Here is a 61,990-nt window from a genome sequence, read left to right as displayed (position 1 = left end):
TGCCCCACAAAATGCAGTTTCTTCACACACTAATAACATGACATGTTTAGAGACAGGAGCTACACTCATAAATACCATCATATGTATGTTATTTCTGTGCTTTACCTGCTTTGCTGGGTCTCCCTTGATGATGCCAGTTCTGTCTATGTTGGCGTATTCATGGTCTGGGTTCAACTAGAACAAAGTCACAACTCAGCGTTCAAAACAATCACTCCTAACATCAGCTTTATTTACAGAGATAAACTTCTTAAGTTACTGGCTGTTAACAGACTTTAGTTTCTGTTTTTATTCTTTTATAAAAGACAAAACCCTGCAGAATTTTCTACAGTTTTCCCCCCATATTAAACATGAACTCACTGTTAATTCTGTGCTTCCTGGATTTTGGTTCATTGCCATTTTTTTCTCTTCAAGGAAAGAAATGAGAAATAAAGTCAAAGAAATTTATTATGATCACATCACTCACTTTCAACTGATACTGTTAATTTGTTGTACAACAAACACATGGTCATTTCCTCTTGGTTATCATGTACATATGTGTGTAAATGTTACCCAGTCTAACAACTGTATAAAACTACACAAATGTATATGAGCCATTGGCATCTCAGGTGAAATCTGATTACCAACCTACACTTACAGGTAACCTAGTTAATGATGCCCAGCCGGGCCTGGTTGGAATAACTAACTTGTTTAGGGTTTTATAAGCTCAGCTGGGTGGACACAGACTCTGAGGGTAAGAGGAACGTCTGCAGGATCATGGAGGAAGGATCCTTCAGGGCTGCTGTGCTCTGATGTCCTGTTTGCTCCACAGCGGCTTTTAGCTCTGCACTGTTTTTAGTCTGTGTTCCCAAAGGGACTGTGACCATGTTCTGTGTTTTAATGTTACTGTATAACCTGTGTGTCTGAATGCTGCTGTCTGTGTCTCTGTCCAGCCGTCTTTGGAAAAGGATAAAAGCATGAAGTTGTAGCTGCAGCTTACAGGAGTGCAGAGGGACATGCATCACTGCTCAGACAGTCAGGTCACTTATACACCGTCTGCATCAGCAGATACTCACTGTGTTTGTCCCACACTTTCCATGCAATGATGACGATGATCAACAGCAGCACCAATAAGCCCAGTCCTACATACAGAAACAAGCTGGACCAGAGAGCTGAATGAGAGGGTGGATTTGAACAGTAAAGTCTCACATGCTTTATAGCAACATTGAAAGGGAGTGGGGGAGGAGAGCACATGCGCTGGGGAGGAATGTTCAAACCACTGCGGGGAGTCCGGTTACAACTCTGATGTAAGTGCAAGCAGGATCCGGGTCACCAGTACTTCTCTGATAAAAGAGTCCTTTATCTGATTGTACTGTAATTCTACCATAGGGTAGTATGCCGGGAATAGAGGAATATATGGTATGTATAGGTATGTGTGGTCTGTAAATATTGTAGCGTGTTACAGAGGTTGCTGGGAGGGATATTTTCTGTGGGCATGCACCCATCCAGAGGAGAGTGTGTGGGAGGAGCCAGAGGAGGCGGGAGGGCTGAGAGACTGACGGGAAGAAAGAAGAACGATCTAGAATAAGTAGAGAGGGTGTAGTGCAGGACTGTTCTGCGACTGTTTCTTTTAGGAATATAAAGTGTGTATGGTGTGGCTGTGGCCCACAACAGGCAAATAAAATTAGTTTTCGGCCACTTGCCTCCTTATTCCCATAGCGGGAACTTTACAATATAAACAACACAATATGATATAGATTTAGCACAGCGATTACAATGGCGGGTGACACTATCCAGAATAACATGAATTAGTACCGATAATGCAAATTATCCTGGAAACATTACAGTATGCGCTGCTCTTATGCAGCGAACACAGATTTAACCAATGCATATATATAGTTCTCTAACATAAAGACAAACTGAGGGCTATAACCATTAATATCTGGAAGTATGACATATGCCATCTTACATCTAGCATCTCCACCGTAACAGGCGAACTTACTAATTACATTCACTTAATGCATAAACTCCACATCACTCACATACTACAGTACAACAACTTACGGTTTTCATGGACGCACGCAATATCGGTGTAACAAATACCAGGTTGCAAACTAGGCTAAGTAACAACTAAATACAGTGGTACCTCAGAACTCAAATTTAATCCGTTCAGAACTGCGGATCGAATCCTAAAAAGTTCAAGTCGTCATCGAATTTAATGGAAAACCAATTAAATGCTTACCTCTGTTTTTCATTATTCCCTCCTTCATCATCTGCCAAAAATGGACAGCAGTGGAAACAAGAGAAAGGATTGTTAAATTAAAAATAAACAACCCTGTTCCCGGGGGCCACTAGAGATTTTGGGCCCCATGAAAGCAAATCAGATTGGGCCCCCAGCCCAGACCAATCCGATTAAGTTCCTAATTTCTTAGGGCCCTGTCACTTAGGGGTCCATGGAATCATCCTTATTGTATATTCACCATATAACGTATTGTTATGTACGCATGCACATCAGTCCGCTAGCTCACATAAACAACACTTCATGCTTATGGCCGTACTTCGTGACTGACTTTTATTCGCACAAGAACAATGCAACACATTTCAGCATAGGGTAGTGTTTCCTCCCCCTCCCCCCTACCGGTGTGGAGTAGTCACAATAAATTGCCAATACATCACAACTCCTCCCCCTTATTCAATTACTAGTATCCCAAATACCGTGAACCATCAATTGGTATTAAGAGGTTGCAAAACACCTATCCCAGGTATGCTAACTAAACAATCAGTAACAAGTAGTATAGTTAAACATGTACATAGATATACATTTTTTTTTTTTTATTATTATGACCATGAACAGTATCCAACAAAAAATGGGCTGGGGGTAGACTGCCCCATCACCTTGAGTGTGTCAAAGAACTATAGTGCCATTTCCTGAGACGGCACTCACTAACCGAACCGTTCCACAAAACAGTTTACAGATTCAGTCTGTCCGGTGGTTTACGGATCCGTCTTGGATGTCCGTTCCGTGTCAGAGGAGGTGTTACTGGAGCGTCCGTGTGTGTGATGACAGACCGATGTGGAGGTGATGAGTTTATTACGCAGCCAGGACTGGAAGACCCTTGCATGTTCCCAGCGTCTGTCATAACTGGTGCACTGACCGTGGTGGGTGTTGGTTGCGTGTCAGATGCTGGCTGTACAATGCTGGGATAGCAGGCCACCATCTGGTCAGCATGCCGGTTCCACTGTTGTTTCGATCCAACCTCGACCTGGTATGATACTGGACCAGCTTGCGATGCGACAGTTCCCGTCGTCCACTTTTCCTCCCCCTTCCGGTAGTCGCGGACTAGAACCGGATCCCCAACACCGAAACTCCTGACCCTAGCGTGTGTGTCCCTGTAGCATCGCTGGGACTCTTGCGCTTGGTCGACCACTGCTGCCACACACGGTCGCAATAGATCAAGACGCGTGCGAAGCTTGCGATGGAGGAATAGCATGGCAGGCGTTTCTTTGGTAGTGGCATGAGGCGTATTCCTGTATTGCAATAAGAAGGCATCCAAACGCTGTTGGACAGAGGTTGTTCCCCGTGAAGACCTCAGGGAGTGTTTAAATGTCTGCACAAAGCGTTCTGCTAGGCCGTTTGTTGCGGGGTGAAAAGGAGCTGAGCGTTTGTGCTTGATGCCATTGGATGTTAGAAAGCTGGCAAACTCCCCAGACGTGAACTGAGGCCCATTGTCACTGACAAGGACCTCGGGTATTCCATAATGGCTGAAAAGACCCATGAGGACTTCAATGGATTTTGCCGATGAAGTTGAGTCCATCAAGATGACTTCTGGCCACTTGGAGTGGGCATCGATTATTATGAAAAACATGCGCCCCTCAAAAGGGCCCGCAAAGTCAATGTGAATTCGCTGCCATGGAGCTGCAGGCCAGGGCCATGGGTGTAGCGGTGTTAGACTAGGGCTTTTCTGACAGCACTGACACGAGGCACAACTCTTGCATTTCTCCTCGACCTGCACGTCGAGACCCGGCCACCAGACATAGCTCCTCGCCACAGCCTTCATCCTAACCACGCCAGGGTGTCCCACATGTAGTTCATCTAAGACTTGCTTACGTAACTTGGGCGGAACTACCACTCTGTTCCCCCACAGTAAACACCCTTGAAGTACTGTGAGCTCATCTTTCCGTACTAAAAACGGGGCCAGGTTACTGTCAGAGTCCTTAGCTGATGGGAAACGGCCCGTCGACACCATCTCCATGATCTGAGAGAGTGTAATGTCAGATCTGGTCTCTCTTCTCACATCAGCGCAAGAGATCGGAAAACTTTCGATGTGATTAATAAGAACAGTGTCAATTGTCCCATGTTTTGCCTCCTGCTGCCCTGGAAGAGGAAGATGCGACAGACCGTCCGCATTGCCGTGGTCAGCTGCGTGTCTATATTCAATGGTATAATCATGTGCTGCCAATAACATTGCCCATCGCTGCAATCTTGCTGCAGCCATAGAAGGGATTGCCTTACTGGGACTCAATATGGTCGTCAACGGGCGGTGATCAGTGAACAAGGTAAAATTACGGCCATATATATATGAATGAAAGCGTCTCACCCCAAATATGATTCCTAATGCTTCACGCTCAATCTGAGCATAATTCTGCTCGGCTTTACTCAATGTGCGGGAGGCAAAGGCTATGGGCCTTTCAGCACCATTAGGCAGTCGGTGGGAAAGGACTGCTCCGACACCATAGGGTGAGGCATCGCAGGCGAGTATGACTGGGAGTCTAGGATCATAGTGGGCCAGTACACTCTTGCTTGCTAGCTGCTCTTTTGCCGCACAGAATGCCTCCTCGCATGTCTTGGACCACTCCCACTTCACATCCCTATGCAACAACGCGTTCAACGGGTGCAGAAGGGCCAAACAGTGGGGGTGACTTCCCCTTTAACACATATAAGGGTAATCTGGCCTTCTGTTTATTCATTTTCACCCATACTTTCAACCTTCCCTCTGGTTGCAGTAATTCCCCGGTGTATGTTTTCAAAATGACACCGGTCTTCCGTAAGGGCATGTGGGCAAATTTGGCCTCATATAATTCTCGTGAAATCAAAGAGACTGCCGCCCCAGTGTCTAACTCCATCTCAATCCTCTGACCTTCAATCTTGGGCTTAATCATCATAGCCAATGCTGCATTGTCCCCATTAACCGTCATCACCGGCTCAATATCACTTGTTACTGTTGACACCATATGCAGCGTCACTTTAGAGTCTGAATCTGACGTAAACTCCTTCTCACTATCGGAAGTATCGGCCTCCACCTTATGAATATTTCCTTTCGTTGTATCCTGGAATTTCTTTTTACTGGTTTTTACTACCTGCTTTTGTTTTAGGTAATTCCGATCACTCCTTTTATTTTTACACATCCGAGCAATGTGGCCCTTCGTCCTGCAGTTGTGGCATTGTTGATCTTTGTAGTAGCAATCACGTTCATTATGATTTATCCTGCCACAACGGAAGCATTTGTCGCTCCCTTGCGACGGCGAAAACGATACTGCATGTACCATCAGTGAACTTTTTAAGTGCTCTGATTCTCTTGCTACTGCTTCCATTGATAATGCCATGTCGACCGCGCGCTGGAAGGTAAGAGCTTCCTCTGTCAGCAATTTCCTTTGAATGCTTTCATTTCTGAGTCCGCATACAAATCTATCACGCATGGCATCTTGCAAATGAGTGCCAAAGTCACAGTGCTCTGATAACCTCTTTAGGACGGCCACATACTGTACAACACTCTCTCCCTCTTCCTGATTTCGTTTATGGAAACGGAATCTCTCCGCAATGACAATGGGCTTTGGAGAGAAGTGCGCGTTTAGAATATCTACCAGGTCTTGGTACATTTTAGTCCCAGGTTTCTCTGGAGCTAACAAACTTCTCAATAAGCGATATGTGGTCGCCCCAATGACACTCAAAAATACTACGACTCGTTTTGCGGGAGGTACGTCATTTGCCTCAATAAAATGTTCAAACCTTTCGACGTATGTCGACCATTGCTCCGTGGATTCATCGAAGACATCAATATGTCCCAGAAGCGCCGCCATTCTTGCAGTTGTAGCCTCTCTTTAAACTCCGTGTGGGGGCACAACGGTCGCGCTCAACCTCTAACGGCAAGAGTGGGATCCCATCCTCGTCGCCAATTTATTGTATATTCACCATATAACGTATTGTTATGTACGCATGCACATCAGTCCGCTAGCTCACATAAACAACACTTCATGCTTATGGCCGTACTTCGTGACTGACTTTTATTCGCACAAGAACAATGCAACACATTTCAGCATAGGGTAGTGTTTCCTTCCCCCCCCCCCTACCGGTGTGGAGTAGTCACAATAAATTGCCAATACATCACAATCCTTATGCCCCCCCTCCCGTTTTACGACACCCTTGCCCTGTTCTGTCAGTCAGTACAGACTGTGAAAGGTCATTTCTAAGACTAAAAAAGAATATGCAAGAATATTCAATAAAATAGCTGTTTGCATGCAGAATATTACATTAGGGTTGTGACCAAAGTGTCCACATCCCAGGGCACTGATAGTGGGCAGGTGAGATAAATAATGTTATTAATATATCATAATGTATTTATGGCAGAACTGGATCAGTTATTACAGAGTGCAACTGTGAAACTGGCCTTTGTCTGCAGGTAGTTTCTAACTGCAGCAATCACCCAGCCTGTACACCTTCAGTAGCAATTAATCCCTACAAATGTCTGACATCTGAAGAAAAATAAATAGTTTTAATGTATGACAGTAAAAATCTACATTTTACTTTTTTTATTTTTTACTTTGTACACATAATAAATGGCTGTAAGATGAATATGGCTGTATGTCTGTTTCCAGTAAGCTGATGTCTGTGATGTATTATGAAAGACATCTGACTGGGTGTCTGAGAAAATAGTAAGATCTGTAATATTTGCCATATTATACAAATGTACCATAAACTAGAAATATGTTAATCCTGAGGCCTCTGTACAGCTCCCAGGTGTAACATACAAATCAGACACTCATGTATTTTATAAAGAGCAGGACCTGTATCTGATGAGGTCATCAGGCCTGTATTATGGGATGTCTCCCTTAGAGGTAATGCAAATTCTTTCTGTACATTCATAGACACATGAAATTATAGCATCAAACACCAGTAACTGACAGTAAATAAAGTTAAATACTGAGCATCTCATTGGCTACAGTCTGCAGTACAGACATCTTACCTTCAGTGACTGACAGGTAAATCCATGTTCCCACAGCTGAACCTCTGCTGATCTCCACACCACACCAGTAGTAACCAGAGTTCACAGTTGTCTGCTTGTTCATGGTCACATTGAAGACTTGCTGGTCAGGATAATCTCTGATTGACACTTCACCAGTTATATTTGGAGAGTCAGTGTGTACTATAGGAGTACATGAACTCCAGTCACTTCCATTGCACCAGTATTTCTCATGTTGTTGATATATGTTGTCATAGAAACATGGGATGGTGACAGATCCTCCACTCTGTACAGACACTGTGTTCAGTGTGGACACACCTGCAGGGACAGTATGAAAATTACCCAGCTGATTAACTCTCACTCCCTCTTACACCATTTATACACATATTCATAAAGTCAGTAAAAGTCTACCTTAGGCTGCAGTACTTTACTCTGCAGAATATTAAAATTTGTTTTGAGTAAATGTTGTATTTAATATCACTATATTTGCAAAAATATGAAAACTGATCAGATAAAATTGGCTTATAGTTGCTTCTTCATGTCAGCAGCCAAAGCACCTGCAGGTCAGACCAGCTAATCCACCTGGAGCAGAGCAGGTTAAGCCCTGGCTTAAAATTTGTTTTGAATTAATGTTGTATTTACTATTACTGTATTGGTAAAAAACAAAACAGTGTAATGAATGATTAACTGAACTGATTATTTAGCAGAAAATTAGCCTGCAGAAACCTCCTTTGCCAGCTTACACATTTAAGTTCACATGTTTAGGTCAAAAATCAGTAACTGAGAGCCAAACTGATGATCATTTACAGTATGTTTATTTATGTATGTATGCTTTTCTATGAAATGTATGAATTTATGTATTTAAAACTAAATGAAAGGATATTACTTCAAAACCTTGAAGTAGCCCATTTAAAAGACACTGTTACTTGCCCCTGCCGTATATCAATGAAGTTTTTACTTTGTTTCATTTTTTTACTCCTCCTTGGATTGCCACCTTATCGTGGTGGAGGGGTTTGCGTGCCTCCGTGAACCTGGGGGCTAGGTTGTCGGGGGCAATAGCCCCTGGTAGGGTCTCCCAAGGCAAAAAGGTCCCAGGGGAGGGGCCAGACAAAGAGCAATCCAAAAAAACCCCATGAAAAAGTGTAAAAACAAAGTCCCGTTTCCCTCGCCCGGACTAGGGTCACCGGGGCCCCACCCTGGAGCCAGGCCTGGGGGAGGGGCCCGTTGGCCTGGTGGCCCGTGGGGCCCGGCCGGGCACAGCCCGAAAGAGGCACGCGGGACTGTCCCCAGGTGGGCCCACCACCCACAAGGGGAATGTCAGGGGTTCGGTGAATTGTGGATCGAGTGGCGGCCAAGGGAGGCCCTGGCGGTCCGATCCCCGGCTGACAAAACTGGCTTTCGGGACATGGAATGTCACCTCTCTGGTGGGGAAGGAGCCTGAGCTTGTGCGTGAGGTTGAGAGGTATCGACTAGATATAGTCGGGCTCACCTCAACGCATAGCTTGGGTTCTGGAACCAATCTCCTGGAGAGGGGCTGGACGCTCTTTTACTCTGGAGTTGCGGCGGGTGAGCGACGCCGGGCTGGGGTGGGGCTATTGGTGGCCCCACAGCTCGGTGCATTAACACCGGAGTTTACCCCGGTGAACGAGAGGGCTGTTTCCCTGCGCCTTCGGGTCGGGGATAGGTCTCTGACTGTCATCTGCGCTTATGCGCCGAATGTCAGTTCGGAGTACCCGGCCATCTTGGATTCCCTTAGCGGTATGCTATTTGGCGTGCCGCAGGGGGATTCCATCGTTTTGCTGGGGGACTTCAACGCTCATGTGGGCAATGACAGTGTGACCTGGAAGGGGGTGATTGGGAGGAACGGCCTCCCTGATCTGAATCCGAGTGGTGTTCTGTTATTGGACTTCTGTGCAATGCATGGTTTGTCCATAACGAACACTATGTTCGAGCATAAGGGTGTCCATAAGTGGACATGGTACGAACATGCCCGGGGCTACAGGTCGATGATCGATTTTATAATCGTATCAACTGATCTGCGGCCCTCCGTCTTGGACACTCGGGTAAAGAGAGGGGCAGAGCTGTCAACTGATCACCACCTGGTGATGAGTTGGCTCAGGTGGCGGGGGAGGAAGCCGGTCAGACCTGGTAGGCCCAAGCGCATAGTGAGGGTCTGCTGGGAACGTCTGGCAGAGGCTCCTGTTCGCTGGAGCTTTAACTCGTGCCTCCGGCAGAATTCCGACTGCATGCCGGGGGAGGTAGGGGACATCGAGTCTGAATGGACACTGTTCCGGACCTCCATTGTGGAAGCAGCCGTGCGGAGCTGTGGCTGCAGGGTGGTCGGTGCCTGTCGTGGCGGTAACCCCCGTACCCGATGGTGGACACCAGAGGTGAGGGGGGCCGTGAAGCTGAAGAAGGAGGCTTTCCGGGAATTATTAGCCCGGGGGTCTCCGGAGGCAGCGGACGGGTACCGGCGGGCCAGGCGGAACGCGGCTCGGGCGGTCGCAGAAGCAAAAACCCGGGCATGGGAGGAGTTCGGTGAGGCCATGGAAAGTGACTTTCGGTCGGCCTCAAAAAGGTTCTGGCAAACCATACGGAGTATCAGGAGGGGGAAGCAGCTCCTGGTTCCTACTATTTATAGTGGGGGGGGGGGGGCTGTTGACCTCACCTTGGGACATCATCCGGAGGTGGAAGGAATACTTTGAGGACCTCCTCAACCCTGCCTCAGATACATCTACGCATACTGCCTTTGAGACATCTGAGGGCACAGAGCCCGAGGGTGCTGGGGGGGGCTTGCCCATCACTGAGGCTGAGGTGGCCGGGGTGGTTAAACAACTCCGTGGTGGCCGAGCCCCGGGGGTGGACGAGATCCGCCCGGAGTACCTGAAGGCTCTAGATGCTGTGGGGCTGTCGTGGCTGACACGCCTTCTCAACAGTGCGTGGAGGTCAGGGACAGTGCCGCTGGATTGGCAGACCGGGGTGGTGGTCCCCTTATTTAAGAAAGGGGACCGGAGGGTGTGTTCCAACTACAGGGGGATCACACTTCTCAGCCTCCCTGGGAAAGTCTATTCCGGGGTACTGGAGAGGAGGGTGAGATCGATAGTCGAATCTCGGATTCAGGAGGAACAATGCGGTTTTCGTCCTGGTCGTGGAACGCTGGACCAGCTTTATACCCTTGCAAGGGTACTGGAGGGGGCCTGGGAGTTTGCCTATTCAGTCTACATGTGTTTTGTGGATTTGGAAAAGGCTTACGACCGGGTCCCCCGAGGTGCTCTGTGGGGGGTGCTTCGAGAGTATGGCGTCCGAGGTCCACTGTTGTGGGCGATCCGGTCCCTGTACGAACGGAGCAGAAGCTTGGTCCGCATTGCCGGCAATAAGTCGGACGTGTTCCAGGTGCGTGTTGGGCTCCGCCAGGGCTGCCCTTTGTCATCGGTCCTGTTTATCATATTTATGGACAGGATTTCTAGGCGCAGCCAAGGCGTCGAGGGTGTCCAGTCTGGTGACCTCAGGATTGCCTCGCTGCTTTTTGCAGATGATGTCGTCCTGTTGGCTTCATCTGCTGGGGATCTCCAGCAGGCACTGGGGCGGTTCGCAGCCGAGTGCGAAGCGGCAGGGATGAGGATTAGCACCTCCAAGTCCGAGACCATGGTTCTCAGCCGGAAACGGGTGGTTTGCCCTCTTCGGGTTGGTGAAGACGTACTGCCTCAAGTGGAGGAGTTTAAGTATCTCGGGGTCTTGTTCACGAGTGAGGGTAGGCGAGATTGGGAGCTGGATAGACGGATCGGAGCGGCGTCTGCAGTCCTGCAGGCGCTTAACCGGTCCGTCGTGGCTAAGAAAGAACTGAGCCAAAAAGCCAAGCTCTCGATCTATTGGTCCATCTTTGTCCCTACCCTCACCTATGGTCATGAGCTATGGGTAATGACCGAAAGAACGAGATCGCGAATACAAGCGGCCGAAATGAGGTTTCTCCGCAGGGTGTCTGGGCTCTCCCTTAGGGATAGGGTGAGAAGTTCAGATATCCGGGAGGGCCTCAGAGTAGAACCGCTGCTTCTTCACGTCGAAAGGAGCCAGTTGAGGTGGTTTGGACATCTGGTGCGGATGCCTCCTGGGCGGCTACCCGGAGAGGTTTTCCGTGCATGTCCTACAGGGAGGAGGCCCCGGGGCAGGCCCAGGACTCGCTGGAGGGATTATATCTCTCGGCTGGCCTGGGAACGCCTCGGTGTCCCCCCCGAGGAGCTGGTGGGGTTAGCTGGGGAGAGGGAGGTCTGGGTGCTTCTACTGAAGCTGCTACCCCCGCGACCCGAACCCCGGACAAGCGGTAGATGATGGATGGATGGATGGATGGATGTATGCTTTTCTATGAAATGTATGAATTTATGTATTTAAAAATAAATGAAAGGATATTACTTCTAAACCTTGAAGTAGCCCATTTAAAAGGCACTGTTACTTGCCCCTGCCGTATATCAATGAAGTTTTTACTTTGTTTCATTTTTTAAGGAATGATATGATACATGTAAAATAATGCATTACATTCCCATTTCAGCATTTTTAAGAAGAGTCCCCTCACCCGACCCAAATGGACCTTGACAGTAGGGGCGGATCTGGTGGGAGGGGACACAACATGCATGGCCACCCCTGTGCCCCCCCTAAATACACATGCTGCTTGGGTGTGAAATAAATGTACTATTACTGGTAACAAGTGTAAAATTTAACTGCAAAGCATCACATAAATAGCTGATCGGCTTTCAAAAGTGTCTTATGCTCCTTAATGCTGAGAATCTAATGTACGTAATACTTGGTGGACATGAAGGTCAAATGCATCTGTCCCCCCCATCAGAACAACCCGCTGTCTGCCCCCCCCCATTCAAAAATACAAATGTACATTTGCACAGCCAAACCCCAACATTCTTCGAAGGCACAGAGACACATATACCCAACATGTCAGATGGTCCAGAATACACTCACTCACAATGCACTGACCACCCAGTGAGGTAATTAAATTAATGTCCAAAAATGGGGGGTGGGGTGGGGGGTCCTCCAGTTACAGTCAGAGACCCTCACCCAGTGGGTTGTTCCCTAAGAATCTCAAAGTATGACAAGAAAGTTTCCCATCTGGAGTAGAGCTTTTTCACAGACCCCTCAGCCTACATTTAATCTTTTCTAGCTTTAGGAAGTGAGTTATGTCTTCCAGCCAAGCAGCAGCAGATGGAGGAGTGGGAGATTCCCAGAGCAGCCAGATTCTCCTACAGGCCAAAACCAACGTGAATGCAATGATGGCAGATTGATTTATATTTAAGTCAAAGTTGTCATCTGCTACCCTGTTATGGCAGAGCATGGTGAATGAGAGACGATCCACATAGCGGCTCCAACCAACCAGAAAGCAGGAGCAGAAAGCATGTGCTAGACCAGCTGGAGAAAGGGAGCCCCTGTCACAGCTAGCATCCCTCCCAGGATATATGTCAGTAAGCCTGGCTTTGCTAAACTGAACCCTGTGCAAAACTTTAAACTGTATGAGCCCCAATCTCAGCATGCTACAGTGTTTTAGAGCAGTATTCCGCAGTCAGATCCATACCGAGTTCATCCTCCCACCTAGTTTTAATATTATCTAGGTTTTAACATCAGTTGAGAGCATAATGCAGAGATCAGTCCTACATCCTCAAAGTAAAGAGTGTTTTTCCAGCACCATAGCAGGTGGGAGATCAGAAAAAGAGAGAAATTTTGTGACAAATCTGTAGGTATTTAAAGAAATGATTATGTGGGAGGCCATATTTTCTACACAGGGTATCAATACTATCAAAAGATGTAGTCGGTGTATAAATCCTTAATACACATAAGACCATTCAAACCTCATTGTCTAAAGGTTGAGGTGAATACAGATGGGGGACCTGCCTTATGGAGAGTGCGACAGACTCAGCTCTCCTGCTCCATACTCACTCTATCCACCGCGGAGAACATCAGGGGACACGGTGTCTGCGTGTATGTAAGTAGATGGTGTGGGGATATGCAGGGTGTGGAAAAGCTGTTCAGCAGACACTGAACTGTTAATGGTAAACTGCAGACATATTTACCTACCAAGGGAGTTTACCGCTGTTTCTGATGGCTGTTTACATTCTGCCACAGGTGGATCACATGTGTAGGAATTGAACAGCTCAAATGGGGATGGTTTTCCATCAATGTTCAGGGGAATTGATTATGAATTAATTAATGATTAATTCATACACAATTAAATAGGGAATATTAGGTTTGAGTTGTTGTTCCGATATCACAGTCTTTATATTAGTCCCACTTGGTAAAGAGCTGGATGATTTAAGTCCAGAATGTGAATGGAATTCATTCGTTGGTATCACTACTCAGTCTAAAGATAGCTGCCCGTCCACCGGGTTAGCTTCTCTCTGTAACCTAGCGACTCAGCTCTTGGCCAAAGAGAGAGTCTCGCGATACTTGAGGACGCGAGTGGGACTTCAAAGCTCAGTAACGGGATTCAGACCAATAAAGTGACTTATTGTAAGCACAGAGAGGGAGATTTAAAATGTGAACAGCATGCGTTTATTCTAATACTACACTAAAACAGGACAAACATTACACATAACCTAATACATACAAACACAATAACGGAATTACGGAAAATGGATTTACAGTAGGAAACAGTGATAAGCTTTGATTAAATACTGTTCTGCAACGGCAAGCCTAGGATCTAAACAGGCAACCCAGATTTCAGCGTAGATCAGCCGGTACTAGTTGCCTATTAGAGAGTTGTCGGTGAGTTTACGTGATTGCAGCGGGGATCAGCTTTGTCTTTTGTTGAAACTCGCGGCGAAGAGGCTTCGTAGTTTCGATGGTAGATTTATCTTCTCCGCGCGTAGTTTCTCCCGCAGTCTTGGATTGGAGGCTTTACGTTTTCTTCTTCTTTTTCGATGTTTTTCTCCTCCACCTCTTTTTTCCCCCCGGGTGTGAGGTTTTTATGCCCCGTGGGCTCCATGAATATTCATGACCCCGGGTCCGACTGATACCCAATGAGAATTGGTACCTGGATCCGAAGGGCCGGTTGCAGGCTCCCCGAATGGCACCATAGATTTATGGTGGTCTTTGGCCAAATTTTGTGCTGATTTTAATTAAGTAATTTAACTTTGGATAGGTCCAATTGTGTAGTAATCCGTCCCCGGATTCACATTCGGACATAATTTAGGATGACATCGATACCAAACATGATATTCCACCTTCGATCCAAACCTTCGCTAATTTTCATTGATTAATTTATAATTCCTCTTATGAGGTGCATGCTTATTATTGCCATCAATGTACAGAATACCTGGTTAAGTGGTATATCTTACAGCTGTGATAAGTTTATGTGAGTTCTACTGAAGCTGTACCCCATTTTATACAGTGTGTCCTAATTAAGGATGGCTTGGGTAACTTTCTTTCCTTCAGTAAAAGAACAGTGTTGATTATACATTGCCAAATTATAAAATGTAGCAAATCGGGCTATTAAAAAGGGGTTCAGTACACAAGTTTTCACATACATTGCATAGTCTCTTTCAGACAAAGGGAGGCAGGAAAAGAGCGCGAATCTCTGATTTACGACTGTAAGGCATAGATAAGCAACCGCATTTCTACCCCTTCCCCCCCCCCCTTTTGGTGAGGGGTGGGGGCCTTTCTTAGTTCTATTAACTAAATAACTATGTGCTCAAACATTCCTACCTACTTGGTTACACCACTTAAACTCATTTCCCCTATTCTCTGAGAGAGGTGTGAGCACGTGGTTGGATAACCCCAGTGTTCACCTATCTGTGCATATTAATATATATATATATATGTATATATATATATGTATATAATTGTCCAAGTGGTGAAGATACAATGGGACATTCATAAGAGAAATAGAAGACAATGGTGACTGACACATACACATCCACCAAGTTTACAGTAATGATGCCAAATAATAGTGGGGATAACACACAATCAAATACACAATAGATGGCATATGATTTTAGCTTTGTCCCACTCCAGAGAGATGCAGGATCTCCCCCCCTTTCCACTATCTGGGTCCTCCGTTTGAGGGCCATAAACATTGGAATGCGGGCTTCAGCTTCCCTGGAGAGGGGCCCTGGGTGAAAGAGGTACGGAGGGAGATCTTAGCATGGCCGACTCACTCCCTCAGCGGCCATAAAATACTGGCTGTGGGGCCTGTGTGATCCTACACATGACCACACTCGGGATATTACATAACGTCATTAGCATATGGGAGACTGCACATCCAGATGCTGTGTTCATTGTGGCAGGTGATTTTAACCACTGCAACCTCAGGAATGTCCTCCCCATGTACCAACAACTCGTCTGCTTTCCAGCAGGGGAGAGTAACATTCTTGGCTGATTGTACAGCAACGTGAAGGACGCCTATAAGGCTGTGCCCCAGCCACACTTCAGTCAGTCAGACCACATCTCAGTGCTCCTCTACCCAACCTACAGACAACTCCCCAAGCCAGCTCCCCCAGTAAGTAAAACTATTAAAGTGTGGACTGAAGGATCAGAACTGGTACTTCAAGACTGCTTTGACAGTACAAACTGGGGTGTGTTTAGAACTGCTGCTATGAGGAGGGACTCTATGGTTGACTTAGAGCAGAACACTGCAGCTCTAACTGGCTATATTAGCACATGCACTGAGAACATTATTCCCACAAAATGCTGTAAGACCTCCTATCCCAGTGATAAACCCTGGAGTAACTGGGGAGTGTGGTCTATGCTACATGCTGCATTGCGTTTGTGTCCAGTGAGGCTGAGGACTATAAAACAGCCAGACACAACCTGCACAAATCAATCAGGCCAAGAGGCGTTACAGACTGAAGGTGGAGGGATATTACACCACTGCTGATTCCCGGTTTAACATACAGGGCATCAGCAGAAGAGCCAGGGGATCATAACCAGTAAAATCACACCCCAGAGCTGCTCTGCTCTGCTCAGGACAGGAAGGCTCTCCAGCGTGTGAAAAATCTGCACAGTTCATATCTGGAAGAGCCTTCCCATCACTCCAGGACATTTACACCACCAGGGTCATCAGGAAGCCCCACAGCATTATTAAGGACAGCATACACCCACAACATGGGCTCCTCACACTTCTGCCGTCAGGAAGATGATACAGGAGTGTGAAATCAAGGACAACCAGACTCACAAATAGGCCATCAGACTCATGTTCCATGCATCCAACACTGCTTCACTTACCCATAACTTTCATTGGCCGTTACCTTATTTGTAGCAATGCACAGAACACTTTACTTTTAAATTCCTTATTGTCATTGTTTAAAAGCAGATGGCAAAGTAAAAATTACATTGCATGGTCTGAACGTTCTCTTTTTACCATGTATATAACAATAAACTTATAAATAGAAAAATGGTTTCTATAAGCGGGACCCAGAACTGAAGCTGATGACAACTTATTGAGGGTGGAAAGCACAACAAGATTTGACATAAATTGTAGGCCTGTCACTATCAGTTATATATATATATATATATATATAATCTCTCCATATGATATAATCCCAGATTTCTGTAGATACAAACTCTAGGTCTGCTTTGGGGTCTCCTCCCAGTTGGACACGCCCGAAACACCTCTTCAGGGAGGCACCCTAGATAGATGCCCAAAGCACCTCAACTGGCTTCAATGCGGAGGAGCAGCAGCTCTACCTTGAGCTCCTCCCGAATGTCTGAGCTCCTCACCCAACGTCTAATGCTGAGCCCAGACACCCTGTGAAAGAAGCTCATTTCTGCTGCTCGTATTTGTCATCTCATTCTTTTGGTCACCACCCAAACCTCATGACCATAGGTGAGGGTAGTAATGTGGATCAGTTACAAGAGCGAATATCGAAGTACCGGGGTGTTCTGGTGCCAGGTGCACTTTTTAATATCCTTATGTTTGAACATGGGGTTGGTTATGGACAAACAGTGATTAGCACAGAGGTCCAATGACAGAGCAGTGCTCAGGTTCAGATCAGGCTGGCCATTCCTCTCAATCACATCCTTCCATGTTTCACTGTCATTACGCACATGAACGTTAATGTCACCCAGCAGAACAATGGAGTCCCCATAAGGGGCACCTTCCAGCACCCCCTCCAAGGCCTCCGATAAGGCCGGATACTCGGAAATGGTCTTTGGTGTGTAAAGACAACAGTCAGAGCCTGTCCCCCAACTCAAAGTCCAAGTGAGATGAGCCTCTCATTCAGAGACTCTCGCTGTAAGTAAAGACTCTCGCTATAAGTAAAACCACACCTGCCCAGTGAGATGAGCCTGACTATATCTAGTCGGTGTCTCTCTGCCTCCAGCTCAGGCTCCTTTCCCACCAGGGAGATTCACTCCATGTTCCTAGACCCAGATTTGGTCGCCGACAATCAGCATCCTGAGGCCCCTGCTTTCAACTGCCACCCAGTCTACACTGCATCTGACCCCCACGGCTCCCCTTGCAGTTTGTGGGCCCACAGGAGGGAGGACCCCTGTTATTTCTTTGGGCTATGCCCAGCCTGATTAAGATTATATAATTAGGGCTGCCGCGATTAGTCGGCGTCATCAATGATGTCGACTCTGAAAATGTGTCGACATCAATATTTTAAATCGATGCATCATTCTTTAAATTATTTTAATGAAAATACCATTATAACAAATATGAAAAATGAAGTTTGATGGCTTACTACATGGGCACCAGCGTTATGCACGAGCACCTGAAGGGAAAACACACAGGTGCTATTCTGGACCGGCAGAACACGCAAAACATAAGAACATAAGAAATTTACAAACGAGAGGAGGCCATTCGGCCCATCAAGCTCGTTTGGGGAGAACTTAACTAATAGCTCAGAGTTGTTAAAATCTTATCTAGCTCTGATTTAAAGGAACCCATGGTTTTAGCTTCCGCTACACTAGCAGGAAGACTATTCCATACTCTAAGTACACGCTGTGTAAAGAAGTGCTTCCTCTTCCTCAAATTTGTTTTAAAATGTTCTCCCGCTAATTTCCACTTATGTCCACGAGTTCTAGTATTTAGACTAATATTGAAATAGTCATTTGGCTGAACAGCATCCAGACCCGTTAGAATCTTGTAGACCTGAAGCATATCCCCCCTTAGTCTCCTTTGCTTGAGGCTAAACAGATTCAGTTCCGCTAACCTCTCCTCATAAGACATTCCTCTAAGACCAGGAATCATTCTCGTAGCTCTTCGTTGTACCTTTTCTAAGGCAGCAATGTCCTTCTTGAGGTATGGTGACCAAACCTGCACACAGTATTCTAGGTGGGGTCTCTGTAAGTGTTGTCTGTTCATGTTTATCATATATTACCATTAATACAGAGAGCTTTTTAATATCTTCTGTCCTTCTAGCTGCTAAATACAGTCATTATTAATTATGGGCCTATTCATGTAATGAAAGGCCCATATTGTTCTTCACCTAGTAAACTACATTTTGCCAATTTGCGCTGAGCCCGTGAAAGGCACGGACCTCACTTTGGTGCCAAATCGTAGGGCTTACTTAGCTGCACGGATTGACATATCGTTTGTCTCCGTACTGCTTACGGATTGCGTGCAATTGCCTCTCAAAGTCGAAAAAAAAACTTTATTATTATTATTATTCTTCCGTGATTTTCGGCAATTAATGCGGGTCGTACCGTAGCGTGCAGCCAGGCAAGCTATATATCAAAAGTGAGTCCTTCATGGTGTGAGGTGTGCTATTACTTTTCTGCGCAGAATATGTTACCATGGCGACGTTATTCACGTTAAAACACACTTAAAATCCCATAGGAATGCATTGAATGCTAACTTTTACCTAGCATTAGCCTGACTAACCATGTGAATAGTAGTAAGGCGCATCTTTTTTCATGGGAGTGAATGGCCCATTGACTTCAATGCATTTCAGTCAAAGTTGTCCCACTCGGCCAGCGTTCATACCACAGCAACAAGACTCGGTATTCAACCTCAGGCCTCATCACTCAACACCCCAAGTCCACCATCTTGACCCGCACTCGTCTTTCATCCCTCGTTCTCTCCCATTGACTTCAATGCATTTCAGTCAAAGTTGTCCCACTCGGCCAGCGTTCATACCACAGCAACAAGACTCGGTATTCAACCTCAGGCCTCATCACCCAACACCCCAAGTCCACCATCTTGACCCGCACTCGTCTTTCATCCCTCGTTCTCTCCCATTGACTTCAATGCATTTCAGTCAAAGTTGTCCCACTCGGCCAGCGTTCATACCACAGCAACAAGACTCGGTATTCAACCTCAGGCCTCATCACCCAACACCCCAAGTCCACCATCTTGACCCGCACTCGTCTTTCATCCCTCGTTCTCTCCCATTGACTTCAATGCATTTTCGTCAAAGTTTCATTATTTGGCCACTGCTCCTGCCACAGCTACAAGACTGAATAATTAAATTAATAAGTAAAAGCACCAGCTCTTCCCCGGTCAGCAGAATAGGCCCATCTCAAAATTTCTTCAGGAATTTTCGTTTCTAGTTATTATTTATTATTCTTCCGTAGATTTTCGGCAATTAATGCGGGTCGTACCGTATCGAGCAGCCAGGCAAGCTATATGTCAAAAGTGAGTCCTTCATGGTGTGAGGTGTGCTATTACTTTTCTGCGCAGAATATGTTACCATGGCGACGTTATTCACGTTAAAACACACTAAAAATCTCATAGGAATGCATTAAATGCTAACTTTTACCTAGCATTAGCCATGTGAATAGTAGTAAGGCGCATCTTTTTTCATGGGAGTGAATGGCCCATTGGCTTCAATGCATTTCAGTCAAAGTTGTCCCACTCGGCCAGCCTTCATACCACAGCAACAACACTCGGTATTCAACCTCAGGCCTCATCACCCAACACCCCAAGTCCAACATCTTGACGCGCACTCGTCTTTCATCCCTCGTTCTCTCCCATTGACTTCAATGCATTTCATTCAAAGTTGCCCAACTCCGCCAGTGTTCATACCACAGCAACAAGGCTCGGTATTCAACCTTAGGCCTCATCACCCAACACCCCAAGTCCAACATCTTGACCCGCACTCGTCTTTCATCCCTCGTTCTCTCCCATTGACTTCAATGCATTTCAGTCAAAGTTGTCCCACTCGGCCAGCGTTCATACCACAGCAACAAGACTCGGTATTCAACCTTAGGCCTCTTCACCCAACACCCCAAGTCCACCATCTTGACCCGCACTCATCTTTCATCCCTCGTTCTCTGCCATTGACTTCAATGTATTTCAGTCAAATATTTCCTACTCGGCCAGTTTTCATGCCACAGCAACAACACTCGGTATTCAACCTCAGGCCTATTCACCCAACACCCCAAGTCAACCAACTTGACCCGCACTCGTCTTTCATCCCTCGTTCTCTCCCATTGACTTCAATGCATTTCAGTCAAAGTTTTCCTACTGGCCCAGCGTTCATACCACAGCAACAAGACTCGGTATTCAACCTTAGGCCTCATCACCCAACACCCCAAGTCCACCATCTTGACCCGCACTCGTCTTTCATCCCTCGTTCTCTCCCATTGACTTCAATGCATTTCAGTCAAAGTTGTCCCACTGGGCCAGCGTTCATACCACAGCAACAAGACTCGGTATTCAACCTTAGGCCTCATCACACAACACCTTAAGACCACCAACCTGACCCGTACTCGTCTTTCATCCCTCGTTCTCTCCTATTGACATCAATGCATTTCTGTCAAAGTTTCCCTATTTGTCCACTACTCCTCTCACTGCTACAAGACTAAATAATTAAATCAATAAGTAAAGGCACCTGCTCTTCCTCGGTCAGCAGAATAGGCCCATCTCAAAATTTCTTCAGGAATTTTCGTTTCTAGTTTCTTATTATAGTTGTCTGCCTGCTACCTTAGAATCTTCATTGAATAAGTGTTTGAAAAAATGTTTAGGCTAAAATTTTGGCTTAATCTATGTGGATTGACGGTGTCTGTGTGTTTGAGCGCATTGGGCTTGATGATTGTTATTATCGTAAACTAAAACTGAAACATAAACAGACACTAAATAAAAGAAAATAATTTGTGAACTGAAATAAAAATGAAAACTATATTTTTCAAAAAAAAAAACAAAAACATGTCGGACTTTAATCAAAGTCCTTGAGCTTCACGCAAAAAAGCACCGACACACCAGCTATTTGATTTTCATTGCTATTGGTTTATACTCAGTCAGACATAAGGTCAATTTAGGCATTCCAGTTTACTTATATTGCATATTTTTATACACTGGAAGGAAACCAGAGGTGAAAAGCCACACAGACACTGGGTGAACAAGCAAACTGCACACACAGAGCGGCAGTGTGCTGCCAGTGACAGCACTACCCACTGCGCCAGTGAGCCGCCCTCGGATTCCACAATGTGTGATGCTGGTATCATTGTGGCATTTCATGCACATGCAATTGTCACATCACAAGGACCACGATAGTCTGCTGAGTTCAAACGATTTTTACTCCATCACAGGAAACAAAATTTTGCAAGCTTTGCAATTTTAATGATGGTTATTTTTCTACATTCTAGAATTTGTTTAAGAAAAATCAGTCTAAACTTTACTGCCACTGCACGAGCTCTGCAAGACAATCATAAACATTCTCGTCCTTGCTGTTTGACTCACTCATAGTCCCTGTGGTGAGTTTGTGAGAATAATGAGTGACAAGGAGAAAAGCGAGCAAGAACTGGCCATGAAAAGTTCCAGACTATGGAAATAGTTTATATTCCATAGAGATGATATTGAGCAAAAGCAAGTGACTGTCAACATTGTGTCTGTTGGCATAACTCACTGCCACACCACCAACTTATTTGAGACACTGTTGATAGATAATAAGTTCTAAGCCTCTGTTCTAAGCTCATGGGCTAACCCCTCTATGCATACTCGTGGGCAACTGTATATAGCTCAAGAAGTATTGTTACTATTAATACTTGTTGTACTCTCCTGTCGTAGCATGTATGTTTGCCCGTGTCTTATGTGAACCCTGTCCGACCCTCACATGTCCTTAGCTTTGTATAAATCTCCCACCGTTTGTCTGCCTTACAGTTGGGTGTCTGGCCTTCCTGTGTTTCCCTGGTATGTTTGTTTTGGGGTTCGTTGGGTGCCTGTTATAATCCATATAAAGGCTATAAAGTTGCGTTTTCCCTGCATGAAGCCTCCTTGTCATTGTTGCCACGATGCCTCAGTCCACCAGTCATCACAATATTAGTAATTTTTTGTGAACATATTTTGAGTTTTGATTAGGGCTGAATGATACTGGACAAAATTCACATAGTGATACTTAAAGTTTTTGCAGTATTTAGGACTAACTATATAATAATAATAATAATAATAATATAATAAACTTGTTAAATTCATCTTTTAGGCTTGGATGTGTTACAAAACCTTTGAAAATAGCTGTTATAAGACCAGAAACAGCTTTAATAAAAGTAATAAATGATTTGCTTATGGCTTTCAACCATTTATAACTGCAGCGTTCGATACTGTGGACCATAATATTCTCTTGGACCGACTACAATCTGTGGTTGGCATTAAGGGGACAGCTCTCTCCTGGTTTCACTCTTATTTAACTGATCAATGAACAATGAATCTTCCAAGCACACTAAAGTCAAATATGGTGTCGCACAAGGATCAGTGCTGAGCCCCCTACTGTTCCCTTTACAGTATATATGCTACCTCTTGGTAACATAACTAGAAATCATAGTGTTAGGTTCCATTGTCATGCTGATGATACACAGTTTTATATATCTGTTTAACCAGAAGATGCATTGTGGTTGCCCATCAGGATCCTCACCCAAACTTCAGCTAGTACAAAATGCAGCAACTACAGTTCTCACAAAAAACAAAAAATGTGACCATATTAGCTCTGTCCTGTGTTCCCTTCACTGGTTTCCAGTTAAGTCTTGCATTGACTACAAAACACTGCTATTAACTTTTAAAGCACTGAATGGTCTTGCACCAGAATACCTTCGAGATCTACTAGCCTCCTACTGTACAGCCCTTCCTGCTTGTTTCAGTTTTGATGAGCAGGACGTCTGTTAGTATCTATAGGGTAGGAAGAACTACGGCAGGCAGCAGAACATTCTCTTATAGAGATCCGCAGCTGTGGTCTTTCAGCGGATGTGCAGGATTCAGGCTCACTCTCAATATTCAAGTCTAGATTAAAAACACCCTTGTTTAATCTAATTTATAGGGACTCTAGTTCTAGCTCTAGCTAACTGCTCACTCCCAGTTAGACCTATAGTGTGGGATGTAGAGCTGGGTGGGGATCAGTGCCATTGGCTTTGGATGCCAGTGCTGTCACTCTAGCTTCACACCCCCTTGTGGGATTGGAGTGCTGACATTTCAGGGACTCCCCATGCCTGTGTTCCCACCTGCCTCTCCCTCCTACTTATGCTGCCATAGCCATATAGACCAGAGGTAACATATTGCACTGACTTAACTGTCTGCACTGCCTCTAATCTCCCCTACTTTGACCAATTGCACTTTTTATTTCCTCTACCCTTCCTGGAGTGTGCTGGCTGGACACCCCATAATATCAAGATATTCTGCCTACCCTGTTGCCTGAGACGCCTCTACTACCTGTGGTGTCTCTCCTGCCTGCCCTGCTGCTGTCCCACTGATCCTCCTGCCATCAGAAGCAGCACCAGCACCTTCTCATATCTTATAATATGGACAGTGTGAATTGGGACTTTGCCATCCTGCTCGTTTGACTTCCTCTGCCGCCCCCTGGAGGATGGGCTCCCCCTTTGAGTCTGGTTCCTCCCAAAGCTTCTTCCTTCCAGGGAGTTTTTCCTTGCTACTGTTACTGTTACCTCTGGTGCGACCATGTAGAGACAAAAATGACAAGCTGTTGAGTACCTAAGATAAATAACATAAGGATATTTAGTTCATTTAAGAAAAGGACAACGTATAGGAAAGGTAACCTTAAATGACTTCTGTTGTAATCTGGCGCTATATAGAAAATAAAATTAAATAAAATTAACTTGACCTTCAAGTGGGGGCGGGAGGTGCCGTTGGGGGGGTGAGGCGCCCCCCTTATATAATGGTAGGGGAAACACTGCCTTATGCTTTGCCAGGCCTTTGCTGCAGCTGTCTTCAGTTGTTGCTTGTTTGTGGTTGTAGTTTTGTCTTAAGCAAGTGAAATTCATGCTCGGTCAGGCCGAGATCTGGTGATTGACTCGGCCATTGCAGAATATTCCACTTGTTTGCCTTAAATGTAAATTTTGCTTTTGCGGTATGTTTTAGGTCATTGTCCATCTCTACTGTGAAGCGCCATCCAATGAACTTTGCTGCATTTGGCTGAATCTGAGCAGAAAGTATATCCCTATACACTGCAGAATTCATCCGGCTGCTTCTGTCTTCTGTCACATCATCAATAAACACTAAAGACCCAGTGCCACTGGAAGCCATGCATGCCCAAGCCATCACACTGCCTCCACCATGTTTTACAGAAGATGTGGTGTTCTTTCGATCATGAGCCATTCCAAGCCTTCTCCATACTTTCTTCTTCCCATCAGTCTGGTACAGGTTGATCTTAGTTTCATCTGTCCACAGAATGCTGTTCTGGATCTGGGCTGGCTTCTTTAGATGTTTTTTGCTTGTCACAGTATGCCCCGTGTGTAAATAGCCCTTGTTTTGAGTTTGTTATGGTTTAGCTGCATTCCCTATTGTCCCCATGTTTTATGTGCAGCCTGTATGATTCCCGAATATCTCTAGTTTTCTGTAAATTTATTATTTAATAATAATTGATCCCTGTGGGGAAATTCTCTTTATGTCTCATTATGTCTTAATTGAATTAACACTTTTATTGATCCCAGTGGAGAAAATTTACTTGTCTCTGGCTTGCTCACTGAGGGCTTTGGCCAGGGATAATGTAAATTTTATTAACCTTTATTTTACCACCAAGTCCCATTGAGATTAAAATCTGTTTTACAAGAGAGAACTGGTGACGGTAGCAGAAATATGGATGGAAAAACCGCCGCTCCAGTGTGGTAATTAGTGTCCCACAGTCCTCCTGCTCTTCTGGAGAGAGGCTTAGATGAGCCTTCAGCCCCTCCCCCTCCAGTGACATTGCCAGTTGACCCGCAGTTTTGCTGGGTCACTGGCCACTGAGCCGCGCCGCCAGCCGGACCTGGATCAGGTAGGGCTCCAAGGGGCCTTTTCTGTCATAGCGGGGCAGCTTGAGGAGGGTCTTGATTGTGACCGGCTGTATCCCTGTGCTGCACCACTGTCGCCTGGGCAGGTGGGGGCGCTGGGGCCATCAGGTTGGTCCAGGAAGGCAAAGCACTCGGTTCCTGGAGGTCTGCTCAAGCTGGCTGCTCCCCTTATGGTGTCAGCTTCTTGGAGCTCCTCTTGCTCCCTCTCAAGCTCCTCAATTATCATCCCCAGCTCTGACACCAATGTAGCGTATCGTATAGCCAAGGTGTGGAAACCGTAATAAGCAACTGGAAGCAATGGGATTCAACCGCTAGGTGGCATTTATTTCACCTGTGCCAGTCACTATAACAACACACCCACACTGCCCACCATGCCTGTCACCCGCTTACTCCCAACCAACACGGTGGGCGCGTATACACATACACACACACACACACACACACACACACGCTATGTACCACAGTTAACATTTAATATTACACATGACAGTACAGTACAGCACAAGACGATGCCTGGTAATCACTGAGAACTATGTACAAGGTTGGCGGCAGCAATATGCCGCTCTGCCCCATGGTACCTGCTGCGCTATAATATATTCATGTATGTAAATGCATATTTCAAATAAATTAATGTGTTTAAACGACATGATAGTTATTCTTTTCAATTTTCTTGTCTTATTTCTGATTTTTTATTTGGCGTGTTAATTTATTTTGCACAAAGGGCTCGTGCACATGAACAGGAACTTTACGTTCATTCCCAGTAATATGTGAAACAGCGCCCCCTGGAGTCACTCATCATGACAGTCACAAAATATGGTGTAACACTGGCAATGATAAAGGAATTGATAAACTCAGAGACAAACGAATCCGATGCTTTGGAAAATTTGGAACCGGTTCTCAATTCCCATCCCTAGTACCAGGTCCATTAAGCCCCTTGCTTTCCAAGATATACACCTCACAGGATGGCTTCCTATAGCAACAGCCATGTGGCCCTAATAAAATACATTCACAGCCTGTGACCCGAAACACTCTGAGGGTACAAGCTGCATGTCAGCACATGCAATGAAAAATAAGTTTGGTCCATTCAAAACACTGAAAAGGAGACACTGTCATGGTAATACCCAGAACATTCCCCCATCTCCTTATAAGAACAAGAAAAAACATTTAACCCCAAAAGCTGTATCTTCTTCCCCAACTGACGTAAATCGTAATTATTACATAATGAATAACTTATATGATTCCTCATGCAAGTAACACTTCAAAGAAAACAAATCAAATTGAGGACGACTCCCTTCTTTGAAATTTCTGTGTTTATCTGTTCCACCTTTAGGATATTTCCAGGCCAAAGATAACAAAGGTCAAGCAAACCATTAAAAACTATGCCAGCTCACTTCATGCTCAACCTGGAAGTTCCCAATGAAGTTTTAAAATACTGAAATGGAAAATTTTCTAAAATATTTTCTCCTTTGTCCTTCCTTTCTACCTGAATGACATGTTACATACTGTGCATCTCATTGCCAACAGTCTGCAGTACAGACATCTTACCCTCAGTGACTGACAGGTTAACTCGTGTTCCCACAGCTGAACCTCTGCTGATCTCCACACCACACCAGTAGTAACCAGAGTCCCCAGATGTCAGATTGTTGATGGTCACAGTGAAGACTGGCTTTGTGGGATCATCTCTGATTGACACTTCACCGCTTTTCTTTGGAGAATCAGTGCGTACTATAGGAGAACATGAACTCCAGTCACTCCCATTGCACCAGTATTTCACATGCTGTCGATATTCGTTGTCATAGAAACATCGGATGGTGACAGATCCTCCACTCTGTACAGTCGCCCTGCTCACTGTGGACACACCTGCAGGGACAGTATGAAAATTACTCAGCTGATTTACTCTCACTCCCTATTACACCATTTATACACATATTCATAAAGTCAGTACCAGCTGCAGTAGGCTGCAGTACTTTACTCTGCAGATTATTAAAATTTGTTTTGAATAAATGTTCTATTTACTAGCATCGTATTTGCAAAAATATGAAAACTGATCAGATGAAATAATATTTGCCTGCAAAAAAACTCCTTTTTTGGCTTATAGTTGCTTCTTCACATCATCAGGCAAAGCACCTGCAGGTCAGACCAGCTAATCCACCTGGAGCCAAGCAGGTTAGCACCTGGCCAGTACTTGGATGGGAGACCAAGTAGGAAAACTAGGTAACTGCTGGTAGAGGTGTAGGTGTGGTCAACAGGTTAGTCTGTCCTGTGGTCAGTGTGGGTCCCAATGGCCCAGTGCAGTGACGGGGACACTCTGCTGTAAGAATGATGCCGTCTTTCAGATGTGATGTAACACCCAGGTCCCGTAATTCGGATGTCATGAGCGATTCCTGGGCATCTTTCAATAGAGTAGGGGTGGTACCTGATGCTCTGGCTAAATTGCCCACTGTGGCCCTTTCAAATCTGGTCTCCTAATCACCCCCTATATCTAATTAGTGAATTCTCTCCTGCTCCTTCACCACCATAGCTACTGTGTGGTGAGTGTACTGGTGCAGAATGGCTGCAGTTGCGCCATCCAGGTGGGGGCTACACAGTGGTGGCTGAAGTGGCTCCCCTTTGCTTCTGGAAAGTGCTTTGGGTGTCTTGAAAAGCGCTATATAAATGCAACATTCTTTTGCATACATTATAGTTATTTAAATTTACATATATAGCACAAATATCAGTAAATGACAGCCAAACTGCTATTCTTTTACAGTTTATTTATTTGTAATTTTCCTTTTCTATAAGATTTCTACTTAAAATTCAAACCAACTGACATTTTTTAACATATTTCTTCTCATATCTAACCCCCTGCAGTAGCCTATTTACTGTTACTTCTCCCTAGTCTCATTTATGCTGTTGATCAAAACTAAAATTTGGCCCCTGTTATACATTAAAATATTTTCTCCTTTGTTTGTGCTAATGTTCATCCTTTCTGAATGAATGTCATTTTACATACTGTGTATATCATTGGCTACAGTCTGCAGTACAGACATCTTACCCGCAGTGACTGACAGGGAAACCGGTGTTCCCACAGCTGAACCTCCACTGATCTCCACACCACACCAGTAGGAACCAGAGTCCCCAGCTTTCAGATTGTTGATGGTCACATCGAAGACTCGCTTTGTGGGATCATTGCTGATTGACACTTCACCGCTTTTCCTTTGAGAATTACATGAACTCCAGTCACTCCCTTTGCACCAGTATTTCACATGCTGTCGATATTCGTTGTCATAGAAACATCGGATGGTGACAGATCCTCCACTCTGTACAGTCGCCCTGCTCACTGTGGACACACCTGCAGGGACAGTATGAAAATTACTCAGCTGATTTACTCTCACTCCCTCTTACACCATTTATACACATATTCATAAAGTCAGTACCAGCTGCAGTAGGCTGCAGTACTTTACTCTGCAGATTATTAAAATTTGTTTTGAATAAATGTTCTATTTACTAGCATCGTATTTGCAAAAATATGAAAACTGATCAGATGAAATAATATTTGCCTGCAAAAAAACTCCTTTTTTGGCTTATAGTTGCTTCTTCACATCATCAGGCAAAGCACCTGCAGGTCAGACCAGCTAATCCACCTGGAGCCAAGCAGGTTAGCACCTGGCCAGTACTTGGATGGGAGACCAAGTAGGAAAACTAGGTAACTGCTGGTAGAGGTGTAGGTGTGGTCAACAGGTTAGTCTGTCCTGTGGTCAGTGTGGGTCCCAATGGCCCAGTGCAGTGACGGGGACACTGTGCTGTAAGAATGATGCCGTCTTTCAGATGTGATGTAACACCCAGGTCCCGTAATTCGGATGTCATGAGCGATTCCTGGGCATCTTTCAATAGAGTAGGGGTGGTACCTGATGCTCTGGCTAAATTGCCCACTGTGGCCCTTTCAAATCTGGTCTCCTAATCACCCCCTATATCTAATTAGTGAATTCTCTCCTGCCCCTTCACCACCTTAGCTACTGTGTGGTGAGTGTACTGGTGCAGAATGGCTGCAGTTGCGCCATCCAGGTGGGGGCTACACAGTGGTGGTTGAAGTGGCTCCCCTTTGCTTCTGGAAAGTGCTTTGGGTGTCTTGAAAAGCGCTATATAAATGCAACATTCTTTTGCATACATTATAGTTATTTAAATTTACATATATAGCACAAATATCAGTAAATGACAGCCAAACTGCTATTCTTTTACAGTTTATTTATTTGTAATTTTCCTTTTCTATAAGATTTCTACTTAAAATTCAAACCAACTGACATTTTTTTACATATTTCTTCTCATATCTAACCCCCTGCAGTAGCCTATTTACTGTTACTTCTCCCTGGTCTCATTTATGCTGTTGATCAAAACTAAAATTTGGCCCCTGTTATACATTAAAATATTTTCTCCTTTGTTTGTGCTAATGTTCATCCTTTCTGAATGAATGTCATTTTACATACTGTGTATATCATTGGCTACAGTCTGCAGTACAGACATCTTACCCGCAGTGACTGACAGGGAAACCGGTGTTCCCACAGCTGAACCTCCACTGATCTCCACACCACACCAGTAGGAACCAGAGTCCCCAGCTTTCAGATTGTTGATGGTCACATCGAAGACTCGCTTTGTGGGATCATTGCTGATTGACACTTCACCGCTTTTCCTTTGAGAATTACATGAACTCCAGTCATTCCCTTTGCACCAGTATTTCACATGCTGTCGATATTCGTTGTCATAGAAACATCGGATGGTGACAGATCCTCCACTCTGTACAGTCGCCCTGCTCACTGTGGACACACCTGCAGGGACAGTATGAAAATTACTCAGCTGATTTACTCTCACACCCTCTTACACCATTTATACACATATTCATAAAGTCAGTACCAGCTGCAGTAGGCTGCAGTACTTTACTCTGCAGATTATTAAAATTTGTTTTGAATAAATGTTCTATTTACTAGCATCGTATTTGCAAAAATATGAAAACTGATCAGATGAAATAATATTTGCCTGCAAAAAAACTCCTTTTTTGGCTTATAGTTGCTTCTTCACATCATCAGGCAAAGCACCTGCAGGTCAGACCAGCTAATCCACCTGGAGCCAAGCAGGTTAGCACCTGGCCAGTACTTGGATGGGAGACCAAGTAGGAAAACTAGGTAACTGCTGGTAGAGGTGTAGGTGTGGTCAACAGGTTAGTCTGTCCTGTGGTCAGTGTGGGTCCCAATGGCCCAGTGCAGTGACGGGGACACTGTGCTGTAAGAATGATGCCGTCTTTCAGATGTGATGTAACACCCAGGTCCCGTAACTCGGATGTCATGAGCGATTCCTGGGCATCTTTCAATAGAGTAGGGGTGGTACCTGATGCTCTGGCTAAACTGCCCACTGTGGCCCTTTCATATCTGGCCTCCTAATCACCCCCTATATCTAATTAGAGAATTCTCTCCTGCTCCTTCACCACCATAGCTACTGTGTGGTGAGTGTACTGGTGCAGAATGGCTGCAGTTGCGCCATCCAGGTGGGGGCTACACAGTGGTGGTTGAAGTGGCTCCCCTTTGCTTCTGGAAAGTGCTTTGGGTGTCTTGAAAAGCGCTATATAAATGCAACATTCTTTTGCATACATTATAGTTATTTAAATTTACATATATAGCACAAATATCAGTAAATGACAGCCAAACTGCTATTCTTTTACAGTTTATTTATTTGTAATTTTCCTTTTCTATAAGATTTCTACTTAAAATTCAAACCAACTGACATTTTTTAACATATTTCTTCTCATATCTAACCCCCTGCAGTAGCCTATTTACTGTTACTTCTCCCTGGTCTCATTTATGCTGTTGATCAAAACTAAAATTTGGCCCCTGTTATACATTAAAATATTTTCTCCTTTGTTTGTGCTAATGTTCATCCTTTCTGAATGAATGTCATTTTACATACTGTGTATATCATTGGCTACAGTCTGCAGTACAGACATCTTACCCGCAGTGACTGACAGGGAAACCGGTGTTCCCACAGCTGAACCTCCACTGATCTCCACACCACACCAGTAGGAACCAGAGTCCCCAGCTTTCAGATTGTTGATGGTCACATCGAAGACTCGCTTTGTGGGATCATTGCTGATTGACACTTCACCGCTTTTCCTTTGAGAATTACATGAACTCCAGTCACTCCCTTTGCACCAGTATTTCACATGCTGTCGATATTCGTTGTCATAGAAACATCGGATGGTGACAGATCCTCCACTCTGTACAGTCGCCCTGCTCACTGTGGACACACCTGCAGGGACAGTATGAAAATTACTCAGCTGATTTACTCTCACTCCCTCTTACACCATTTATACACATATTCATAAAGTCATTACCAGCTGCAGTAGGCTGCAGTACTTTACTCTGCAGATAATTAAAATTTGTTTTGAATAAATGTTCTATTTACTAGCATCGTATTTGCAAAAATATGAAAACTGATCAGATGAAATAATATTTGCCTGCAAAAAAACTCCTTTTTTGGCTTATAGTTGCTTCTTCACATCATCAGGCAAAGCACCTGCAGGTCAGACCAGCTAATCCACCTGGAGCCAAGCAGGTTAGCACCTGGCCAGTACTTGGATGGGAGACCAAGTAGGAAAACTAGGTAACTGCTGGTAGAGGTGTAGGTGTGGTCAACAGGTTAGTCTGTCCTGTGGTCAGTGTGGGTCCCAATGGCCCAGTGCAGTGACGGGGACACTGTGCTGTAAGAATGATGCCGTCTTTCAGATGTGATGTAACACCCAGGTCCCGTAATTCGGATGTCATGAGCAATTCCTGGGCATCTTTCAATAGAGTAGGGGTGGTACCTGATGCTCTGGCTAAATTGCCCACTGTGGCCCTTTCAAATCTGGTCTCCTAATCACCCCCTATATCTAATTAGTGAATTCTCTCCTGCTCCTTCACCACCATAGCTACTGTGTGGTGAGTGTACTGGTGCAGAATGGCTGCAGTTGCGCCATCCAGGTGGGGGCTACACAGTGGTGGTTGAAGTGGCTCCCCTTTGCTTCTGGAAAGTGCTTTGGGTGTCTTGAAAAGCGCTATATAAATGCAACATTCTTTTGCATACATTATAGTTATTTAAATTTACATATATAGCACAAATATCAGTAAATGACAGCCAAACTGCTATTCTTTTACAGTTTATTTATTTGTAATTTTCCTTTTCTATAAGATTTCTACTTAAAATTCAAACCAACTGACATTTTTTAACATATTTCTTCTCATATCTAACCCCCTGCAGTAGCCTATTTACTGTTACTTCTCCCTGGTCTCATTTATGCTGTTGATCAAAACTAAAATTTGGCCCCTGTTATACATTAAAATATTTTCTCCTTTGTTTGTGCTAATGTTCATCCTTTCTGAATGAATGTCATTTTACATACTGTGTATATCATTGGCTACAGTCTGCAGTACAGACATCTTACCTGCAGTGACTGACAGGGAAACCGGTGTTCCCACAGCTGAACCTCCACTGATCTCCACACCACACCAGTAGGAACCAGAGTCCCCAGCTTTCAGATTGTTGATGGTCACATCGAAGACTCGCTTTGTGGGATCATTGCTGATTGACACTTCACCGCTTTTCCTTTGAGAATTACATGAACTCCAGTCACTCCCTTTGCACCAGTATTTCACATGCTGTCGATATTCGTTGTCATAGAAACATCGGATGGTGACAGATCCTCCACTCTGTACAGTCGCCCTGCTCACTGTGGACACACCTGCAGGGACAGTATGAAAATTACTCAGCTGATTTACTCTCACTCCCTCTTACACCATTTATACACATATTCATAAAGTCAGTACCAGCTGCAGTAGGCTGCAGTACTTTACTCTGCAGATTATTAAAATTTGTTTTGAATAAATGTTCTATTTACTAGCATCGTATTTGCAAAAATATGAAAACTGATCAGATGAAATAATATTTGCCTGCAAAAAAACTCCTTTTTTGGCTTATAGTTGCTTCTTCACATCATCAGGCAAAGCACCTGCAGGTCAGACCAGCTAATCCACCTGGAGCCAAGCAGGTTAGCACCTGGCCAGTACTTGGATGGGAGACCAAGTAGGAAAACTAGGTAACTGCTGGTAGAGGTGTAGGTGTGGTCAACAGGTTAGTCTGTCCTGTGGTCAGTGTGGGTCCCAATGGCCCAGTGCAGTGACGGGGACACTGTGCTGTAAGAATCATGCCGTCTTTCAGATGTGATGTAACACCCAGGTCCCGTAACTCGGATGTCATGAGCGATTCCTGGGCATCTTTCAATAGAGTAGGGGTGGTACCTGATGCTCTGGCTAAATTGCCCACTGTGGCCCTTTCAAATCTGGTCTCCTAATCACCCCCTATATCTAATTAGAGAATTCTCTCCTGCTCCTTCACCACCATAGCTACTGTGTGGTGAGTGTACTGGTGCAGAATGGCTGCAGTTGCGCCATCCAGGTGGGGGCTACACAGTGGTGGTTGAAGTGGCTCCCCTTTGCTTCTGGAAAGTGCTCTGGGTGTCTTGAAAAGCGCTATATAAATGCAACATTCTTTTGCATACATTATAGTTATTTAAATTTACATATATAGCACAAATATCAGTAAATGACAGCCAAACTGCTATTCTTTTACAGTTTATTTATTTGTAATTTTCCTTTTCTATAAGATTTCTACTTAAAATTCAAACCAACTGACATTTTTTAACATATTTCTTCTCATATCTAACCCCCTGCAGTAGCCTATTTACTGTTACTTCTCCCTGGTCTCATTTATGCTGTTGATCAAAACTAAAATTTGGCCCCTGTTATACATTAAAATATTTTCTCCTTTGTTTGTGCTAATGTTCATCCTTTCTGAATGAATGTCATTTTACATACTGTGTATATCATTGGCTACAGTCTGCAGTACAGACATCTTACCCGCAGTGACTGACAGGGAAACCGGTGTTCCCACAGCTGAACCTCCACTGATCTCCACACCACACCAGTAGGAACCAGAGTCCCCAGCTTTCAGATTGTTGATGGTCACATCGAAGACTCGCTTTGTGGGATCATTGCTGATTGACACTTCACCGCTTTTCCTTTGAGAATTACATGAACTCCAGTCACTCCCTTTGCACCAGTATTTCACATGCTGTCGATATTCGTTGTCATAGAAACATCGGATGGTGACAGATCCTCCACTCTGTACAGTCGCCCTGCTCACTGTGGACACACCTGCAGGGACAGTATGAAAATTACTCAGCTGATTTACTCTCACTCCCTCTTACACCATTTATACACATATTCATAAAGTCAGTACCAGCTGCAGTAGGCTGCAGTACTTTACTCTGCAGATTATTAAAATTTGTTTTGAATAAATGTTCTATTTACTAGCATCGTATTTGCAAAAATATGAAAACTGATCAGATGAAATAATATTTGCCTGCAAAAAAACTCCTTTTTTGGCTTATAGTTGCTTCTTCACATCATCAGGCAAAGCACCTGCAGGTCAGACCAGCTAATCCACCTGGAGCCAAGCAGGTTAGCACCTGGCCAGTACTTGGATGGGAGACCAAGTAGGAAAACTAGGTAACTGTTGGTAGAGGTGTAGGTGTGGTCAACAGGTTAGTCTGTCCTGTGGTCAGTGTGGGTCCCAATGGCCCAGTGCAGTGACGGGGACACTGTGCTGTAAGAATGATGCTGTCTTTTGGATGTGATGTAACACCCAGGTCCCGTAACTCGGATGTCATGAGCGATTCCTGGGCATCTTTCAATAGAGTAGGGGTGGTACCTGATGCTCTGGCTAAATTGCCCACTGTGGCCCTTTCAAATCTGGTCTCCTAATCACCCCCTATATCTAATTAGAGAATTCTCTCCTGCTCCTTCACCACCATAGCTACTGTGTGGTGAGTGTACTGGTGCAGAATGGCTGCAGTTGCGCCATCCAGGTGGGGGCTACACAGTGGTGGTTGAAGTGGCTCCCCTTTGCTTCTGGAAAGTGCTTTGGGTGTCTTGAAAAGCGCTATATAAATGCAACATTCTTTTGCATACATTATAGTTATTTAAATTTACATATATAGCACAAATATCAGTAAATGACAGCCAAACTGCTATTCTTTTACAGTTTATTTATTTGTAATTTTCCTTTTCTATAAGATTTCTACTTAAAATTCAAACCAACTGACATTTTTTAACATATTTCTTCTCATATCTAACCCCCTGCAGTAGCCTATTTACTGTTACTTCTCCCTGGTCTCATTTATGCTGTTGATCAAAACTAAAATTTGGCCCCTGTTATACATTAAAATATTTTCTCCTTTGTTTGTGCTAATGTTCATCCTTTCTGAATGAATGTCATTTTACATACTGTGTATATCATTGGCTACAGTCTGCAGTACAGACATCTTACCCGCAGTGACTGACAGGGAAACCGGTGTTCCCACAGCTGAACCTCCACTGATCTCCACACCACACCAGTAGGAACCAGAGTCCCCAGCTTTCAGATTGTTGATGGTCACATCGAAGACTCGCTTTGTGGGATCATTGCTGATTGACACTTCACCGCTTTTCCTTTGAGAATTACATGAACTCCAGTCACTCCCTTTGCACCAGTATTTCACATGCTGTCGATATTCGTTGTCATAGAAACATCGGATGGTGACAGATCCTCCACTCTGTACAGTCACCCTGCTCACTGTGGACACACCTGCAGGGACAGTATGAAAATTACTCAGCTGATTTACTCTCACTCCCTCTTACACCATTTATACACATATTCATAAAGTCAGTGCCAGTCTACTGTAGGCTGCAGTACTTTACTCTGCAGAATATTCAGATTTGTTGTATTTATTTACTACTACTATATTTGCCAACATAAAAGTGCAATAAATGATTAACTTAACATTTAGAATAAGATTAGTTCACAAAATCCTCCTTTGCTGTCGTACACTTATTCAAATTTACATATATTGGCCAAACATCAGTAACAGGCAAACTGATGCTTCTTTCCTGTATGTCAATTTATATGTTTATGTGTTTCTATTAAATTTATTTACAATTAACTTACACTAAAGGACATATCTTAACATATTACTTATCATATTTAACCCCCTGAAAGCCCATTTAAACTGACACTGTTATTTCGCTCAGATCTCATTTATGTTGTTGATCAAAAGTAAAATTTGGTCCCTCATATATTAAAATATTTTCTCCTTTCTCCACATCCCAGGGCACTGATAGTGGGCATGTGAGATAAATAATGTTATTAATACATCATAATGTATTTATGGCAGAACTGGATCAGTCATTACAGAGTGCAGCTGTAACACTGGCCTTTGCTGCAGTTAGAAACTACCTGCAGAAAATCACCCAGCCTGTACACCTTTAGTAACAATTAATCCCTACAAATGTGTGAAAAAAGGACTTTTTAGTGTATGACAATAAAAACCTACATTTCACATTTGCCAAACTGGGTTTGTACACATAAATAATTGGCTGTAAGATGAATATGTCTGTCTGTCTGTTTCCAGTAAGCTGATGCCTGTGATGTTTTATGAAAGACATCTGACTGGGTGTCTGATTGAGAAAATAGTCAGATCTGTAATATTTGTCATATTATACAAATGTATCATAAACTAGAAATATGTGAATCCTGAAGCCTCTGTACAGCTCCCAGGTGTAACATACAGATCAGACACTCATGAATTTGATAAAGAGCAGGATCTGTATCTGATGAGGTCGTCAGGCCTGTATTATGGGATGTCTCCCTTAGAGGTAATGCTTAATCTTTCTGTATATTCATACAGACACTTGAAATTATAGCATCAAACACCAGTAACTGACAGTAAATAAAGTTTAATAAAATACTGATACTGAAAAATACTGTTTGTGTTAATGTCCTTCCTTTCTGGCTGAATGACATGTTACATATTGAGCATCTCATTGGCTACAGTCTGCAGTACAGACATCTTACCCTCAGTGACTGACAGCTGAATCCATGTTCCCACATCTGGACCTCTGCTGATCTCCACACCACACCAGTAATAACCAGAGTCCCCAGCTGTCACATTGTTCATGGTCACAGTGAAGACTGACTGGTCAGGATAATTTCTGATTGACACTTCATCCTTCTTCTGTGGAGAGTCACTGCGTACTATGGGAGTACATGGATCCGAAGAATAATTTTCTCTGCACCAGTATTTCACATGTGTTTTATAACTGTCTTCATAGGAACATGGGATGGTGACAGATCCTCCTCTCTGTACAGACACCCGTCCCACTGAGGACACACTGTCAGCACCTGTGGGGAAAACAACCAACTGAATTCACATTTTCAGCATCACAGTATCTCTGGTTAATATTATATATTATCAGTTTGTGTAACACTTGTACCAGGAGTCATGGCACAGAGAGATGGGTTTAAGAGGACAGTGAGGAGGTAAAACAGCAAGACTGTCATTTTGCCATAAGAACAAGGGAAAGACACAGGAGAACAAAGCAGGTGTGTTCTAGGGGAGGGGCACTCAGCTATCATTCCCATCAGGGGCACAGAGCCAAGGTCCACATCATTTACTCACCAGGGATGGGGGGGACTGGATTGAATTGGGTTTCAGTCCAGAGTTTGCCATTTGGGCAGCCGTGTTTTAGGGACTGAGAGGAAAATCAGAACCTGAAGTCACTGGTAATAAGGCACAGTGAGGAGAATGAATGGGCTCATCACTTTGTGGTGATCACACCCCTTTAACACTAAGGCTGTATTTGTAAATATATTATATTCAGTCATTTTTGTCTTTTGAATGGCATACAGTAAGTACTGAAATGTATTTTAGCTCAGTCATCCATCTGCCACATGCTTATTGAGTTCAGAGTTCACAAAGGCAGGGGGACACCCAGGACAGGATGCCAGTCTGTCACAAAGTTCTCTTAGGAACCCATTCCTGTCAGATTTCCTTTTCCTTTAACTACGCATGGCTATATCTGCATATCTGAATATTTTTGTGATTAACATTCTGGTCAAAGTATTGTGTATAATATAATTCTGACATACTGTTGTTAATATGTAATTCACTCCTACCTAAATCCCTAAGAGAAAGTTGGATGCAGAATTCCATGCTATGAATTTATACACACAAGCCACAAGACAAAATAAGACAATTTCTTTATACTACTGCCACATAGTGGACAAAAAGAAGACTGCAGTCAGTTCTGAAATCATGTCAGTCTACATTTAACCTCTGCAGTGCAAGCAGGAAGCGACAAAACCATAATAGGTGATCAAGTGTTCTGCATGTAATGAAACCAGAGAGAGTGGTAAGGAGTGTGTGCTAATACAGTGCATTACCTCAGCACCACACTGGCTTGGATGGAGTGGAACAGTGTTCATTTTTTTTTTCTAGTGGCTGGAGAGCGAATCCTGCCACCAACCTATTAATATTCTCTGAATGTTGGAAGACCTGCTTGCAGGGCTGGATGTAGGTTAATGTCATAACCAGGACAAAGCAATTGCAGGTTAAGGGTCTTGCTCAGCTGCCCAATGGAGCAGGATCACTCCTGGCATTCAAAGGATTCGAACCAGCAACTTTCTATTTACTGGCAGAGAACCCCAGCCTCAGAGCCACCTCTCTGCCTCACAGCCCCCCCGAACAACATTATGATTACGGAATATAAAGAATATAAAGAAGATTTCATATTACAGTAGAGTCATTCATTTATCCATCCATCCATCCTTCCTCCAGCTGCTTATTCTGGTCAGGGCACGAGTCATCAAGAATATTCTCGTCACAATTTTATTTTACATTTCGTAACCAACATATACAATGATCTTCTATTTTCATTTTGCAAAAATACATCATAAACTAAAGGCTTCTGTACAGCTCCCAGGTCTAACATGTAGATCAGACACTTGATAATGAGCAGGACCTGTATCTGATGTAACCGGGTGGAAATACAGGGAGGAACGTAGTCCCTTTAAGGGAGTGACGCTGCGGAGTGAGGTCATCACTCTGCGTAAAGGGAAAGGGGAAGCGTGTTTGGGTGTGGTGGACATGCGGTTACTGAAGAAGAGGGATCCTCATTTTGGTCTGAATTATTAGTGAGATATTTGGGGAAATCCCTGGGGTGTATTGTAGCCGAGGAGAAATTGTAAGCGTCAGATTTAAGAGGACGTCGGATGAGGGAGGATTGAGTGTGGACGCGGTGGTGGTCTGGCCTGGTGAGCTCAGCAGGTGGTGAGGAAGCCACGTGTAGAGAAACGACTGATAAAAGGGGTAAGTGTTGGATGAACATCGTAGTGCATATATAACATTTCATTATGGAATAAGCTGAATAATGTAATTGTTTGGTTTGGCGCAGGACTGCCACTACTGTAATTGTACTGGGGATCTTTTTCATGTTTTCTTTTTTTTATTATTTTCTACTTTCGAACGGGAATAAGGGGTGTATAAAACTTCTGGTTGCCCGCTTTAAGGGTCTTCTTAAATTTGAGTTTTTACGGAGGGCAAATTGTAATTTTCTTTTCTTTATTTAATAAACTGGAAGGTTAAATTGTCCCGGTTCGGTGGAGACCTTGCATTGAATAAAAGATCCCACATAAAAAGTTGCTTGTTGTTTCGTGGATACCTTACCCGGCAACACTGGTGAGGTCATCAGGCCTATTATGGGATGTCTCCCTTAGAGGTAATGTTGATATGTAACTTAACCTTTCAGTACATTCATACCGATACATAAAACTACAGCCATCCACCCATCTATCTTCTAATCACTCATCCTGATCAGGGATGTGGGGCCTGGAGCCGATCCCAGGCAGGACAGGGCACAGGGATGGAGTACATCCTGGACGGGATGCCAGTCAGTCACAGGGCACATAGACACACACTCTCTATTAGAGACACCAATTAGCCTGACTGCATATCTTTGGACTGTGGGAGGAAACCCACACAGCACATGGAGAACATGCAAACTCCATAAAGGCAGAGAATTAGTGAGATTCAAACCCCTAAAATGGAGGTGTGAAGCAGCAGCACCATCTACTGGGCAACTGGGCCACCCACATAGAAACTATTGTCTCAATGAATTACCCTATTCAACAACAGCTGAAATATTGGGGAGTTTAAAGAATTTACAAGAGATTTATTGAGATATTTAAAAAGGCTCATAATAATATTTAAATTCAGAGTCTTTGTCTTTGCTGTGGCATCACTTTATTCAGCCTGGTGCTTGTTGGTAATACCCAGGGCCAGATTAAGTCATCAAATAACACTAAGGAGACAATATTTTTTGCCCCCATCCCCCCATTATCTGTCTGCATATAAACATTTAAATGTGATGTGTATGTTTATATTTTTACATTATTTTTAGTTTTGTATATTAACTATAAGTTACACATATGAATATTCAGTAACTGAGGATCGGTCCGCCGAGGCCCCTGCCTTCGACTGCTGCCTGACTCATACAGCACTGGACCCCCACAGCCCCCCCTGCAGGTAATGGGCCCACAGGCTGGCAGACCCATGTAACTCTTTTGGGCTGAGCCTGGCCAGGCCCCATGGATAGAGACCCGACCACCAGCAGCTCATTTGCCTGCTGCCCCCAGGCCTGGGTCTGGGGAGAGGACCCAGTCTCCCTAATCTAGGTGAGGTAACATGATCCTTGTTATTTAACATCACGCCCTGTCTGGCTGCTCACTTAGGACCAATTTGCCTTAGGGAGACCTGGCCTGGGGTAACTGCCCATGACATCATAGCTCCTAGGACCACAGAGGCACACAAACTCCTCCACCACGATGAGGAGGCGATTCATGGAGGGGAGGATTCATCCAAGGGTTTGACCTTGGATCTCGGATGAATGATGCAGATTTTGTCTTGCTAATGGAACAGTGAAGCAGCTCTTTACCCTCACAAGGATTCTGGAGGGAACATGGGAGTTTGCCAAATGTGAAGTAGCTGTGATGAGGATCAGCACCTCTAAGTCGGAGGTCATGGTTCTCAGCCGGATAAAGGTGAACTGCTCCCTCAGGGTGGTGGATGAGTTACTGCTTCAAGTGGAGGAGTTTAAGTATCTTAGGGTCTTGTTTATGTGTGAGGGAAGAATGGAGCGGGAGATTGGCAGTTGGATCAGTGTGGCACAGAGTCCTGCACTGGGTCGGGTACCCGCAGATAGTTGCTTGAATGGGTGGATTTTAATGTTCTGGAATTTTACGGGTGGGTATGCAGGTGGGTAATTCATTACACACGGGCAGGTAGCAGGTCAATCAAAACAGTATTGTAGCCTGCAAAAATAACATATAAGCGAAAATATCTATGTATTACACTATCATGTACAGATTGTCATCATCACAGTGTGTTCAGCATGTCGGGGGTACCTTATGGTGCTTTCGATTATTTCTCTCCAAGTCGGAACTCGGATGAAAAACGTCACTTCCCGTGGGAAACACGCCTCTTTTATGACGTTGATGTCGGACAAGATGTTGTCCGAGTTGCCCCTGTGACGTAATTTCAACATGGTGGCTTACACGCTCAACAGTAATTCTATTTTATAAATCTTTAAAAATGTTTATTTTGTTAAATGTATTAATAGTTATAAATGTAACTGCACGTGTTCAATTTAGAGAATACCATATCATGACCATAAACAGTATCCTATCATGCAATATCAGATTTTTACCAGACTTGTTAGTGTCTTTGGTTTCTTTGTAGTTTTTTTGCCTCTCGAAAAAAGAATATTGCTATGAATGTGCTAAAATATTTTATAAAGCTTTTAATGTGGTTTGACTAGTTCGTGTTTCTTGTTTGTTTGTCTCTCGGAAAAAATAATCTCACTCCAAATCTGCAAAAATATAAAGCAACACACAGCAGCGTGTTCATGGAGGCAGCCATGTTTGTTCCGAGGTGTGGTAGCTCAAACGGGAGATTGTCGGACGTGATCTCACTCAACTCGGAGTTTCTGAGTTCTGAGAGAAAAACGAACGCACCATTAGATAACTGCCTCGACAAATATTCACATACACGTCTGAATCCTTCCTGAAGCGTGTCGTCAAGTTCTCTCTTTCACGCTCGTCACAGTATGGATAGCTTAGATCTATCTGATTTGATTTTGTGTTAAACGGACTTTTTCATTTCAATTCAAAATTCATGTAGGCCTAGCGCTTGTCACGTTTAGAGGTGCATAGAAAAAATAATTGTGTGTAAAATGCCAAATTAGAACTCGAGACAAACCATAGCACAAATCCAAGACCACTCCAGCCGGGAGCCTGCACACCACTGCAGCTCACCTACTGACCGGGAGCCTGCATGCCAGGAGACCTGGATCAGTCATCCAGATATTCAGTGTCCCTTGAAGGCTAAGTGCAAGAGGTGTGGGAGAAAGCACCTTGACGTCCTGCATGAGGTTAATACTCGTGGTGAAGGCAAGGCAAGTAGTAACAGCTCCACCATGCCAGAGTAGACGTGTCCCAGTACCTCCATAGCTGAGACATTTTATGTAGACAGGCCTACAGTACATAGGAATTTAATACTGTAGGTAAGCCAGGTTGTGCTGCACCATGGAGAGAATACCCTAGACTAGTATGCTCTCCTGATTATGGCTGGATGATCTTGCTGCTTGAAGCCGCTCAGAAGCTAGGCCTCCTGGGATGACCAGAAGACTTGACACTTCACACAGTTAGGCATGACCTATGACCTATCAAGGGAGCCATGGTGTCTTTCTCGGTGTTGCCTGGGAGCCATGCTGGTTAGACCTTCCATATACTGTACGAAATACTTTCACTGCTAAGGAGCTGTTGTATGTCTTGCCCCACATACCCAGTGGTAGCTCTTCAGAGGAAGCATAAACACCTGAAACACCTCCCTCTCGCTCCAATTAAGGATCCGTATCCACTCCTGCTATCTGGGTTGGACTGTCTCCATCTGATAACCCAGATATAGCCAGTGAGACTAGGACCCCCTGGTGGACCAGCAGCTATAAAGACCCGCCTAGGCTGGACCCTACAGGTTCCATCACACTTGCTGGCTACCAGTCTCAAGACTATTCATCGTCTCCTGACACATGCTGCCCCTCCAGCCTCTGATCAATTTAACCATGTAGAGAGGCTTTGGCAGTTTGACACCTTACCGTATCACAATGAGAGGCTCATCACACAGTACAGACAGGATACTGAGGCAGTTAAGAGACTCAAGGACTGTACAGTTTATAAAGTTTCAGTCAAAGACGTTGACTGATATGTGGCTCCACTTCTTGGAAAACCAGTCGTCCTCCTTTAGCTGCCCCTATGGAAGCTACTCTTGCTCATCTTAGAGGAACTGAGAAGCATCTAGCTAGAGACCCTGTTACAGCTGCAGTTTATTGTAGGAAATTCACTAAATTATTTGAAGCTGACTATGTGTGTAAGGTTCCACCAGACACCACTGAGGGCAGTCCTGGGTGGTACATCCCACCCCACTTACAGTAGTTCAGCATAATGGCAAGAACGGACATGTCTTTAATTGCTCTTTCACCTACAGGGGTATGAGCCTAAATTAATATCTTCCCAGGCCATCACCAGGCGTGAATGATTAAGGAGGACCAGACCTTTCTCAGGTTCCTGTGGCACAATCTGAACAGGAAAACTCCTACCTGATGTTTGTCAGTGGCAGGTTCTACGCTTTGGGTCCGCCTGCAGTACCTGCTGCGCCACTTTCACATTTCAGAAGCATGTGATGGACCAGAGTGAGCCAGGAGAAGATAAACGTTCCTCAGTTGAATATTGTTTTTATGTAGACAACTGCCTTCAGGGCCTAGCTACTCCGGGGGAGGCTAAGGAACTCTACAGTAAGTTGCGACACCTTCTAGCTGTGGGAGGATTTAGCTAATGTCAATGGGCATGCAACTACCCAGAGGTCACCCAAAATCTCCATCTAGAGTCCAAAGCAGAGAGCTAAAGTCTGGCTCATGCAGCCAAGCTCTGACCCACAGGAGCACATCCTCAGGTTACGCTGGCAGTGCTTATCTTGGGATGCAAATACAGCCAGGTAGAGAGAACTGAACCTAGAACGTGGGGGATTTACCAAGTCCTCGCCAGCCAGTATGACCCACTCGCGTTCATAGTCCCATATACCACCTGAAACAAGGTCCTGGTTTAGAATCTCTAGACCAAGAAAAGGGAGTGGGATGACCCCAACTTACCTAGTGAGCTTATCCAATAATGGTTTAATTGGGAGAGAGAATTTACCCAGTGACCCCAAATTCATTTACTCAGATGTTTGAATAGTGATGGTTTGTGTCCACTGGCTACCAGGAGCATTCATATCTTCACCGATGGCTCAGAGCAGGCCTATGGTGCTGTAGCATACCTTCATAGTAAAGGTGTGGATAGAACAGTAGAGACTGGCTTCTTAGCTCCTAGGTCCAGAGTTGCATCAAAGCCAAGCAGTCAATCTGTAGACTGGAGCTCTGTGCAGCTCTGACTGGAGCCAAGTTAGTGGCAGTACTACAGGAGGAGCGTACTGTAGAGATCCATGACGTCAGCTACTGGATGGACTCTATGACTGTTCTTACTTGGCATCAGTCTGAATCCTGTCATTTTAAAGTATTTGTAGGGACTAGGATTGTGGAGATACAGTAGCTGACAGATTGTCAGTCATGGTGATATGTCGCTGATGACAAGCCAGCTGATGACATCACCAGGGGACTGACACTATTTCAGATAGCTGGAATCAGCAGGTGGAGCCGAGGTCCTGAGTTTCTACAGAGGCCTCAGACACACTGGCCCCCAGGACCCACGGTGTTTCAGGTGGATGACTGAGGAGCATAAAGGGTCACCTTCTGCGGTTTAGCGTCAGCAGGGTTGAACAGCGAGGTTCCAGATATCAGTCTTTAACAATCCTTCACTGACCCGGTGAAATCAGTTGCTCAGCAGTCTGACAGGGCAGCCAGCAGGGGCTGCAGCCCCATGGCTGATGATTTTAGAGCAGCTGAACTGAAACTCCTCTGACGTGCAGAGATTGAGAGTTTCCCTGAAGACTATGCATGTCTTGAAGCTGTGCCTGTCAACAGTAGGTTGGTGTAGCTCGCACCCGAGTTTGACACAAGCCTAATCAGGGTAGGAAGCCGCCTACAGTACGCACATGCTATGGCATAGCCCAGGATGCAGCATAACCTGGTGCTGGATCTGATCCGTAGTATCACCTCCTTGCTGATTAAGTGTTATGATGAGCAGCTGCATCTTCGAGGACCAGAGTATGAGACACAGAGTAGGTGCTGTTGGGTTCTCTGGGGAAGAGACTCATTCCTCATCATTACGTAACTGTACTGCATGGAGAGGGAAGCCAGGGCACCAATTTTAAGGGAGCTGGTACTGAGCTGAGAGGCCCTTAATGCTTCAGGATCCTCTATAAAGGAGCAACTGGCAGCCCAGCCAATCACCTCCCGCTTTAATCCGCATAGTGCTCTGCAGGCTAAGTGAAGGCAGCCTTGTACACCACCCTAGGCCCACATACTGTGGACTGTGCTGGTTGAGGTAGAAGGGATTTTAAATTGGAAGCCCCTGGGTTAAGTGTCCTTGGATGTAGCTGATCCTGATCCCATCACACCCAATACTCTCCTGATGGGGCGGCCAGATTCAGCCCTTCCTCAGGTGATCTACCCCACATAAGAGGGACTCAGCCAAAGGAGATGGAGGCATAGCCAGGAGCTGGCTGACCAGCTCTGGAGGAGCTTCATCAGGGATTATCCACTAACCCTCCAGACCAGGCAGAAGTGGCAGATGGACGCAGCTAAACTGGATGTTGGGACTGAGGTTATGATTATGGATCCTCAAACACCAAGGTCAGTGTGGTTAACATGGTTAACATCCACCTCTGTGGTTTAATCAGGGCTCTGCTGAGATCATCTCTGAGAATAAATCAGCATCTCTAGTATCTAAATCTTTCTCCCCTCTTTACATTTGGTTTGACTTATTTCTCAGTTTATGGGAATGTGTCTGTGTATAATATACATTTTTTGTGAATTCCAGCCTGGCTCTTCCCTGTTTCTCATTAATGAAAGGCCTCTTACTTGCTTTATTCCTTGCTTCAGTCCTGCTTCTAGGAGCCTGTTATGAACTGTCCTAGCAGAACTTCACACCATTTCATGTTCTTTAAGGTCAGATGAGGTCATCCTCTGATTTATGAGGCACAGCCGTATAAGTTGACAGTCATCTCTGGCATTAAAATGTTGCTTCTGCCCTCTACATGGCTGGTTTCTGGATATTCCCAGTGTCTCCTGCTTTATTTTGTTCTTGTGTACTGCTGTCTTAGAAACTTTGAGCCTGGAAGCAGCCTGCAGTGCAGTACAGCCTCTGCCAGCAGAACCAGGATTAAACCAGGATTAAAAAAAAGCTGATTGGTTTAAAAATATAGAGTGATATCTTAATTTTTTCCAGAGCTGTATAATATAGAGCCTTGTGCTGACTGGGTGCCAGACAGCGGTTGGATCATCCCTGGAAAATACCCTGGAAAACACCCCCCCCCCGAAATTATCCCACAAAACACACGGACTCCCTTCATGAGTAAAACTGTTGGGCTCATTTAGTATTTATCTAAGCAGATAGATAAGTAGATTTTATGTCATTACTTACGTTCAGTGCTGGTTGCGGTTGTAGTTCTCAGATTGACAGTAATATGAACTGGGATCTGCTGGTTTCCATCATCACACCAATACCAGCCTGTGTCCTTCCTCTCCAGTCCCCTCATTGTCACACTGAAGACTTTATTTACTGTGTCACCCGTGATCAGGACAGGCCTCCCATCCAAACCCGAAGACCTTGTTATACAGGAGCCCCCCATTCTACACCATGACAGACTGTAATAGTATTCATATCGACACTGAACACTAACACTGTCTCCTTCCACACCTGTCATCTCCTGTTTGTCCACAGACAACTCTGGGGAACCTGAACACACAGATTAGGAAAAAACACTGTGATATTTACATAACAATAAAATAGTCATGAATATGAACCAGTTATGTTAATATTATACACATATATTTCGTACCCCTATGAAGCGAAACCAAAGGACATTTATTAACCCCCTGAAGTAGCCCATTAACTGTTTTTTCTCCCAGGTCTCATTTATGGTGTTGATCAAAACTAAAATTTGGTCCCTCTTATACAATTGAAACCAGAAATTTACATACACTTCAGGAAAAAACACAAAAACTTTTTTTTCTCACTGCTGAACATTAAATCAGAGTAAACTTTTTCTGTTTCAGTTAGTTAGGATCACCATTTTTTTTGTATTTGTTAAATGTCAGAATATATAGAGAGTTTTTTATTTGTAAACAGTATTTACAATAGCTCCCACTCTGTTATCTCCGACTCAAAAACCTAAGCCAGCAAATAATTAAACCAAAGAAAAATCATAGCAGGCCTGATCTGCCGCTTTCTCTCTCGTCCTGGAGTCGGGGCAAATGACTCATCAGACACTCTGTCCTTTGCCACCGTGAATCGAATAGCTCTCTCTCTACTAGCAGATGGACTCTGAAATTTAGTAGCTTTGCTAGTAAGCTTGCCGAGGGTGTGGAAGGAAGACGTTTGGTCATCTTTCTTCTCTCATGTCCAACTCTCTTTTGTCTCTTCTCCTACGTTTCTTTCCCCCGGATCAGCACATCCTCCGCAACATTATACAAATCACATTAATCACAATTTACCAAAACAAAAGAACCAGACACTGGGTTATACAGGATCCTGGGCACCAGCAGCCGCAGCAGCTCCCCAGCGCCATCCAGTGATCACCTGCGGCTTAACAGCAGACCCTCGTGTTCCTCCAGGGTGCCCCACTGGGTGTGGTAGGCCTTGGTCTCTGGGCTGGAGGCTGAGATCGCCTCCTAACCCAGTCACCCTCCTTCATCCAGCTACTCCCTCACCCTGGCCAGCATGGGGCTGCTGTGCTGCTCTGTGACGATCTGCTGGCAAATGAAGTCTTGGTGGTGGCCTGGTTGTCCTGCACTGTGAGCTGCTGCAGGGTCGGTGAGACAGTGTCCACGTTTCCATGCAGCTTCCCAGGGTGATGTTGGATCTCAAAGTCAAACTCTGCCATTACCTCCAACCAGTGGACCAGCTGTCCTTCTGAGTTCTTGCAGGCCTGCATCACAGATAGCAGCTCCTGTCAGGTTATCTGAAACTTGCACTCCTACCTATTTAGCATTTTGCTGAAATATGCAACTACATGCACCCCTTCGGGTCCTGCCTGTGATAGCACAGCACCCAGCCCCTCATTGCTCGCGTCCCGGTTCAGAATGAAAAGGAGATTAGGGTCCAGGTCCTTAACAGAGTGTTGGTAATATGACACTATCCCCAGGAAGCTGTACAGCTCTGCTACAGTCTGTGCAGGGGGCCAGTCTCACACAGCTGCCTCTTCTGCGGGTCGGTGGCCACACCCTCCCCCTGATGACGTGGCCCTGGAAGTGCATCATGCATTGGAGGAGGGAGGACTTCCAGGGGTTCAGCCACATCCCTCCCAGAGGATCCCTGCAAACACTGTCTTTAAGTTCCACAATGTCCCAGCAAAATCAGCGGTGTGGAGAAGTAGATCATCAATACTGATGATGCACTAGGTCCAGGTGAGCTGGGACATGCTCCCTTAGCCTCTCAAAGGTGGCCAGGCTGTTACACAGGCTGAATGAAATTGACCAGAAGTGTCATAGCCTGTGACCGATGGTGGTCTTGGGGTGGGTCTCTGGGGACAGTTTGACCTGCCAGCAGCCACTCCAGAGGTCTAAGGGGCTGAACCTTGTTGACCCAGTGATGCATGGAAGCAAAAGGGAGTCATTCCTTGTTACCGCATTCAATCGTGGAGAGTTGACGTAAAAGCAACATGACCCGTCCTTGTTAGATGACTCCTGTCTCTGCCATTTCTTGGATCTGCTGCTCTGCCACTTGTTGCTTCACCAAAAGCAGTTGGAGCAGATGCAGATGGGTGGACAGGGCTGATTGCTGAACTGCCACTGTTGCTGGACAGCCTGCACTGTCTAGGGCAGCGGTCACTAACAGGCGGACCGCGGTCCGGGTCCGGACCCAGAAGCTGTCCCATACGGACCCGGACCGACAGCCAAAACATTTAGTTATTATTTAAAACCTTTTATTTTAACCGGCGCAGCGTTTGTAGTCTTTTCGGTAGAGGTTTAGCAGTAGAACCGCCGTTTCCCATGCCAATGAACGTGAAAACGCCTTTGACCGCCAAGCAAGACGTATAGTTCGGCATATGCAGCCTTTGTCTGTGCTAATGTGCCTTTCGTGTTAATAGCAGCAGCGAAGCTAACACAAGCAAACAAAAAGTGTAATGTTCCTAACAGAGTGGCTGCGCTCTCCTGAAATTGTAAATCTGAAAAGTTTTCAAATACAATATGTATTATATAACACGTTGGATAAACAGACGTAGTTTATTGTTGATTTCATGTTCGTTGAAGTTTCTGCATTTTAACATATGTATAAAGTAATGTTATCTGTTATATAAATAAACTCATGTGAAACAAAAAGTGTACGTTTTCAGGATTGCCATATCTCAAGCATCTGGAATGACACTCATGCTGGAAATCTTACGGCAAATCTATATTATTCCATTATAAAACCTAAAATTAGCTACGTCAAAAGTGTATTTACACAGTTAAATACAAAAGCAGATTATTTACAAGGTAAGAACTTACATGTGTGCAGACTTCTCCAATTGACTATCTCACTCCAGCCAGCTGGCCGAAGTTCTATGTCACGTGACAATAAATAATGTCAAAACGTTTTTGAATTGCACTGAATTAATTTGATTTGACAGTCAGGAACTGATTACATAGAATGTTGATGCAACTAATAGGCTACTTAAATATATATCACACTATTAAATAGTTAGACATTATGATCTTCCGGACCTTTGCTTCAAGAATTTTTCTCTAACTGGACCTCTTTAAATTTTAGTTGAATACCCCTGGTCTAGGGAGACGGTCCTGCTGTGGTGCTGCCGTTCAGCGGAGTCCAGATGGAGTTGCAGTCGTGTCCCTGGCGGAGACTTTCCCTCAAGAGCTTCCCCCACTGGGTAGATGACTCACCTCCTCTCTTCCCCCATCGCTAGCGCTGGCTGCCGCTGGTCGCCGCTCTCATGCTGGAGGACCAGATGCACCACATCTGGATCAATCACCCCAGCAGATCAATGGCGGCCCCTAGCTGCCGTACTAGTAAGTCCAGTCTGATGACACAGGGGTCAGCAATGCTGGCTAGTCAGACCTCTTCTACCACCGATTATCCTGTCAGCATGACTTTTAGCTGCCCCCCCCCCCCATGGCCATGCACACGATGGGTGCAGCTGAGCTGTAGGGGTTGGACTGGCATACGCTGGGGGTGGCACCACCCATCTGGCATTTCCTGGTTGTTCTTCAGGGTGAGGGTGTGGTGCTGGAGTGTGGCAGTTTCAGGCGATTTGCGTGGGCTTCAGGTAGCAGGGAGAGAGAGTGCGGCACCGGGGGCGAGATTGCTGGCAAGGTGCGGAAACAGCGATGTGTAGATCTTAGCTCCACTCTTTCTTGATGCTCTCTGTAGTACAGACCCAGCTCTGAGTTGGACACGGTGTTGTGCCCAGGACTTCCTCAGCCTCCTCTGCCTGTTCCCAGTATGGCTGGCTTCAGCAGGTAAACACACTGGTGCAGCCACTCTGCGGAGAGCACCTACAGGAAAGCATGGAGTACCAGCTCGTCCTGCACCACCCTGGGGAAGTGAGGGTAGCCCCAGTGTGCACAGTCTTCCAGGTCGGCTGCGAATCCCCCAGATTTTCGGCAGTGTGCTGCTGTCGGTCCCCAAGCTGCTCCCTCATCTTCCCCTCAGACTGTTCCGGGCCAAACCACCGCTGCAGCGCGGTGATTAGGGCTCTGCTTCAGAGAGCTGGCAGTACCTCCCCTTCCAGCAACATCACCAGGTGCCCCCCCGTCTTGGGGACCAGTGATTGAGCCGCACCAGCAGCCGGACCTGTACGAGGGAGGGTTCCAGGGGCCATTTCCCATTGTACTGGGGCAGCTATAGGGGGGTCTTCACCGCGGTCGGCCGTGTCCCCACATCATGCCGCTCCCTGCTGAGCTCTGTCACCATTATCCTCAGGTCTGACACCAGTGTGGCACAGGTACCAGAGTCACAGATAAGCGCAGGAAGGGTACAAAGATGGGGTTTCCTGAAGTATGCCAGTCATACTCACAACAGACACACAACACAATACATGGTAAATACACAGAGCTATTTACACTATTTACACTGCTGGCACCAGCCCAACATGCTGCCTCGCTGTCCGATGGGCCCCCAGTGCTACAATTTGTTTTGATTAAATGTTGTCTTACTATCACTGTATTTGCAAAAATAAAACAGTGTAATGAATGATTAACTGATTATTTAGTATAGAATTAGCCTGTAATAACCTGCTTTGCTGGCTTGCAGTTATTTCTATTTACATACGACAGCCCAACTGAGGCTCTATTACATTATGTTTATTTATATATTTATGCTTTTATGAAGTTATTTAACATTCACTTAAAAGTAAAACAAAGGATGTTACTTCTCATATCTAACCCCCTGAAGTAGCACATTAACTGTTATTTCTCCCACGTGTCATTTATGGTGTTGATCAAAACTAAAATATGGTCCCTCTTATATATGAAAATATTTTCTCCTGTGTTTGTGTTAATGTCCTTCCTTTCTAAGTGAATGACGTGTTACATACTGAGCATCTGATTGGCTACAGTCTGCAGTACAGACATCTTACCCTCAGTGACTGACAGCTGAATCCATGTTCCAACAGCTGAACCTCCACTGATCTCCACACCACACCAGTAGGAACCAGAATCCCCATCTGCCAGATTGTTGATGGTCACAGTGAAGACTAACTGATTAGGATCATCTCTGATTGACACATAACCATATACTTGTTGATACTCAGTGCGTACTATGGTTGTACATGAACTCCAGTGACTCCCTTTGCACCAGTATTTCACATGTGTTTTATAACTGTCTTCATAGGAACATGGGATGGTGACAGATCCTCCTCTCTGTACTGACACCCATCGCACTGAGGACACACTGTCAGCACCTGTGGGGAAAACAACCAACTGAATTCACATTTTCAGCATCACAGTATCTCTGGTTAATATTATATATTATTATATATTACACTTGTACCAGGAGTCATGGCACAGAGAGATGGGTTTAAGAGGACAGTGAGGAAGTAAAACAGCAAGGCTGTCATTTTACCATAAGAACAAGGGAAAGACACAGAAAAACAAAGCAGGTGTGTTCTAGGGGAGGGGCACTCAGCTATCATTCCCATCAGGGGCACAGAGCCAAGGTCCACATCATTTACTGACCAGGGATGGGGGGGACTGGATTGAATTGGGTTTCAGTCCAGAGTTTGCCATTTGGGCAGCACTGTTTTAGGGTCAGAGAGGAAACCAGGTCTTGTCTTCCACATGCTTATCTAGTACAGAGTCAGTACAGTACAGGGAGCATGGAGCTGGTCTGATGCAGCACAGGGCACAAGGCAGGGGAACACCCAGAACAGGATGCCAGTCTGTCACAGGGCAAACACACACAGTCACTATGGGCACTTTTAGAGGCACCAATTCACCTGGACCATGTATCTTTAAATGTGAAACCAGAGAGCTCATAGGAAACCAGTATAGATACAGGAAGAACATGCAAACTGCCCACGGAGAGCTGGGCCAGATACTGAAACCACAAGCCTGGAGGTGTGAGGCCCCCACGCTGCCCCCAGTCTCTACCAGCTAGGGCGACCACCTAATCCATGTCAGGAGGGACACTATGAGCTACAGCAGGATTTGTAAACTACCATTTCATACATTTCGATTAAAAGGACCAGGATTTCACTTAAGCACTGGGTTCTTGCCATATGCTGATTGGTCAGTCTCCTATAATCATGGATATGTGTCAGTAATGTTAATGCGAAACAGCTGGGTGACTCTTTCAATCTAGGAAGTAACCAAACATTTTAGCAGAGCACAGAACCCTTTCAGCTTTAAAGTAGTTCGTAAAAGCTGAAGTAGCTCATAGTGTCCCTCCTGACATGGATTAGGTGGTCACCCTACTACCAGCTAGAGGGTAACTAGCTCTCCAAACCTGCTGCAGAGTGAAAAACAACCAGGTCTAATCTCCACCCCTGAAGGCCAATTCATACTTTCCGTTTCTGCATGTGCTTTCGGTCATGCACAGGGTGAGGCGATGTAAATGTCATCATCAGGCACGTGTAGCCCAGATTGACTAGGTGTTTCCAGAAGGTGGCAGCACTGACTTTCACAGAGCAGAGATCAACCAAGAAAAAGCAGAGGAAGAATAATTGTTGCAGGAGGTGTGGATATATCTGCATATCTAGTTTATACATTTTTAATGTCTAGATCATTTATACTGTCGAAACTTTATACCACGGTATATGGTATTTTCAAATACAACACTACTCTGTCCAAGCCTCACCTAAGAACTTTAAAATTGTTTGCAAAATTCAATTCAAAAGCAGCCTCACTAAAATAAAAATACTAAATACATGCATAAATAGGGGGCGGCATGGTGGTGCAGTGGTTAGCACTGTAGCATCTCTGGGATCAGGGTTCAAGTCTCCGTCTGGGTCACATGTGTGTGCAGTTTGCATGTTCTCCCCGTGTCGTCGTGGGGTTTCCTCCAGGTACTCTGGTTTCCCCCCACAGTCCAAAGACATGCTGAGGCTAATTGGAGTTGCTGAATTGCCCATAGGTGTGCATGTGTGAGTGAATGGTGTGTGAGTGTGCCCTGCGATGGGCTGGCCAATTTCAGGTCCAGAGAGTACAAATCCAGACCAGGATTTTGTTTCAACCAACCACAGCCCAAAACCGCACACGGAAAAGTGAAGTATAAACTAGGCTTGAGGCTGATCTCGACCCTGATAAACAGAGACCTGCTCCAGTAGCACATGAAGCTGGGTGTTTAGACCCCTCTGACTGTACACACAGAAATGACTGATGGCATCCCGGCTGTCTGCTCACATAACCACCTGTGCTGCTGAAATGACCCCAGGAAGATAATCCTACACCTCACAGAACATCAAAGGATGCAAAACACAAGGGCATTTTATCTGCACTAACAGTTCATAGCTTCTGCATTATTCTCTTCTGCATGAGTGTAAAGAACCTAAATCATTATCATGAAAATATTCTCAGACAGGCACTTATTCTGAAAAGCAGAAATGTCGTCATGCAGTATATGAGGGTGAGACTCTGCAGAAACACTGTGTGCTGCATACAGAGGGTCTGTCCTCAGGCCTTTGGTTCAGCCTTTATTATGTGTTATACAGTTTTCTATAGTACCACTGCAGTAGGTCCTTTTAATCTCTGTGTACCAGTAGGAAACAAGAGGCCTATTAGGAAGGTGTCTCTGTAAGACAGGGGTGGGGGCGTCCCAGGGGGGGCACAGTCAGGTGATGAGCACATTGATTCACTTCACCTGGGCCTTATCAGCAGTCCTATCAGACTGAGGGCTGTTTGTGTTTCTCTCAGCCCCCGACAGACACACGCAGACACAGACGCCCAAGTTCACAGCCTGTTTCATTACAGAGATTCTTACAGATAAAATAAACTTATTTGTGTCTCACTGACCTCAGGTCTGTGGAGACTGACACTCACTTCCTGATTCTCCATATAGTCTCTGTTTCTCTGTCTCTGTCTGTGACCCAGGACTCCTGGAGTCCAATGAAAAACCCACTTTCTCCCCTCCGCTTGGTGTATACAGGTTCTGCTCTCTCCTGTTCGGTTTGCATGGGGTGTCGGCCCCTTCTCACAAACTGACCACAAACATCATGCTGCCTTTGCACAGCCCACCTGACCAACATCATCACTTACAGTAATGGCTGACTGTGGCCTGTGTGACCGGGGCTCTACATCAGCAGGAAACTGTCTGCAAGACAATAAACTTGCCTTGCAAGAGAGACAAAGTATAGCAGCACTGAGATACAGTGACTGATAATTAAGTGAGCTGTCCTCACCCTCCACTTCTACTTCCTGGGGGGGTACTTCCTCCTCTGTTGTGAGCATGCTGTCTCCCCCCCCCCCACCCCAGATCACCCAGTGCTGGCTAGTTGGACCAGTGCTGGTGGTGGATCACTGTCATTCTTACAGTCATGCTGCAGCTTTTGGCAAAGTTCTCTTAGGATCCCATTCCTGTTGGATTTCCTGTTACTTTAACTATGCAAACCTGCAAATCTGAATAATTTTCAGACTAACTTCCTGGTGAAAACATTGTGTATAATGTAATTTTGTCATACTGTTGTTAGTATGTAATTCACTCCTGCCCAGATCCGAGACACAAAGCTGGAGGCAGAATTCCATGCTATCAGCGTATATGAATTTATACACACACCAGCCACTGAGACAGAATATGACCATTCCTGTATACTGCTGCCACATAGTGGACATAAAGAAGACTGCAGCCAACTGTAAAATCATTTTATCAGTCCACATTTAACCTCTGCACTACAAACAGGAAGTGATTAAACCATAATAGATCATCTGTTTTACTGCAAAAAAAATAATTCAATAAACATTTACCTGTTTGGCTTATTAGTGATTACGGAATATTGAGAGTATTTGATTTTACAGCAGAGGTCATTCATTCATTCATTCATCCATCCATCCATCCTCCAGCTGCTTATCCTGCTCAGGGCACCAGTCATTAAGGATGAATCAGAATTTAAACATATAAAGAAGAATATTATTCATATTGAATTTGAATTTTCTGTATATTCTGTCTGTTCACCTTAAATATGTAATTGTGATCAAGAGCGGGTACTAGTCTCTAGTCACTATTTTCCCCAGCGCCCACATACAATGATCTACAGTACTTTTCATTTTCATAGACTGAACTGCAAAAGTATTTACACTGTTTCACCGCCAGAGGGCTCACATTTTCATTTACTTCGTTTACATACAGTGTCCATAGCTTTGCTACCCTCATGTGGCTGTGAACTGTAATTTCAGCCTGTGTTTTTCTTAAAAGTACTCAAGGTAGTAAAAGCTGTTTGTCCATTAGACTAACAATATTTTCATTAGCCATGAAATATCAAATTTCAACTTAGATAAATCCAAAAGATTTTCCTGATAAACTGTAAGTTATGCATGAAAATCAGCTGACGGACCAAAAAAAAATTATATAAAGTCAGTTTCGCATTCAGGATGGCTTTTTATGTATTGGTAGTGATAACGTGCATTGGATGCCAAGAGCTATAGAATTGATAATACACTCACCTAAAGGATTATTAGGAACACCAAACTAATACGGTGTTTGACCCCCTTTCGCCTTCAGAACTGCCTTAATTCTACGTGGCATTGATTCAACAAGGTGCTGAAAACATTCTTTAGAAATGTTGGCCCATATTGATAGGATAGCATCTTGCAGTTGATGGAGATTTGTGGGATGCACATCCAGGGCACGAAGCTCCCGTTCCACCACATCCCAAAGATGCTCTATTGGGTTGAGATCTGGTGACTGTGGGGGCCATTTTAGTACAGTGAACTCATTGTCATGTTCAAGAAACCAATTTGAAATGATTCGAGCTTTGTGACATGGTGCATTATCCTGCTGGAAGTAGCCATCAGAGGATGGGTACATGGTGGTCATAAAGGGATGGACATGGTCAGAAACAATGCTCAGGTAGGCCGTGGCATTTAAACGATGCCCAATTGGCACTAAGGGGCCTAAAGTGTGCCAAGAAAACATCCCCCACACCATTACACCACCACCACCAGCCTTCACAGTGGTAACAAGGCATGATGGATCCATGTTCTCATTCTGTTTACGCCAAATTCTGACTCTAGCATTTGAATGTCTCAACAGAAATCGAGACTCATCAGACCAGGCAACATTTTTCTAGTCTTCAACTGTCCAATTTTGGTGAGCTCGTGCAAATTATAGCCGCTTTTTCCTATTTGTAGTGGAGATGAGTGGTACCTGGTGGGGTCTTCTGCTGTTGTAGCCCATCTGCCTGAAGGTTGTGCGTGTTGTGGCTTCACAAATGTTTTGCTGCATACCTCGGTTGTAACGAGTGGTTATTTCAGTCAAAGTTGCTCTTCTATCAGCTTGAATCAGTCGGCCCATTCTCCTCTGACCTCTAGCATCAACAAGGCATTTTCGCCCACAGGACTGCCGCATACTGGATGTTTTTCCCTTTGCACACCACTCTTTGTAAAGCCTAGAAATGGTTGTGCGTGAAAATCCCAGTAATTGAGCAGATTGTGAAATACTCAGACCGGCCCGTCTGGCACCAACAACCACAGGCACATAAACTGCAAACGCGATCGGAAGGTTGCCAGTTCGAGCCCCGGCCTCAGCAGAATAGTCACGTGTCCGTGGGTCCTTGAGAAAAGCCCATAACCCTCAGCTCCAGGGGGCCACACATCGGCTGCCCCTGTGCCATCAGCCCTGAGCTATGGAGAGCAAGATGGGGGGAGGCAAGAAGAAGATTCCAATGTACCTGAACTCATACTGTGCAAATGATAATTAATAAATTAAACATATTTAGTTCATTCATTTTATATATGCTTATCTAGTACACGGCTGGTACAGTACAGGGAGCATGGAGCTGATCTGAGGCAGCACAGGGCACAAGGCAGGGGAACAACCAGGACAGGATGCCAGTCTGTCACAGGGCAAGCACACACAGTCACTATGGGCACTTTTAGAGGCACCAATTCACCTGGAACATGTTTCACTAGATGTGAAACAAGAGAGCTCATAGGAAACCAGTATAGATACAGGAAGAACATGCAAACTCTACACAGAGAGCTGGGCCAGATACTGAAACCACAAGCCAGGAGGTGTGAGGCCCCCACGCTGCCCCCAGTCTCTACCAGCTAGAGGTTAACTAGCTCTCCAAACCTGCTGCAGAGTAAAAGACAACCAAGTCTAATCTCAACCCCTGAAAGCCAATTCATACTTTCAGTAACAAACAGGGTGAGGTGACATAAATTTCGTCAGCAAGGGTTTACGCCAGATGGCTGTGGATGATGCATGTTCAGCCCAGATTTTTTGTTCGGTGGAGATCATGCACATTGGTGGACGTCGACTGCGCTTGTGCAAGATAACTGACTAGGTCTCTCCAGTAGGTGGCAGCACTGACTTTCACAGGGCAAACAAAAAATAGCAGAGGAAGAAGAATTGTTGTAAGAGGTGAGGAGGTATCCGCAAATGTATTTTTACATTTTTACTGTCCAGATAATTTATACTGTCCAGACATTATACAGCTATATATGGTCTTTTCAAAAGCATTCTATTCTGCCCAAGTCTCTACTAAAAAGTTTAAAACTATTCATAAAAAGTTTACGCATTTCACTGCACTGCTTTTGTGTTTGTTGCAACATATCTGCTCTCTGGGTCTGGTGGGATATCACTGCTGCATGCAGGCACTGACCATGATAATCTGCATCCAGCAATAAATGCAGCATGAACACAAGCTGCTGTGCGCATGACCGTCTGCAGGCTGAAAGTGCAAATGGAAAAGGGAAGAATGAACTGGGCTTGAGGCTGATCTTGACCCTGATAAACAGAGACCTGCCCCAGTAGCACATGAAGCTGGGTGTTTAGACCCCTCTGACTGTACACACAGAAATGACTGATGGCATCCCGGCTGTCTGCTCACAGAACCACCTGTGCTGCTGAAATGACCCCAGTAAGATAATCCTACACCTCACTGAACATCAAAGGATGCAAAAGACAAGGGCATTTTATCTGCACTAACAGTCTTTGTACTGTTCGATTACTAAAGAAAGACATGACAGTATTACACTGAGTATTTAGATATTAAATCTATATTATCAATAACCTGTTACATGCAACATTGTTTAAAATATTATCATAGCAATTACAAATGTTTTGATACAAACACCCAGGGGAGTTTATAGAAATTGAAAAGATCAGGGACTAATTCAAGTTACCAGGGACTTGACTTTTTTCTTTTTTGAAGGAAGATTGGCATCAGGGGTAAAATACTTGGGGCTACAGCCCCAACTGATCTGGCCTAACGACGCCCATGCAAACACTCGTAAGAATCCAAAAAATATTCACAATCTTCAACACAACTTTACACAAAGCAGCTGAATCTTTTCACAACTGACATTTTGCGATTTCTTCTGATCAGATCTCCATCCTGATCTCCAAACTATACCTGACAGTGTGTGGAGGAGCAGGAGAGAGATCTCTACTCAGTTCCACTGTAATGAGTGACACTCACCTGTGAGCCCAGCAATGAGAAGAAACAGGAGCATCAGAGGATCCATACGTGTGTGTGTAACTGAGCCCAGATCTGTGGAGAGTGACAATCACTTCCTCATCCTCTGTACCTTCACTGTCTCTGTCGTTTCTATTCTTACACACAGCATGCAGAGTGAAGGGGGAGTGGACACTTTAAACAGGAAGTGACAAAACCTCAAAGCTGAATGTTTAGATTGTCTTTCCTTTCAGAAAGTCAGACCATTATTATTAGTCTGTAGAGAATAAAATAAACTATCAATGCATAGACTCCATTAACAAAATAAAAAATCTGCATGCATAAAAAAGACTTCATGAATTAGAGTTACTGTGTATATATATAATGTTCTAATAAGACATCAAATATAGTTGGATCTCCCTGTTGTCTCAAAGATTTATCTCTGTTTTATCATAGTTATTTATCAGTAGTATCATTATCTAGGTCCTAATGCTGGAAACACACAGAGTAAAGTGAGGTAAACCTTCAACAGCACGTCAGTCCATTGCAGGGCACTGGAACCTGGAGAAATGCCATGTGATCAGAGGAAGCCTGCAAACTGCATACAGACACAGTCATGGTCACATTCAAAGCCAACAGTCAGGAGTGCTGAGATAACAGGTGTATCAGTCAGATACAGTATCTACTATCATGACAAACTAAAGTCACAGAGGGTCTTTGAGGAACCACAGCAAGACCAACAGAGGACATGGGCTTCTGACAGTAAGGCCTCAAAATCCACCAGTTCACTGTCGCAGTCCAGTTGCTCTTAGCTGCAATTGCAGCCAAAGAAAAAAAACTTAAATCTTCAACTTCCCTACTTTCTTGTGTTAAACATGTGACTCACAGCCATTTTCTGTGGCTTCACAAGTAAACAGAAATAAACTATGAGGTATTAAACAGTGATGTCATGCTCTGCCTGCCATGTCTGCCTGACCCTCCTGTCTCCTCCCTCACGTGGCCATGATGAGCTACACCTGATGCTTGTTTCCCCTCATCAGTCCATGTATACAAGTACCTGTTTGTCTCCTCATTGCTTGTCTGGTGATTAATATCACTTCTCCTGTCAGTCCGTGTCCCTTTTTGTCCAAGCCTTCTCATTCTGATTCCTCTGGTCCTGTTAATTTCCAGTCCCTGTGTGTGTACAGTAGTTCAATCAAATCCCCTTTCTGTTTTGCCAGACACCTGCCCTTTAGTCCAGCATGTTGTGACAGAGTGATTGAACTCTGCAATTCAATTCAATTCACTTGTATAGTGCATTTTCCCATTATAGTGTCTCTAGGCACTTTAAATTATCCCTGTCCAAAGCCTCCAGTGAACAAGCCAGAGTCACCTCGCCCATGTCGAGGTCATACAGGCTCACCTCCACTACGAAGAAGACACGCCCACATTGACCCTCCATAGCCCCGCGTCTCCAGGGTGGGCTGGTTTGCCACTCTATCCTCTATCCCAGGGTTATTCACTGCTGGTTTTCCAGCCTTCCTTTACCTGTCAGTCAGGTGTGAAGCCTCTGACCAATCAGAATCAGTAATTATTAAACTAACTACCTGGGAGAACTGAAAACAAGGCCTGGATTTGGAATTGAGGTCCAGATTTGAAGAACCCTGCTGTATCCTAAGTCCCGGTGTAGTCAGCGGTATCGCCTGGGGCCCAGAAGAGGGGCTGGCTGAGTCTCCGTCTCCATCAGAGGGAGACAGGGACACACTATCCGGATCTGTCACCCAGACTCTTGTCTGCTGGACGTTATCCCGCCTGATGACACTCCTGCTGCGGCTGAGAAGAGAGGAGCCACAGCGTCCTCCTGCTCCTGCCCTGAGGTTCTCTCAGCAGCCTCCGGCCTCACTGGCCCTCCGAGGCTCTCCGGTCCTCTCAAGAATCATTGTAGCTCAGAGAATGAAAATACATGCAAGTGAAGCAAATATGTCAGATTTATTTCTTAACTGTTTGATTTCCTTGTTCTTCACTCATGCATGAGCAGAAAGCAGCTAAATCATGAGCATGATGCAGAAATTATTTTAAGACAGACACTTATTCTGAAAAGCAGAAATGTCGTCATGCAGTATATGAGGGTGAGACTCTGCAGAAACACTGTGTGCTGCATACAGAGGGTCTGTCCTCAGGCCTTTGGTTCAGCCTTTATTATGTGTTATACAGTTTTCTATAGTACCACTGCAGTAGGTCCTTTTAATCTCTGTGTACCAGTAGGAAACAAGAGGCCTATTAGGAAGGTGTCTCTGTAAGACAGGGGTGGGGGCGTCCCAGGGGGGGCACAGTCAGGTGATGAGCACATTGATTCACTTCACCTGGGCCTTATCAGCAGTCCTATCAGACTGAGGGCTGTTTGTGTTTCTCTCAGCCCCCGACAGACACACGCAGACACAGACGCCCAAGT

The 61,990-nt window shown here is 44.8% G+C and overlaps 1 protein-coding gene and 1 long non-coding RNA gene across 2 annotated transcripts; both read right to left on the bottom strand.

Annotated features, from left to right (window-relative positions):
• Positions 1-2,218: 2,218 nt before the first annotated feature.
• On the bottom strand, positions 2,219-27,076 carry LOC140589018 (uncharacterized). The gene is made up of 3 exons (XR_011990197.1): positions 26,910-27,076; positions 7,218-7,532; positions 2,219-2,249 (listed from the first exon to the last, which is right to left on the bottom strand). It is a non-coding gene; the product is annotated as an uncharacterized lncRNA (long non-coding RNA).
• A 10,157-nt stretch (positions 27,077-37,233) lies between these two features.
• Positions 37,234-52,318, bottom strand: LOC140588979 (polymeric immunoglobulin receptor-like; the record flags this gene model as incomplete). The annotated part of the gene is made up of 3 exons (XM_072711636.1): positions 37,234-37,643; positions 46,932-47,246; positions 52,087-52,318. Coding segments are annotated over 3 exons (924 nt in total), but the record flags the coding sequence as incomplete, so codon positions are not given.
• Positions 52,319-61,990: the final 9,672 nt, after the last annotated feature.

The sequence above is a fragment of the Paramormyrops kingsleyae genome, chromosome 4, assembly GCF_048594095.1.
Source record: "Paramormyrops kingsleyae isolate MSU_618 chromosome 4, PKINGS_0.4, whole genome shotgun sequence".
Lineage (NCBI taxonomy): Eukaryota > Metazoa > Chordata > Actinopteri > Osteoglossiformes > Mormyridae > Paramormyrops > Paramormyrops kingsleyae.
Note: the sequence above shows the minus strand (reverse complement) of the source record. Positions and strands in the feature narration are given on the sequence as shown.